General features: G+C 40.1%; 1 protein-coding gene across 1 annotated transcript; it reads right to left on the reverse strand.

The window, feature by feature from the left end:
- Positions 1 to 14,152: 14,152 nt before the first annotated feature.
- UBE2N (ubiquitin conjugating enzyme E2 N) lies at positions 14,153 to 59,691 on the reverse strand. Its single transcript, XM_049884071.1, has 4 exons — positions 59,494 to 59,691; positions 15,977 to 16,223; positions 15,662 to 15,802; positions 14,153 to 14,881 (listed from the first exon to the last, which is right to left on the reverse strand). Exons 1-4 carry the CDS (start codon positions 59,521 to 59,523, stop codon positions 14,841 to 14,843), a joined length of 459 nt encoding a protein of 152 aa, XP_049740028.1. The 5' UTR covers positions 59,524 to 59,691; the 3' UTR covers positions 14,153 to 14,840.
- Positions 59,692 to 72,089: the final 12,398 nt, after the last annotated feature.

The raw sequence follows: 72,089 nt of genomic DNA on the forward strand, positions 1-72,089 counted from the left end.
GTAACACACCCTCCTAGCAGGCACCCATGGGCTGGTGACATCCCCTTTGCCTCACCCTCCACACCACCACCACACCCCCTGCAACCAAAGGTTTGTACCCACTCTTAGTAGCCCCATGGAGCCCTGTCCACTCAGGACTGTCATTGAGAGCTTTTGTACAACCACTTGGTGGCCGATGACCCAGACACCCTCACCCCAACCACCCAGCAACCAGCAGTGCGCACACACAACATCCAAACTAGTGACCAGTGAGAACACTCCCTGCACCTATGCCCAGATGACTGGCCAGACAGACATATCACCTTACCAGCAACACCTGCTATATCTTCAGCCAACCCACAAGACCACAGACCCTCGCTCACATACTGAGCTGCTGCCCCACTCACTTGGAAACAGATGATGAGAGCTCCAGTGCGGCCAGACTTGTTACCAGAGTAACACACACTTCTGCCTACTCATATATATCAAAACAAAACAAAAAATCAGGGTGCAGCAAACAAACATCCAAAAAATAAATAAACACTTTAATGGAACAGAGACAACAGACTATATCAAATTACATGAAGAAGCCAGACAGGATGGCTCCAGCAAGTGACCAAAATAGAGAACCAGAAAACCTTCCAGACGAAAAAATGGTAATGGAATTATGTGATAAGGCATTCAAAAACCTAATATATAGGGTTATCCAAGAGGTCAAGAAAGTGATAAAACACAAAATCAAGGAAAATACAGAAAAAGCTATAAAAACAGCAACTAGAAATCCAAAAGATAAAGAATAAAATAGCAGAAGTAGACAACTCAATAGAAGCAGAACTGAATCAATGGAAGACAGAATCTATGAAATACAGGAAAAATTCCTTGACATCAATTTGTTGGAGGAAAAATCAGAAAAAAAGAATGAAGACAAAGAAAGCCCAAGAATTATGTGGGACACTATCAAGAGGAAAAATTTACATGAATTCCAGAACAGGAGGAGGGAAAAAAAAAAAGAATTTTCAGAAGATCCGCTGGCAGAAAACTTCCCTAATATCATGAAAGACGAGATGATATCCATCCATGAAGCTGAATGAACCCCATACAAGACAGAACCCAAAAGAAAGTCACCAACACATATCATAATCAAGCTTGCCAAAACCAAAGAGAAAGAAAGAATCCTGAGAACCTTAGAAAAAATGAAAAGTTGCCTCCAAAGAGGAACCAAGAAGATTAACCTCTTATTACTCAGCAGAAACCACGCAGGCAAAAAGCCAGTGGGATGGCATATATACAACCTTGAAAGAAAAAAACTGCCAATGAAAAATTACATATCAAGCAAAATTGTCCCTCAAATATGATGCTGAAATTAGAACATTTCCAGATAAAGAGAAATGAGGCAAATTTATAAAACCCAGACCAACCTTACAAGAAATATTAAAGGGAGTCCCTCGGACAGAGAACCCACATCACACAACCACCTGAAATTAGGACACAGGACAGCATCAGCCAGCTACAAACTCAGACAAGAGTTCTCAAAAATAAAGCCAATACAGGAGAGGTCAGCACAACTGGACTAAACCAAAAAAGTTTCCTGAAAAAACTGAATGCTTCGAAGGCCAGTGTAGCAGGGGCAGTGGTTTGGGGACCATGGTTTCAGGGGACATTTAAGTCAATTGACATAATAAAATCTATTAAGAAAACATTCTGCATCCCACTTTGGAGAGTAGCGTCGGGTTTTAAATGCTAGCAGGCGGCCATCTGAGATGCATCAATTGGTCTCAGCCCACCTGGAGCAAAGCAGAATGAAGAACACCAAAGACACAAGGTAATTATGACCCCAAGAGACAGAAAGGGCCACATGAACAAGAGACTACGTCACCCTGAGACCAGAAAAAGTAGATGGTGCCCGCCTACAATCAATGACTGCCCTGACAGGGAACACAACAGAGAACCCCCAAGGGAGCAGGAGAGCAGTGGGATGTAGACCCCAAATTGTCATAAAAAGACCAGATTTAATGGTCTGAGACTCAAAGGACCCCAGAGGTCATGGTCCCCAGACCTTCTGTTAGCCCAAGACAGGAACCATTCCCAAAGCCAACTCTTCAGGCAGGTATTGGACTGGACTATGGGATAGAAAATGATACTGGTGAAGAGTGGGCTCTTGGATCAAGTAGACACATGAGACTATGTGGGCAGCTCCTGTCTGGAGAAGAGATGAGAGGGCAGAGGGGGTCAGAAGCTAGCTGAATGAACACGAAAATAGAGTGGAGGGAAGGAGTGTGCTGTCTCATTAGGGGGAGAGCAACTAGGAGTATATAGCAAGATGTATGTTAAGTTTTTGTATGAAAGACTGACTTGGTTTATAAACTTTCACTTAAAGCACAATAAAAATTTTTAAAAAACCAACATCAAAAAATAAAACAAAGGTAAAAGACTAAAAACAGGGAACCAGAGATGTCAATGATGATAATGTTACAACAAAAAGGGGGAATAAATGGTGTAGTTAAGTCAAAGTGGTATCAAGAGATAAAAGACTGCTCAGTTTAAACTGAGAAAGATAAAGGTAAATTTTAAGGTAACCACAAAGAAACTTAACCTACTCATCAAAATAAAAAAGAATAAAAACATAGACTCAGTAAGCACAAAATCAACAATGAAAGAAATGAAAAAAAAATCTGCAAACAAAAAGAACTCAGCATAGAAAATTTTTAAAAAAGGATAACAAAATGACAGCAGTAAATTCATCAATAATCACGTTGAATGCAAATAGCTTATATGCACCAGTAAAGAGACAAGAGTGGCAGAATGGATTAAAATAAAAGACCCGTCAATATTTTGTCTACAAGAGACATGCCTTAGACACAAAGACATGAATAAACTAAAACTCAAAGGAAAAAAATGTATCAAGCAAACCAAAAACCATATGGTTGCCGTTGAGTCTATTCAGACTCATAGCATCCCTATAAGACATGGTAGAACTGCCCCATAGGTTTTCCAAGAAGTGATGGATTCAAACTGCTAATGTTTTGGTTAGCAGCCAAGCACTTAACCACTTATGATGGTTAAGATTGTGTGTCAACTTGGCTAGACCATGATTCTCAGTGTTTTGGCAGTTTTATAATGTTGTGATCACTTCCCTGTTGAAATATGATCTATCATCACCCCCATGATGGAATCTGCTGAGTGGTACTGGTGGTGGTGGGGCCTGTGGCAGCTCACCACCCCCTCAGCCTTCATTTCTCCACCTTCCGCCACCTGCTTCCTTTTCTGCTTGCCTTGCAAAGGTTTTTGGCTTATTCTGGATCCAGCAGCTATCTACCGTCTGACCTCTGGTTCTTGGGACTTGAGCTAGCAGTTTACCTGTCCATCTTGGGATTCACTGATCTTCACCGCCTGCGAACAAAACTCCTACTCCCCAAACTATCTGTCTTGGGTTCGCCAGCCCCTGCAGCTATGTGACCCAAGAGAAACCTTGCAGTCTTGCCTGCCGACCTTGGGGATTCCTCGACTGTCATAGCCTGTGAGCAGAAGCTCTGCTCTCTGACCTGCTCATCTTGGGTTCACCAGCTTCTGCAGCTCCATGAATTGGAAAAGGCCTCTGTCCTGATTCAAGGACTGGGGAAGTTCCAACCCCTACAATAGAGTGAGCTGTTTCCTTGATATAAATCTCTCTGTATATATTTATATATATACTTTACTGGTTTTGCTTTTCTAGAGAACCCAGCCTAGGATACCACTGTAGACCTAAGGCTCCACATCAAGCAAACAATAACCAAAAAAGAGCAGAAGTGACAATATTAATCTCTGATAAAATTAAGGCAAAATCCACCATAAACCATAAGTACATTATATAATGACTGAAGGGCCAATCCACCAAGAGGACATTACCACAATAAATATATATGCAACCAATGACAGGGCTCTAAAATATATAAAACAAATGCTAACAGCATTGAAGAGAAATAGTTCCACAATAATAGGAGATTTCAACACACGACTTTTGGTGAAGGACAGAACAACTAGGAAGAAAGTCAACAATGATACAGAAGATCTAAATGCCACAACCGGAAAACTCGACCTCATAGACATATACAGAACTCTCCACCTAAGAGCAGCAAAGTGTACATTCTTTTTCAATGCACATGGATTACTCTCCAGAATAGATCACATTTTAGGCCACAAAGCAAGCCTCGATACAAAATATCAAAATAGTACAAAGCATTTTCCCTGATCACAATGATATAAACGTAGAAATCAATAACAGGAAAAACAAGGGAATAAAATCAAATACATCGAAACTGAGTAACACCTTGCTTAAAAACCACTGGGTAATAGAAGAAATCAAATATAAAATTAAAAAATTCCTAGAATCAAATAAGAATGAAAACACAACATACCAAAACTTTGGGACACAGCAAAAACAGTGCTCAGAGACCAATTTATAGCAATAAATGCGCACATCAAAGAAGGATCAAAACTAAAATATTAACCTTACAACTCGAACAAATAGAGCAGCAAAAAATCCCACAGTCACCAGAAGAAAGAAAATAATAAAGATTAGAGCAGAAATAAACAAAACAGAGAACAGAAAAACAAAGGAGAGACTCCACAAGACCAGAAGTTGGTTCTTTGAAAGGATCAATAAAATCGACAAACCACTAGCCAAACTGACAAAAGCAGGAGAAAAAGCAAATAACTCAAATAAGAAATGAGATGGGTGACATTACAAAAGATCCAACTGAAATAATCGTAACAGAATACCATGAAAAATTGTACTCCAAAAATTTGAAAACCTAGAGAAAATGGACAAATTTCTAGAAACACACTACCTACTTAAACTAACACAAACTGAGGTTTTAAAAAAAAAAAAATCCGTAACAAAAAAAGAAATTGAAAACATAATAAAAAATATTCCCTAACAATAACAAAAAAAAAAAGTCCAGGCTGGCATGGCTTACTGGGTAATTCTACCAAACATGCACAGAAGAGTTCACACCAATACTACTCAAACTACTTCAGAGCATAGACAATGAAAGAACACTCCCAAATTCATTCTACGAAGCCAGTATAACCATGACACCAAAGCCAGGCAAATACCACAAAAAAAGAAAATTCCAGACCGATATTACTCATGAATATAGACACAAGAATTTGCAACAAATTTCTAACCAATAGAATTCAACAACATATCAAAAAAATTACACATCACAACCAAGTGGGATTCATACCAGGTTTGGAAGAATGGCTCAACATTAGAATATCAATCAGCATAATTCACCATATAAATAAAAAAATCACATATTCATCTCGACACAGAAAAGGCATTTGATAAAGTCCAACACCCATTCCGGATAAAACACCCTCAGCAAAATAGAAATGGAAGAAAAATTCCTCAACATAATAAAAGGCATTCTCAATAAAGAGCAACAGCCAACATTCTCAATAAAGAGCAATTGAAAGCATTTTCTTTGAGAACAGCAACCAGACAAGGATGCCCATTATCACCACTCTTTTTCAACATAGTACTGGAAGTCTTAGCTAGAGCAATAAGGCAAGAAAAGAAAATAAAGGGCATTCAAATTGGCAAAGAAGTAAAACTATCTCTATTCACAGATGATATGATCCTATACGTAGAAAATCCCAAAGATTCCACAAGAAAGCTACTGGAACTAATAGAAGGATTTAGCACAGTAGCAGGATACAAGATCAACATACAAAAATCAGTTGTATTCCTCTACACCAACAAAGAGAACTTTGAAGAAGAAATTAGGAAAACGATACCATTTAAAATAGCCCCACAAAAGATAAAATGCTTAGCAATAAATCTAACCAGGGACCTATACAAAGAAAACTAAAAAATGCTACTGCAAGAAACCAAGAGAGACCTACATAAATGGAAAACCATACCATGCTCATGGATAGGAAAACTTAACATTATGAAAATGTCAATACTACCCAAACCAATCTATAGATAAAATGCAATCCCGATCCAAATTCCAACAACATTCTTTAACGAGATAGAAAAACTAATCACTAACTTTACATGGAAAGAAAAGAGGCCCTGGATAAGTAAACCATTATTGAAGAAGAATTACAAAGTAGGAGGCCTCACATTACTTGATCCAGAACCTACCATACAGCCACGGCAGTCAAAACAGCCTGGAGGTGGTACAACAACGGAGACACAGAGTAATGGAACAGAATTGAGAACCCAGACGTAAATCCATCCACCTATAAACAGCTAATATTAAACAAAGGGCCAAAGTCCATTAAATGGAGAACAGACCATCTCTTTAACAAATGTTGCTGGCAAAACTGGATGTCTATCTATAGAAAAATGAAACAGGACACTACCTCACACCACATGCAAAAACTAACTCAAAATAGATCAAACACCTAAATATAAAACCTAAAACTATAAAGATCATGGAAGAAAAACTAGGGACAACACTAAAAAAAAAAAATTAGGGGCCCTAATATATGGCATAAATACAGTAACAACATAACAAAAAATGCACAAGCAGCAGAAATGAACTAGGTAAGCCTCCTAAAAATTTAACACTTAAGCTCATCAAAAGACTTCTCCAAAAGGGTAAAAAGAACCTACAGATTGAGGAAAATTTTTCGGCTACAACATATTCGACAAAGTTCTAATCTCTCAATTTTATAGAAAACTTCAACACTTCAGCCACAAAAAGACAAACAATCCAATTAAAAAATGGGCAAAGGCTATGATGAGACACTTCATCAAAGAAGACACTCAGGTGGCTGACACATGAAGAAATGCTCGTGATCATCAGCCATTAGACGCAAAACTACAGTGAGATACCATCTCACCCTGACAATGGCACTAATCAAAAAAATAGAAAATAACAAATGTTGGCGAGGTTGTGGGGAGGCTGGAACTCTTACACACTGCTGGTGGGAATGTAAAATGGTACAACCACTATGGAAAATGGTATGGCACTTCCTCAAAAAGCTAGAAATAGAAATACTATATGACCCAGCAATCCCACTCCTAGGTATATACTCTAAAGAAATAAGAGCCGTGAAACGAATAGACATATGCACAGCCATGTTCACTGCAACATTATTCACAAGCACAAAAAGATGGAAACAACCGAAGTACCCATCAATGCATAAATGGATAAAGAAACTGTAGTACATACACACGATGGAATGCTATGCAACCATAAAGAATAACGATGAATCCACAAAACATCTCACAACATGGATGAATTTGGATGACATTTTGCTGAGTGAAATAAGTTAATCACAAGAGGACAAAAATTGTATGAGACCCCTATTATAAAAAAATAAGAAAAGGTTCACATACAAAAGGAAAAAAAAAAAATTATTTGATGGCTACCAGGGTTGGGAAGGTGAGGGAGGAAAAATTACTAAATAGAGGACACCTATTAATACTGGTAAAGGGAAAGGCAATATACAATATGGGAGCAGTCAGCACAACATGACCAGTGCAAAGGAAGACATTGAGAGGAACACAAGAATACTATAACATAGACAATCCTGCAGCAATAGTATTAACAAACAATAATTTACAAATGGATACACAGGTAGATAGATATCCTAAAAAGGTGTGGGAGAGTGTAAGGGAGCACACCCACCTGCAGATATAGGTTTGGCTGTGGATATTTCTACATACATCATTGTAGGTGCTGGATGTATACTAATATAGACAATAGAGCACACAAGGGACACGGTCACAGAAACTTCTTAGACATAACCAAACACCTTTGCGAGACGGAGTTCCTAGGCTCACAGATGAAGTTCCATAGACTCAGAGGACATATACTTCAAGTGGCACAACATAGTTATAAAGACAATGTTCTGCATCCTACTTTGGTGAGTTGCATATGGGGTCTTAAAAACTTGTGAGCAGCCATCTAAGATACAACTATTGATCTCTTCCCATCGGAGCAAAGGAGAGTGAAGAAAACCAAAGACTCAAGGGAGCAATTAGTCTAAAGGACTAACAGGTCACATGAACCACGGCCTACACAACTCTGAGACCAGAAGAACTAGATAGTACCCCACTACAACTAGACTGCTCTGACTGGGATAACAACAGAGGGTCTCAGACAGAGAGGGAGAAAAATGTAGAACAAAAGATCAATTCACAAAAAAGATCAGACTTACCTGTCTGACAGAGACTGGAGGAACCCCTGAGACTATGGCCCTAAGACACCCTTTTGACGTGGAACTGAAGTCATTCCCACAGAACATTTTTCAGCCAAACTATTAATAGACAAGCCCGTAAAATAAATAACACCTGAGAGGGGTGTGGTCCTTAGAACAACCAATTATACAGGATCAAGAGGACACTTGCCCAAAAGCAAAGATGAGAAGCCAGGAAGGAGTAGAAAATCCAGACAAAAGGAAACGAGGAACCCAGGGCAGAAATGGGTAGAGTGCTGACACACTGAGGGGAATGCAACCAATGTCATGGAATACTTTAGGTACAAACTTATCAAATGGGAAAGTAATGTGCTCTGTAAACTTTCACCTAAAGCACAGTGTAATATTTTAAAAACAATTATATTAGTTGCACATAAAAATATGATCAGAGATACGTATTGCAGAATTTGTGAAATTGCCATCAATTTAAGTATACAGATAGGATTAAATTATGCCCATCTATTCAGTATATGGAAACCCCGGTGGCATAGTGGTTAAGTGCTATGGCTCCTAACCAAGAGGTTGGCAGTTCAAATCTGCCAGGCGCTCCTTGGAAACTCTATGGTGCAGTTCTACTCTGTCCTATAGGGTCGCTGAGTCGGAGCCGACTTGACAGCAGTGGGTTTGGTTTTTTTTTATTCAGTATATACTATGGGGTTATTGAAGGCATGTACTTAGTGGAAGCCCATGTCAATAATGCTGATTAAAAGAAGTTGAACACTAACTTACTAACTGAAAGGTTGGCTGTTTGACTCTACCCACAGGTGCCTCAGAAGAAAGACCTGGCAATCTACTTCCAAAAGATCACAGCCATTGAAAACCCTATGCAGCAAAGTTCTACTCTGGAACACATGGAGTCACCATGAGTTGGAATCCATTGGTTGGGCAAACTATGGCCTATAGGCCAAATTCGTTCCACCCCCTTCCTTTGTACAGCTCACAAGTTTAGGATATCTTTTACATTTTAAGTGGTTGAAAAAAATACATCATGACAGGTGAAAATTAAAGTTTTATTGAAGCACAGCATACCCATTTGTTTACAAATTGCCTATGGCTGCTTTCACAATACAAATGCACAGCTGAGTAGTTGAGAGACCCCGTGGGTCAGAAAGCCTAAAATATTTACTGTCTTGGAAGAAAAAAAATACGGATTGCAAGAATTTGCCACTACTCCTTGGATTACTCATAGTCCTAATACTTCCAGCCAAAACTTAAGTTCAAATCTAATGCAGCCTACAGTGTGTAAGCTGCTTTTGCTAAGTCTGAGTAGTCTACTCTTGAATTTAAACCAAAAAAACTGTAAACTAGCTAGGCTACCTTTGCTTTTTTTTTTTTTTTTTTAAAGCAAAGATGTCACTTTCAAGAACTAGGGTGCACCTGACCCAATCCATGGTGTTTTCAATTGCCTCATACAGATGCGAAAGCTGGACAATGGATAAGGATGACTGAAGAATTGACACCTTTGAACCACAGTGTTGGTGAAGAAGATTGAATATACCATGGACTCAATGGCAGTGGGTTTTTATTTTTTTGGTCAAACCATTCCATTGCCGTCGAGTCGATTCCAACTCATACCGACGCTATAGAACAAAGTATTACTGCCCCATAGAGTTCCCAAGGAGCTCCCGGTGGATTTGAACTGAGGACCTTTCACAAAAGAACAAACAAATCTGTCTTGGAAGTTCAGTCAGAATGCTCCTTAGAGGCAAGGATGGAGAGATTTCATCTCACATACTTTGGACATGGCATCAGGAGCGACCAGTCCCTGGAGGACATCATGCTTGGTAGAGGGAAAAAGAGGAAGATCCTCAATGAGATGGACTGACACAGTGGCTACAACAATGGGCTCAAGCGTAACAACTGTGAGGATGGTACAGGACCCAGCGGTGTTTCATTCTGCTGTATATAGGATCGCTGTGAGTGGGAACCAACTCAACAGCACCTACCAACAACAAGGGTAAAATGAAGCTTAAAACTTATTGGGATTTACTAATCTAGATCATGGAACTATTTCAAAAGGAGTCATGTGATAAGCAAGAATAGGTCAGTATTTTAAAAAGAATAAAGAAATATGCTAGTTATTTACTCTGAGTGGTAGGAACATGAGGCTATTAATCTCTCCTAGTTTCTAAAACATTTTACTGTCCCATAGATACAAATAGTTGTCACAGCTGAATGTTAAAGCTCCTTACTGTATAACAGGATTTCAGGTGTTGCTCTGCAACAAGAAATTAAGAAGCAATGTCTAAAAAATTCAGGCAGTTACTACGTGCTTCTGCTATCATTCAACAGCCACTAAAAAAATTAACATCACTAAATAGAGGCCCTTAATCACCTCTACATTCACGCACTTAAAATGCTCTACCAACAGACACACGTGAAATGAATCAGCTGAAGGATGACAAAGATGAAATGGGGGAGGGCCAAGGATGGGAGTGGGAGTGAGGACAAAAATTCTTCATGTTGACTTTCACACTTAACAGAAAAAATTTTTAGTCCTGCTCCAAGTTTTGTAGCCAATGAGAACTTGGCCCAATTTGTAGCATAAAACTATAGCTAAGCCAATTCTCGGAACAAATCCTCCCAATTTCCAACCTCAATAATACGAAAATTGAAATTAATACAGGGTGGGGGGGGGTATAGTTACGGAAATATAAAGTTATCGCCAGCCCTTGGATGGTGGATTACAGATTTTTATTCTTTATATTTTTTTCAAATGATTACATCTGGCATGTTTTGCTTTTGTGATCATGACGTCATTAAAAAATAAACCCCTGATATAATTCCTTAAGCTAGGCAGCATGCTAGAGTCAATGATCGTGAAACTGTTGCCCCCGGCCCAAAAGTATATTACTCCAATGATATATTAAGTTTTTCTTAAATAGATGAATAAATTAGGTACCTTGTTATCATGGCATTTTGTTTTTTTGCCAGCTTTTCTAAATAATATTTTTTAACTTTTTGCTACAATTAACAAAAAATTGACATATGGCTAGAGTAGCCAAAAAAGATTCCTGAACCATCAAATGGAAAAATAAAGTCAATTCGTACTGCTCCCATGACACCATTTTAGTTCCATTTAAGTGTTTAGAAGATCGTTAGGTACCAGATTTCGTTCCTTAAGCAGTGTTAGCCATACACGTGTGGCTTTTAGATATTAATTTCTACGTAATTTTATTTTAAAAGGCTCCTTCTGAAATTATTTTACAAGTGCATTGTTGATCTAGAGCAAGGGTTCTTTATACTTCCAATCTATAAAGAACCCTTGCTCTAGATCAGAGAACCAAGAGTAGTGTGGAAAACAAATCACAGCAAAGTACACCATGACAAAGATCAAATAAAAACATCATAGAAACATCTCAGAATTCCAAAAAAGCCCCCAAATGGGCAGAGGTGATTTTCAAAAAACCACTTATTGATATATTCCAATTCTTCTTTCCAAGGCCTTTACACATGCAGTTCCTTCTACCTGGAGGTGTCCATCAGGCTTGAATCCAGAACAGCGACCTCTCAGGAAGTACTTCCCTTACTCACAGCAAAGTTGCAACTACTGTTTGTCCATGCCTCCCCCCTCAGATAAAAGGTCCACGAGGGAAGGCCTCATGTCAGTCTCATTCACCCAACCATCCCCAGTAAGTAGTATGGTGTTGGGCATACTTTTATTAGTTTCCTTTAACTCAGGGGTTACAAAGCCCAAGACTTACAAAGGGACATTACAACATAAAGGAACACGTGGGCTGGGAGGGGACTCTGTCATGGATTGAATTGTGTGCCCCCAAATATGTGTTGTAAATCGTAACCTCTATGCCTGTGGTTATAATCCCATTTGGGAATGGGTTGATTTTGTTATGTTAATAAGACAGGATTAGTGTAGGCAGTCTCTTAAGTCTATCTGTTTGAGATATAAGAGATAAAACAAGCAAGAGAGGCAGAAACGGAGGAAGAGAGATGCCAAGCCACATGAAGATGGCCCAGGAGCAGAAGCTCAGAAGAGACCTTCCTCCAGAGCTGACAGGGAGAGAAAGCCTTCCCCGAGAGCTAGCACCCGAATTTGGACTAGCCTCCTAAAGTTTGAGAGAAGAAATTTGTTTGTTAATGCCATCCGCTTGTGGTATTTCTATTATAGCAGCACTAGATGACTAAGACAACTTTATTCAACTGGGGAGACACTGGACAAGAGAATGACATGCTCTTCTTAGGGTGACTGCTACTCAGCACCTCCCGGTTGGTGCAAAATTTGGGTCCACTGCTGCTACATCTTTGGATCATTCAAAGAGATCAAAATTCTGGATTTTCATGTGAATCTCCTGTTTTTAAAAATGTTGGCATCTAATTCAAAATTTTAAACCATACCACATGGGCCCACAGGTCAGATATAGCTGCCAGTTTTCAACCTCTGCCTTGGCCTCTCAAGACCCCCCCTTCAATCCTAAGGAAGACCACTCAACGCACTGGCTCTTGTTTTATCCCAAGTTCCACAAGAAAGTCATGACTCTTATCAAAATTACAAGGGAAAAAATGTGATGCCAATATATTAGGAATTAATGTACTTGGAATGAAAACAATGAATCATTTCGGTACTTTTATAACGTCATGAACTCAGGAGATATCAGAGTTCTGTTTTAGAAAGACAGATTTTTGTAGTGCAACAGAATTAATGTGGAACTTTATAACCTGTAAATCACTAGGTGACACTATTACCATCATGAACACTGCCACCTGCGGTAAGTAAAGCTGACCTCTACCTGTTGGCAGTCCCTCCCGTGGAATGTTCACTCCTTTTTATACTGTAGGACGAGATTCCGTTTCTTTAGGTGCAGCCTAAGACGCCCTCTGAACTATTCAAAAACTTATAAATGACAACTGCGGTAAATAGTTTTTAAATTTACAAGATTAGGGTTACAAAATTTTTTTATCCAAATTAAACTAACATGTTTGTTACCAAGCAATGCATTTATTTGAAAGGATATCAGTTACCAGTCATCAAAAGCTTTTGTATGTTGAAAATGTAATTTTAATAGATAATTCTTCATCTTACATAGGAGCACAATAAAATACACCACATTCTGAAGAAACTCCAGAAGTTACGAGAATAAGAGTAGGGAAAATTCAGATGGGCTACAATATCCATTACCTTAAACTGCAAGAAACAAAGGTTCCAACCTGCAGGTTAACATTTACATACTCATGATGGGATACATTTTTGACTTAAAAATAACAAGAATCCGGAATCAAATATGGAGGGGGTGGGGAAGAACAGTTTTGTACGGCAGAGGGAGAAACTGTCAGTGGAAAAAAAAATTCTGAGTAACAGAGGATAAAAGGTGCTCCCATAGCAAATACTGCAGGAATGAAAGCAAGAATCATTAACGGAGGATTTGATGCACTCCAAGGAAGAAACTTTCTGATGACACTTATGCAAGCTGGCTGCTTGAGATTTGCTCATCAGGTCTATAAGGAAGACTAATTATGCCTCAGCAAACCCCAAATGATTATCAGATCACTGTTTCCTAGTAACACACACCAGTGGTCTTACATAAAGCTTTCAGACAAGAACTAAAAAAATGTCATGACCCAAACGTGGCACGTGTTAAAGTCCTACATATCGGTCACAACTGCTTTGCTGTGACTCTCCTGGTACAGTAATTTTCAAACATGGTAGGGCAAGACACCAATGATCGTCTAACTAGTAAGACAACATAAGCATGTTTACGTTAAATTTCTAAGAGGAAAAAAATGTCAGATACTGATGCTTTATGCATGCTCAGAGCCAGTTTATAAATAACTCCATTCAGTAATACCGTAAAACATATCTGTATCAGTGAAAAGATACTGGCAAAACCCACCTCTTGCCATTCAATTTGCCAGATGGTGAAGACCAAAACAGAATGTTCTATCAGAGTTTTAATTTTTAAATACGATTGTCACATTAGGAAAGTGAAATAAACACAGTAAAATAAACTGTACAAAGGCAAAGTAGAATAACAAAAAATATTTTACTAAAACATAAGATTTACAGAAGTTTCCAGACAAGCCAAAATGGTCACAAGCTTTTTCTTAAAGGGAAGATTCTACACTTGATAGCAAAGTCACAATGTTATTAGTGAGGGCTGTGATGTTTGTTTAATGTTCCCATTTTGGTTCAAACAATCAAGCTTGTCCATCTACTGAGTCTAAATAAAGAGGGTATATTCTAAAGAACAACTGGTTAGCTGCTTTTAACCAATGCAATTAGATCACCATAAAAAGGGGGAAAGGAGCCTATAAATTTAAAATAAAACTACCTCCCCCCTCAAAAAAAGCAAATAAAATAAAATAAAGAAGAACACCCATACCCCTGCAGCTAACCCTGACAACTACCTTCATTCACAGTGCTTTATACTTAAACCATGATGGGGAAGAAATGATTAAAAGCAGAGAGGGACCACTGCTTTTAAACGTTTCGCAACAATCCAGATGATACTTCTAGCCTCTGCTCATGCTTTACAACAGTGAATCAGGACAAGACAGATTTTGCTAATGTGCATTTAATCACCAAAGGACTGGAGATGTCTGGGCTTTTATTCTGTAATGTTTCTAAGACTGTGTCCATTAAATGCAAACAAAAAAGGAAGGAGGTCTTGGCAGAACAGGAGAAGTGATGCACACTTGATGATCAGACTGATTTAAATATTATTCATGGCATATAGCCTAGTCCATGCTCTAGCTGTAGACAAAAACAAACATGCAATTATTATTTTATTTAGTTCAATGTTACTTCCCAAACTCTATAAACAGCAAACAAACACTATTAAGTTAATTATGGAAATGCCATGCTGTAATTTCTTAAATTCATGTCATTTTCTACAAACTGGATCAGGGCTCAGAGATATTCCATATGTCTAACAACCAAAAAAACAACAACAAAATTCAGACATTCTACAAAATTCAACATGATGAAGAGCTGTCCTCTTCATTTCTGCATATATAACACTCCCCAATAACTTCGTTAAAATCTGCACCAGGAAGCTTGTTGGCTCCAAACTCTCCAGTTATAAACTGAAGCATACTTCAACCAAATGGATATTAAGAATTACAAAAACAGCACAAAAGAGTTCCAAAATTTTCAAATATCTTTACATATTGCTAGACAAATGGTGGACACTCAGTAAAAAACCTATTAAATCAAGTGTAGCTATAAAGAAGTCTGAAAAGAACTAGAAATTGTCTAAATTTGGGGGTCACGTAGGATGCCATCAGATGGAGCTTGAACATCTTTTGTTGAGATATTTCTAAACTATAAACAACATCCTGTTTTTTTTTAATACTTTTGTTTCTGTTTTTTGCCAAGACCTTAAAAAAAAATTTTTTTAAAGGTAATACAAATTTGTTTTAAAAAGTGGAATTGTTTGTTTTTTGCCAAGACCTTAAAAAAAATTTTTTTTACAGGCAATACAAATTTGTTTTAAAAAGTGGAATTGCTACGAAGGAGAAGAATCTTAAGTACCTGTTTCTATGGCTTGGGCTTCATTGGTCTTCCACTGCTCCGCTACATCATTTGCTAACGGGTCATCTGGATTGGGAGCACTTAACAAAGCCTGGATCGACAGCAGAACTGTGCGGATCTGCAGCGCTGGGGACCACTTATCTATAAAGGCAACAGGCTCAGTGGGATAAAGAAGAAAAACAGCCCCCAAACTACCGCACTTCCCTCCCACAGACCTCTGTGGTCTTTATATAAGATTACAATATTTACGTTCTAAATATGGAATGATTAAGAGAAAAGAAGTCTTAACAACAAAATGATAAAGATAACACTTACCTTTCAAAATATCTAAACATATTCTTCCCAACTTGTCTACATTAGGGTGATAAATTTTGGTCATGAAACGTACTTTAGGGGCTGCCATTGGGTACTCTTCTGGAAGGAATAGTTCAAGTTTAAAAGTCCCTCCCTCAAAGGGGGAATCCTGGGGGCCAGCAATGACCACATGAAAATAACGGGCGTTGCTCTCATCTGGTTCTGCTTTAATGCCGGGAACTGGTTCTGCCAGCAAACGCTGGGTTTCCTACAACAGAGAAACATAAACACATCTATGAAACAAGTGGCATTTCACCAGACACCAAATTAAAATTAGAAAGTTCATCTCCTGGAATTGGACGTAACAGAACCTCCCTGGTCTCCCGATGTATTTTTATTTAGCCTATAAAATGCAAAATTCAAAGAAATGTTATTTAAATAATCAGAACTGGCTAATTGCAACTGCAGAAGAAAACTGATGACCTATCAAATACATTTTAGCTACAAATGTCTACAAATATATCGATAATAAAATCATGCTAACAAAAACTGATTTTATAATCAAGCAAAAAAAAAAAAAAACACTAGCATTACCACAAAGGTAAATGCAACTTGCTCTTTTTAAACTCTACCAAAACCAAACTATCTCAGAAGTAAAATAATTAAGGGTTTAAAGCCACTGAAAACCCCCCTTCGAAAAATACAATGGAATGAAGAAGTGCCTAAAAACCTGAACAGGGCTAGAGAGATGTACAGAACCATGTTGATTTATCTCTAAACTTGACAATTAACCTCAAATGGGCTCTTAATGCTCCCCCAAATCATACCATTATTTCTCATTCATCATTCTCCCTCCCTCCTAAGTATATCACTCCTCTTCTCCCCTCAAACAGCCAACATCTCCATCCTCATCCTCACCCTCAGCTAACAACCCTGCTTCCTATTTAATGGGAAAATAGACACAAGAAATCTGTAAATTCCCACTGTAGCATTTGCACACCTATCTGCATCTGTGCCCATACACTGTTGTTTTCTCTTCTGTTGTTGTCGAACTGATTCCAACTCATGGTGACCCGTGTGTCAGAATACAACTGTGTTCTATAGGGTTTTCAATGGCTGATTTTTCGGAAGCAGACTGCCAGGCCTTTTTTCCAAGTCATCTCAGGATGCAGTCAAACCTCCAATCTTTTGGTGAGCGACAGAACACAGTTAACCATTTGCACCAACCCAGGGATTACTCTCTCCTGGTCAATGGGGAAATCCAATGCTCTTGATTAAGAGCAACCTCTTCTCTTGCGCACTACATTTAATCTCCTCACCTACTCAAAGATGTGGAGCTTCTCTCCTTTCCTTCCATTTTGAATCCACTCTGCTATCAGACTGTAGCCAGTAACCTGCTTTTTGAGGTCACTAATGATTCCCACACAGTTAAACAGCCAATGGTTAATCTTCACCTTATTTGACCTAGGAGCCCTGGTGGTGCAGTGGTTAAGAGCTATGACTGCTAACCAAAAGGGGGGCAGTTCAAATCCACAAGCCGCTCCTTGGAAACCCTATGGAGCAGTTGTACACTGCCCTACAGGGTTGCTAAGAGCTGCAACTGATTTGACAGCAACAGGTTTGGTTTGGTTTTTTGAGTTTACTTGATCTAAATGCAAAATCTCACCCAGCTATAGTGTGCTCTTCTTGCAAGGCTTCATCTGGCTTCCACTCACCACACTCTCTTGACTCTATTCCTACTAGACTGGCAGCAACATTAGTCTCCTTGCTAGTTTCCACTATCTCCCCAACTTCTGAACACCGAAGTGTGCCAGGGCTCTGTGCTATGGCTTCTTATATACACACTTCCATGGTAATTTTGTCTCATCAATGAACTGAACTAAATACACTCTATATATGCTGACCACCTGTCATCTGTCAGTTTGTAGTACTGTGGTGGCTTGCGTGTTGCTGGGATGCTGGAAGCTATGCCACAGGTATTTCGAATACTGGCAGGGTCACTCATAGTGTACAGGTTTCAGTGGGGCTTCCAAACTAAGAGAGACTAAGAAGAAGGACCTGACAATCTACTTCTAAAAAAACTGGCCAGTGAAAACCTTATGAATAGCACTGGAACACTGATGCAGTGCCTGAAGATAAGTCCCGCAGGTTGGAAGGCATTCGAAAGATGACTGGAGAAGAGCTGCCTCCTTGAAGTAGAGTTGATCTAAATGACGTGGATGGAGTAACGCTTTCGAGACTTGCATTTGTTGATGTAGCGTAACTCAAAATGAGAAGAGACAGCTGCAAACATCCATTAAAAATCAAAACATGGAATGTACGAAGTATGAATCTAAGAAAATCGGAAGCTGTCAAAAATGAAACAGAACACTGAAGATCAATATCCTAGGCATCAGTGAGCTGAAATGGACTGGTATTGGTCGTTTTGAATTGGAAAATCATAGGGTCTACTATGCTGGGAATGATACATTGATGAGGAGTGGCACTACATTCATCATCAAAAAGGACATTTCAAGATTTATCCTGAAGTACAACTCTGTTAGTGACAGGATAATATCCATACACCTAAAGGGAGACTAGAACCCTGGTGGTGCAGTGGTTAAGAGCTACAGCTGCTAACCAAGTTGTCGGCGGTTCGAATCCATTAGCCACTCCTTGGAAACCCTATAGGTCAGTTCTACTCTGTCCTATAGGGTTGATACGTGTTGGAATCAACTCAATGGCAACGGGTTAAACGGAGACCAGTTAATACGACTATTATTCAAATTTACACACCAACCACTAATGCCAAAGATGAAGAAACTGAAGATTTTTACCAACTTCTACAGTCTGAAATTGATCAAACATGCACTGATAATTACTGGTGAGTGGAATTCAGAAGTTGGAAACAAAGAAAAGATCAGTAACTGGAAAACAGAGTCTTGGGGGTAGACTTGACCCCGGAGATAGCATGATACAATTTTACAAGTCAGATGGCGTGATACAATTTTGCAAGACCAAGGACTCAGGGTAAATACCTTTTTTCAACAACATGAACGGTGACCATACACGTGGACCTCACCAGAAGAAATACACAGGAATCAAATCGACTACATCTGTGGAACAAGAGGAGAAGCTCAATATCATCAGTCAGAATAAGGCCAGGGGCTGACTGTGTAACAGACCGTTAGCTGCTCAGATACAAGTTCAAGATGAAGCTGAAGAAAATTAAAACAAGTCCACAAGAGCCAAACTATGACCTTAAGTATATCCCCTGAGTTTAGAGACCATCTCAAGAATAGATTTCACGCATTAAACACTAATGATCGAACATCAGACAAGCTGTGGGATATCAAGGACATCATACATGAAAGCAAGCAAAAGGTCATTAAAAACACAGGAAAGAAAGAAAAGAATAAAGTGGATGTCAGAAGAGACTCTGAAAGGTGCTCTTGAACACAGAGTAGCTAAAACAAAAGGAAGAAATGAAGAAGTTAAAGAACTGACGATTTTGAAGGGTGTCTCAAGAAGACAAAGTATTATAACGATAGGTGTGAAGACCAAGTTAGAAAACCACAAGTGAAGAATACGCTTGGCATTTCTCAAGCTGAAAGAACTGAAGAAGAAACTTAAGCTTTGAGGTACAATTTTTAAGGATTCCATGGGCAAAATATTGAATGACACAGAAAACATCAAAAGAAGATGAAAGGAATACCCAGAGTCACTGTACCAAAAAGAACTGATAGATGGAAATTATCGAACAATATCATTAATACCACACACAAGTAAAATCTTGCTGAAGATAATTCAAAAATGGTTTCAGCAGTACATCGACAAGGAGCTGCCAGAAATTCAAGCTGGATTCAGAAGAGGACATGGAATCAGGGACATCATTGCTGATATCAGATGGATCCTGACTGAAAGCAGAGAATACCGGAAAGATGTTTACCTGTGTTTTATTGACTATGCAAAGGTGTGTATCATAACAAATTATAAATAACACTGCGAAGAATGAGAATTCCAGAACACTTTTAATTGTGCTCATGAGAAACCTGTACATAGACTAAGAGGCGGTCATTCGAACAGAACAAGGGGATACTAAGTGGTTTAAAATCAGAAAAGGTATTCAGCAGAGTTGTACCCTTTCACCATACTTAATCAATCTATATGTGGAGCAAATAATCCAAGAGGCCAGGCTATATAAACAAAAAGGTGACATCAAGACTGGAGCAAGACTTATTAACAACCTGCGATATGTAGATGACACAACTTTGCTTGTGGAAAGCAAAGAGGACTTCAAGCACTTACTTGTAATGAAGATGAAAGACTACCGCCTTCAGTGTGGATTGCACCTCAACTTAAAGAAAACAAACATCATCACAACTGGACCAATAAGCAACATCATAATAAACGGAGAAAAGACTGAAGTTGTCACAGATTATATTTTACTCAGATCTTCAATCAAAGCCCATGAAAAGCTGTTAGGAACTCAAATTATGTATTGCATCGGGCAAACCTGCAGCAAAAGACCTCTTTCAAGTATTAAAAGCAAAGATATCACTTTGAGGACTAAGGCGCAGGGTCAAGCAGGTGACCCACGCCATGGTGTTTTCAATCACCTCCTATGCATGTGAAAGCTAGACAATGAATAAGGAAGACAGAAGATTTGAAGCCTTTGAATTATGGTGCTGGTGGAGAATTCTGCACATACCACGGACTGCCAAAAGAACCAAAAAATCTGTCTTGGAAGAAGCACAGTCAGAATGCTCCTTGGAAGCCAGGATGGTGAGAATAGTTCCTGGAAAGGGACATCATGCTTGGTAAGGTACAGGGTCAGCAAAAAAGAGGAAGACCATCTAGAAGATGGACTGACACACTGGCTGCAACAATCGGCTCAAACATAGCAACGATTGGGAGCATGACCCAGGATAGGGCAATGTTTTGTTCCGTTGTACGTAGGGTCACTATGAGTCGGAACCAACTCAATGGCACCTAACACCAATATATATGCTGAGGTCTTCTCTAATTCATATTCAGCTCAGACCTCTCCCCTGATTGTGCTTCTTCTATACAACTGTTTGCTCAACGTCTCTTGAATGTCTAATGTTGTTGTTCGGAGCCACCGAATTCTATTCCGACTCATACTGACCCTATAGGACAGAGCAGGATTCTGGGATTTCCTAGGCTGTCATCTTCATGGGAGCAGATCACAAAGCAGCTGGTGGGTTCAAACTGCTGACTACTCAATTAGCAGCTGAGATCTTAACCACTATGCCACAGCATCCCAAACTTAACCTGACCAAAATGGAATCTCTTACCTTCTCTCCACTCCTGAACTGTTACTTCTCCAAAGTCTTTCCCATTGTCAATTAACTGCAAATCCATCCTTAAAGGTGATCCACCTTCATACAGCACAGCCAATCCAATCAGCAAACTCTGCTGGCTTGAACTTCAAAATCTACCTACAACTGGACTGCTTCTTACCACTCCACTGCTACACCTCGGATCCAAGCTCCCATCAACTCTCACCAGGAATACAACAACCTCCTAACTTGTTCTCCCTGCTTCTGACCTAGCTCTCCCCTTCCTCACTCCTATTTTCCATAGACCTTTTAAAAGTCAAGGTCCTTATACTGACCAAAAAAGGGGCTTTAAATAACCCCCTCACTCTGCTTACCTCTGACTTATCTTCGGCTATGCTTTCCCCACCCCCATTGTTCCAGCCACACTACCTTCCTTATAGTTCTTTCAACTTGCCTGGCACACTCCTGCCCCTCAGGAGTTTGCACTTGCTCTTCTTCCCCCAAACTTCTATATCATTCGCTCCCACAGCTCCTAAACTCTCCATTCAAATGTTGTGAAGCCTCCAGAATTGAAATGCAAGTGCCATCTCAGAGTACTCCACATATACCCTATCCCTGCTCCCATATTTTATCCCTACAGGACAAACACAGCACACAGCTCACTTTTTTTGTTCAGAATAGGTAACTCCATAAGAGGAGGAATTGAAGTTCTACCTTCAGCATCTGGAACGATACCTGGCATCATAGTGTTCGATAAATACTTGAGTGATGAATCTACTTGATGTTAAAAATGAATACACTATTGGAATTTCATCTTTAACATCCTTATAAAGCAGGGTTATTCAAAGCGGAATGTGCACATCACAGGAGAACAAAGGATCCATTCAAGTGTAGGAATAAATCATGTAACTTCTTTTTATATTTCTTTTTACTCAGAAAAAAAAAATATTTAATATACAAACTAATAACAGTATATGTAATTTATATATTATTAATACATGTTCAACATTTGGAATAGGTTTGTATAGACAAAAAAGTAGACCACCACTGTATCTAAGCTCTTGGGTAGGAAAAACAATAAATGAGAATATTGTACATACAATGCCTTCACTTAAGAAAAATTATGCTCATTACACTGTTTCATTCTAAAAAAAAAGTATACTAAATAAAATAGAATATGTACATATGTACACATACTAAAAAAAGTATACATAAAATAGAATATGTACATATTACTCTCCGCAGAGTCAAATACTGAAATAGTTATGAGATGAAGCTATAAAATGAAATCCTTCCCCCAAAACTTATTACACTTACAGCCTTTCAAAGTAATATCTTTGGTATTAACTCAGGGCTAGCTTTTTTGTTTGTTTTAATCATGGCAACACGAGGGGAAATGAGAAACTGAAATGCTCGGAATTCCTTTAAGCAAAATGGCCTTTAGTTTCAAAATAAAACATTTCTACAGACTTAATAATCTCATAAGGCAAATAATCTCATAAGACTTCCTACCTCGGGAAGTCCACCAATAAAGATATTAAGAATTAATGGTAGGAGTAGAGGCAAGAAGAAATGGATGTAAAAGTCCTTGAATTCTGATCTCTCCTAACTTTCATCCACTTTTTGTTTATCCCAACCTTCATATTTTTTGAAAATCATAAAGAGGAAGACTGGGAAAAAGGGGAAGCCAGGATCCAAAAGCCCCAGAACACCACTCCCTGGTTACACAAAATAGTAGCAGTCCTACTTAAAGCTATAAAAAGCTACCAGCAGAGCCTTCAAGATCATATCCCAAAATAGCTTCAAAATCACTCAGTACATATCAGCAGAGAGAGGGAGGTGGCATTCATTTTCTCATCTTCAGTTCATTCTCAAAATCAGAGTCTTTCTAAAGAGTTTAGAAATTAAACATACTATGTGACCTGATCAATTATAAGATTATAGAATAAAAACTCTTAGGTGTTTAGGGGTTAGGTGTGAAGAACATTTGGGAATAGTCTTCTATATGCTCTCACATTCTAATAGATTTTGACACAATGAACAGATGTGTAATAATTATTTGACTAAATGTTGTTATTTCTCAAACAAACCCACAGAATAAGTTATGGGCAGAAAAAAGAATAAAATCCAAACCAAATAGAACAAGTCTCAGATGCTTGGATCTAAAAGTCTTACCCACAGAAGATGATGTCATTTTTTTCTCCTAACAAGGCAAAAACTGGGTATGAAACAAAATTCTTCCTGCTACTATTCACACATAGGTAACTGTGAAACACCTTCTAATTTTATACCATTCTTTGGAACAGGCAATGAAGTACAGTATGATTTCAGTCTAGGCATAAAGAGTTTAAATTAATACTGCTTCACTTATTTAAGTGTATTTTTGAACAAGCAAGGAGCCATGGTGGCACAGTGGTTAAGCACTCAGCTTATAACAAAAGGTCAGCAGTTCAAACCCACCAGCCACTCCATGTGAGAAAGATGGTGCAGGCTGCTTCCCCCAAGATTTACAGCCTTGGAAACCCTATGGTGCAGTTCTACTGTACCCTGTAGGGGGGTCACCACAGGGTCCATAGAGTTGCTGTAGGGTCTACAGGGAATTCGACTCGATAGCAATGGGTTTGGTTTTTGAACAAGTGATTTATAGCTCTCTGAGCCTCAATTCCCTTATATACGTAGTTAAACTACCTCTCATTCAGAGCTGCCATGAAGATTAAATAACACAGTGAAGGACTTGACAAATGAGACCACACCAGAAGGCCATATTCACATACAAGCAACTCAAAAACAATGCCGTAATAAGAACAAGCCATAATAGCCTGCCTCAAGATTTATTAAATGACAGTGCTCTAAAAAAAAACAGAATAATCCATAGTTGGCAACATTTCATTGTATTTTTGTGTTCCTACTATGTTTAACGGAAGAAAGCCCTGATTGATATACTTCCAAAAAGTCACAGACGTTGGAAACTCTATGAAGTGCAGTTCTATTCTGAAACACGTAGAGTTGCCATGAGTAAAAACTGACTTGAAGGCAACTGGGTTAGGATTTTTTTTTTTTTTTTGGTACTATGTTTAGAAGAAGGAGCCCTGCTGGTGCAATGGTTAAGCGCTCAGTTACCGACCGAAAGGTCAGAGGTTCAAACTCCCACTCTGCAAGGGAAAAGACCTGGTCATCTGCTCCTATAAAGACTTCAGCCTTGGTACTGGTCTGACAAAGAATGGAGAAACCCTGAGAGTGTATCCCGCAGACACCTGTATAGCTCAGTAACGAAGTCACTCCTGAGGTTCACCCTTCAGTCAAAGATTAGACAGGCCCATAAAACAGAGCGAGATTTTTTAAAAAAGATTTCAGCCCTGGAAATCCTATGGGGCAGTTCTACTCTGTCCTATAGGGCTGCTATAAATTGGAATCAATTTGATGGCACACATGTTCTGTTCAGAAGCAATCCAGGATTGAATACCGTATAGAACTGGGCTTAGGGCTGAGTATAACAGAAAATACTGTAGACTGTTTTTAGGAAGTGAATTACTAAAATGGAGGAAAAGAATTACATAAAAGAGCAGGGCAAGGATTTAAATGGCAACCAGATTAAGTATCAAGGAAACCAGTGCATATTATAGAATGCGAAGAACAGTGCATGTGACAAACACTTTAAAAAGGAATTAAACACCACATCAAATTGGTCTATACATTAAGATCTATTGGGACTTGCAGAGTAAACTGTAGAAGCACACCACAGTAAGTACAACACTTGTCCTCTGTCAACCAATCTCCACTAACCAAGACCTTTCACATTTTATAAGTTCAAAGATAATGTGTGCTCACAGTGATTACTATGAAGCAATGTAAGATCTAATTGTACATTCTGTGAGGCAATGATTAAATTATATGCAGTAAATTTTTAAATAAATTAAAACAGTATTCTTTAAAAAAAGTGATGCTGGAAAAATTGGTACAGTTAGTAAACAAAACAAAAAAACTCAAACCTGTTGCCACTGAGTTGATCCCAACTCAAAGGAGCGCCATCTGTGTAGAGCAGAATTGTTCCATATGGTTTTCAAGGCTGTGACCTTTTGGAAGCAGACTGCCAGGCCTGTCTCCTAACTCACTTTCAGGGGGGTTCAAACCAGCAACCTTTCAGGTAGTGGTCAAGCACTTAATCATTTGTGCCACCCAGAGAACTGTTACAATCAGTAACTATCCATATATAGCCCAACATATCATGTCTACAGTAATTAGCTTTCCCAATTCAGAATACTCTCTGAAATACAAAACTGCAGTGTCTAAGTAACAGTGTCAATTGTGGATCTTTTAGTTCATCTCAACCAAGTGTTGTCTGACTGTAACTACTTGATAATGCTACCAATTTCATTATCACAAAAATAAGTCTTACAAAATTGAAAGCTGCCTCAATGATGCCTACTCTGTCTACTTCAACCTGTCACTACATCTTGAAGTGATTCTTGTTGTTGTTAGGTACCACTGAGTCCATTCTGACTTATAGCAACACTATCTAAACAAAGCAAAATGCCACCCTGTCCTGCACCATCCTCACAACCACTGCTATGTTTGAGCCCATTGTTGCAGCCACTGTGTAAATTATTGAGGGTCTTCCTCTTTTTCGCTGACCTCTACTTTAATGATTCTAAAATACAAAAAAAAACAGGGGTTCTTTTTTAGGATACCAATAAAGCAAAAGTCAGTTATTCCTTACATATACAACTGTAAAATACTTGAGTGCACCTGCAAGTTAACTCTGTATATACAAGTACACCCTCCGGGAAAGATCTGCTCCCATCATTCTCCATCCGATTCTCACTCCACTCAAAATTTAAATGATCAAAAACAAGCATCCACTTTTTGTAGTCAGGGAGCTGAAGGATTCTCACTAGCCAGTGTTATAAGTCTACTTCTGGAAATGAAGGTACTGTCAATCGCACCTGAACCCCCAAAAGAAAACTGCGAAACTGTCTGAAGAGAGGGAAACAAATGCTAGATATGCAAAGATAGCTGTCCACAGAAAGACAGAATGAACAAAGCATTTGTCTCACAGAACATACAACTGTTACTTGTCATGGGAGAGATACAGAACTTTGAGAGGTAAAAGAGGGAACTCTGAGCAAAGAAGGCTTTGTGGAGTCACATTTGAATTTGTACTATGGTTAGGATGTAGACAGGAACGGTAAAGGTGGAAAAGCATAGGGAAATAAACCCTGTTGCCGTCGAGGCGATTACAACTCATAGTGACCCTGCAGGACAGAGCAGAACTGCCCCATATGGTTTCGAAGGAACGGCTGGTGGATTTGAACTGCCGACCTTTTGGTTAGCAGCCAAATGCTTAACCACTGCACTACAACTTGCCGGCATGTTAATTGTAGTTGAAGTTTCTGTGGGAAAGTAGCCATACTATTATCTTTAATAAATTTTCAGATAGATTGATAACATGACATAATTTGAGAGATTCTGGAAAACGGAAAAGAGGCAAAAAGGTTACAAATGGATAAATGCTAGTTGTTCACAACATGTTGTTAGCTATCGCTGAGTTGGCTCTGACTTGTGGCAGCAACCTTATGTATATAACACAATGCAGTGTTGCTGGGTCCTGTATCATCTTCATCATGGTTAGTATGTATGAGTCCATTATTCTGGCTATTGCGTCCATCTCATTGAGGGTTTTCTTTTGTTTTCACTGACCCTCTACCAGCCATGATGTCCTTTTCTAGGGATTGGTCTTTGCTGATAACGCGTCCAAATCAAGAGAGCCAAGCTCTTGTCACCCTCACCACTGAAGACCACATAAACTTATGGCTCACAACATACAAATACCCAAATTTCAGCAGGTTAATACAATACTATGTAACAGTAGTCCAATGTGGATGATTTTGTTCTGTGGGCAAATTCCCAGATAGACATGGGGAAGGGTGTCAGAATAGGCTGTATATATAGTGGTAGGCAGGGGCCAGATCATTCATAAGCCAGGCTTAAGGATCTGAGCTCTAATGAATGAAGAAAAAAAAGTTCTTAATTACCTGATTTGGAAGTTTTTTGAATTTATTTAAACTTCTTTTGAGTAAGGTCTAACATGGATTCACCTTATTATTAAATTCATTCAATACAAAATAACCAGTTACTTTGCAGAGTTGTTGCATAATTCTAAGCAGTTACTGTAGCAAGAACAAAGGTGCTAACTAGATCAAGTGGCACTAACAGCAGCAGCAGCAATCTTGAGTTTCTATATTGTACAAAATTCTTTACATATATGATTTCATTAATCCTTACACCTTCAATGTCCACCTCAGATGTTAAGTTTTATTATCCCCATTTTATAGAACTGGGGTTCTACATACAGGTTCAGAAAAGCTATAAGCTTCTCCAATGTATAGCAAGTACTGTCAGTTCTGCTATGCTTGTTTTGAAAATGCTAACCCATTCCAACTTGATTGATATATTAGAGAAAAATCTGAGTGTAGCATAAACTTTGCATTTGTTTGTGTGTGATTTTATTCCCTAAAACCACTAGAAGTACAGAGAACAGCAGCTCCCTGAACCAGCCATGTGCAATATGCAAAATGCACACACCTCAAACATCCACCAGCTACCTAAATTCATAATACGTGCTATAAGCTCCGCTCGTCTATACTTAGTGTTACAACTTTCTGTCCAATAACCCTCCTTCAATCACTTCAGCTCACAAGCTGCACCCCTTCCCACACTCGTATCTGTAAGCAAACTTCAGGTATTTTTCAAGATAAATTGTCTTTTTTTTTTATGTATTTCGTAACCATTTCACATGGGTTAAAATTGTGCACCATTTTTATTAGATTCCTATCTTTTTTAAAACATCACAAATGGGAATTCCAGAACACTTAATTGTGCTCATGCAGAACCTGTACACAGGCAGTCGTTCAAACAGAACAAGGGGATACTGTGTGATTTAAAATCAGGAAAGGTGTGTGTCAGGGTGTGTCCTTTCACCACACTTATTCGATCTATATGCTGAGCAAATTTCTCCAGAAACTGGACTATAAGAAGAAGAATGCAGCATCAGGATTGGAGAAGACCCATTAACAACCTGCAATATGCAGATAACACAACCTTGGTTGCAGAAAGCAAAGAGGACTTGAAGCACTTACTGATGAAGATCAAAGAATACAAGCAACCTTCAGTATGGATTATACCTCAACATAAAACAAAAATCCTCACAACTGGAATAATAAGCAACATCATGATAAACAGAGAAAACACTGAAGTTATCAAGGACTCCATTTTATTTGGATCCACAATCAACACCCATAGAAGCAGCAGTGAAGAAATCAAACATATTCCACTGGGCAAATGTGCTAGAAAAAAACCTCTTTCAAGTGCTAAAAAAAGCAAAGATGTCACTCTGAAGACTAAGGTTCCCCTTACCCAAGCAATGGTATTGTCAACTGCCTCACATGCATACAAAAGCTGCACAAGAATAAGGAAAACCAAAGAAGAACTGATGCCTTTGAGTTGTGTCGGCAAAGAATATTGAAGATACCACAGACTGCCAGAAGAATGAACAAATCTGTCTTGGAAGAAGTGCGGCCAGAATGCTCCTTAGATGCAAGGATGGTGAGACGTTATCTCACATACTTTGTTTTTTTAATATTGTGAAAATTTTATTAACACAAATGAACAAATTAGTAAGTTAAGGGCAGCAAATAAAAGGTTGTATGAAGGTTTGACAGATGCTGCTAGTTGCCTGTTCATTTTCCACTCTTTCTTGCTAACAGAATGTCACTGCTGTTCAAAGTGGAAAAACAGTAACAATAATAAATTTGTAAATATTTCTGGAGGCTAAGGGTGGCCATGGGGCACAGTTCTCAATAATAAAATGCAAAGCCTCCTATAAACATCTGGCTTGGAAAGTTTTGCTTTCCTTGTACAGGCTAACCCTCTTCTTTGCCATTTACTTCTTCCTGGCTGGAACATGGAATTGATGGCTGATGCTAGAATAGTCATTCTGTGACCGGGTGAAAAAGACAGCATGACGGCCCTAAATTAACTTTACCAACTGGCTACAGGCTTCTTATACATGAGCAAAATAAATTTCTAATTTATTTAAGCTACTCTTTGATTGAATTTTCTGTTACCTGCAGACAAATTTGACTCTTGCTTTATACAGAAAATGGGGGGGGGGGGGTGGCTAATATATGGAAACCCTGGTGGCGCTGCGGTTAAGGGCTGTCTGTGACTGCTAATCAAATGCCTGGCAGCATGAATCCACCAAGCAGTCCTTGGAAACCCTATCGGGCAGTTCTACTCTGTCCTATAGGGTGGCTATGAGTCTGAATCTACTCAGCGGCAATGGGTTTGGTTTTTTTTTTTTTTTTGGTTTGGCTAATATACACTGGATGGTTTAGAAAGTCATTTCTGATAAATTAACCTGGAATTTCACATACTTTAATTGGACATGTCATCAGTAGGGACTAGTCTCTGGAGAAGGACATCATGCTTGGTAGAGAGTCACTGAAAGAGAGGAAGACCCTCGACAAGATGGATTTACACAGTGGCTGCAACGATGGGCTCAAGCATAGCCAACAACTGAGGATGGCGCAGGAACATCGCTTTGTTATACACAGGGTCACTATGAGTCAGAAGCGACTCGACGGCACTTAACATCTTTTTAAATGCCACAAATGATTTTTCTTAGTGTCATCCTCCACCCCATATTCCACATAGACCCTGTGTTTTTACTGTATGATTTTGCATGGTGCAGTGATTTTTTAGGAACACATACGTCTCATTAGAGTAAAACTGACTGTATTCTAGCTGGGATTAGAAGCCACGACAGATTTCCTTAATTTCCTCACAATACTGCTTCCTTACAAATCAAAAGGCCAGCTATAGGTAGGCCAAGATAAAAAAGGCTGATGAGTGCTTTTCTCTAGAGCAGTGCTGTCCAACAAAAAAATCTGAGCTACATACCGTATTTTAAATTTTCTAGTTGTTACTTGCCACCAAGTCAATTCTGGCTCATTGCAACCCTACCTTTCAGCTAAGTCAAGTGCTTAACCATTTACGCCACCGGGAGACTCCACAAATTTTCCAGTAGCCACATTAAAAGGTAAAAACACGTGAAATTAATTTTAATATTTCATTTACCCTGTATTTCTAAAATATTATCATTTCAATATATCACATAAAATTAATTCAACAGAAAATTAATAATTATATAATTCAATTAATTCATATGAAATTATTCTTGAGGGAATTTTACATTCTTTTAAAATTCAGGGTGTGATTTACACTTACAGCATATTTCAAATTAGCCACATTTCAGCTGCTCAAAAGCCAGACAGGGCTACCATACTTACAGTGCAGGTACAGACAACAGAAAGTGAAACAGGAGACAATCACGTTATAATGAAGTTACTGACAGGTCATTAAGGATAATTTAACTTATTTCATGCAGTAGGTAAAATATGGTAGGGAATCTTTAAAGCATCACTATTATCCCTTTGAAAAATTCTTTACAAAAAGTAATGTTAGAATATCTGTAACTACTATTAACAGGAATGTGTATAAATGTTAACTGCTTGCTACAGTTCCAAGATTATATTTGAAAATGATGATTTATAGAAAATTCTATAAATACTGAAAGGATAAAAATTAATTCAAAGAAGGAATTGCATCATGAAACAAGGGTTAATCATTGAGGCAGAATTTTAATTTTTCAGTCCACACTACCCCCTAGTGGACACAACAGCTCACAGGCATCTTGCCCATTTCTTGATTATTACCTGAAATGGAGGAGTATATTGCAACCTGTTCAACATCCACCTGACCAGAAATAAAGCTTTTCAACAAAGTTATCCTTCTCTTCTTATCTCCCCCACTTCCTTAGTATAAAGTTGGGGTTGGAAGCTTAAGAATAATGTGAAGGTTTGAAGCTTATGTTGTAGAAAATAGAAAAGCTTCATATAGGATCACATAGGACTGCCTGGCAGCACTAAGGGCAAAATGAGGTTTGTAGTGGACACTGTTCCTGGTAGCTACCCCACAGCTTTGAACACTTGTGTTTTGGAATACCTCGCCCCCAAAAAGTGTTTTAGAATTATTCCTCCCTCTCCCCCCCGCCCAAAAAAAAGCTAAAGTCTTTTTTCCTAACTCTCTTGCAACTAAGTATGTGACACAGGCCCAGTCAAAACTGCTCATCAGAAGCTAAAATGAGAAAGAAGCGTCCACTCTGGTGAGAACAGCAGTAGTTAACCTCTAGACAGTAAGAGGAGTGGTCCTAGTGTTACATCCTGTACCTGGCACCAGTGAGTAATCACACTGCAGTGTGTTGAGTTCTAAGAACTCTTAGTAAGTACCTTGTCTGTTTTAAACTAGCCACTGCTCATTTCTGTTGCTTGCTGAAGATACAAAGTCTAAGCTGGACAAGGAAAGAAGTGGGGGCGGGGGGGAGGTGAGAATTAACAGGCTGGAGGAAAAATGAAGAGGTTAAGAAACTAAATAACCCTTTGGGATTAAACTGAATTAAAGGAGAACAGTCTCTGAAGTCTGCTAATCTAATCTTTTATCAAAGAACTTTTACCTAGTTTAAAGGCCTTTAATGAGGGAGCTAATTTCACACTAAAGCTACAACAATGGACTCAAACACATCAGTGATGAACGTGGCACATGACTACACAACAATTCCTTCTGTTATACCCCACAAGCCAACTCGATGACAATGAATGGCAATTTCACACTAGAAAGGTGAATTCAGCTAGGCAGCCTAGTGTACCTAGTAGGGAAAAAGCTCAGAACAACTGAATTTAATTCCAATTTAAATTGAATCAATTTACCTTTCTAGCCTTTTAAAATGTAGTCCCTTGAACATTTCAAGGTTCCCTCTAGCTCTAAAATTGACTGAACATTTCATTTTCAATAAAATGGGTTAAATCTTAATTGCTCTATGCTTCCTTCTACCAGAAAGTCCCCTTTTGTTATAGTCTTTAGGCTTATAATTACTGTTCAATATTTAAAAGTTCCCTGCGGAGGGGAAGGATAATTCGGACTGTGTCCCTGCTCAATATGTGAGGAAAAAAGAAATTTGTTGCTAATGACACCTGCTTCTTAACCTGAGTTTTTAAATATTAATAACATGTTTACAATTTTTCACTCAATAAATCACTGCAGCCTGCCATCCTCAAGGCTGATAACTTACAGTAAATTAATCAGTATTATCTGCAAACCATGTGGCATAAAAAAAAAAAGGTACCTTCTCCCTGACCTACAATTGGCGGCTACAATTCCATGGCTACTATATATATATTACTTAAGCCTTTTCCTTGGTCGTGTTACTTCAGGTTTCAAATGTAGGAATCACAACAAAGTTTAAGTGCTCAACACCCAAGAATTCCATCAATAGGGAAGGTTTGGCCTTATATTAGAAGTCCCTGGGTGACACAGAGTTAGGCACCGGACTACTAACTGAAAGGCTCCCGACATGTTGCTGTCGAGTCGATTCCAACTCATAGCGACCCTGTACTGTAAGACAGAGTAGAACTGCCCCATAGAGTTTCCCAGGAGCGCCTGGTGGATGTGAACTGTCGACCTTTTGGTTAGCAGCTGTAGCACTTAACCACTACGCCACCAGGGTTCAAATCTACCCAGAAGCACCTCAAAAGAAAGCCCTGGTGATCTGCTTCCGAAAGGTCACAGCCTTTAAAACCCCAGAGAGTTCGGTTCTACTCTGCAACCCATGGGGTCGTCGTAAGTTGAAACTGACTTGACAGCCCCGGTTTGTTATTTTTTACTGCTTATACGAACAGACAAGAAGACATGGAAGCAGAGCAGCTGAAACTTTCAGTGAGACAAAAAATAAGCTACAACTGGCCCAGATTCTAGTTCTCAACCCAATTGTGCCACTGACACAATTTTGTCCAATATCCAAAGCACCAGAAAATTAAACAAGCCTTTTTTTTTTTTTTTTTTACTTTCTGCATGCTACCTCTGAGATAAATAAGGAAGCAATCAGGTATTAGGGATTCTGTTTCTCCAAAAGTAAGCACCCTTTAGCCAGCCACAATGCAGTTCCAGGAAAGCACCAGTCACATTGTAGTACACATGAATGGCACGCCTTCTAAGTACTTTGAATTAAAGAGTTAAACTTCAGCTTAAAATAAAAATCAACTTTATTACTGTCTAACAATGGGATTTCATAGAAAACTGATTACATATATGGTAATTCTAACAAAGGAAAAATATACTACTTATCCCAAACGTTCCATTTTCCTACCCACTGCTGATAAACGGGCATTTTGCTCTGCTTTAACAATCGATGCCCTACTTCACTGGGTTATATTTAATGCTATCTATTTTGTAAAACTAACACAAAAATGACAAACACAAGTTTTCCACACACTGAGAAGAGGTTCATTCTTTCTGGGGTTATGGTAAAGCAACATCTTTGCAAAAATCAGAAAATAGCAATAGCCAACACTACATAAAAACCAAACTAAACCCACTCCCAACGAGTGGACTCCCACTCAGAGCAAGCCTAGAGAACAGAGTAGAAATGCCCCAGAGGGTCTCCGAGGCTGTAATCGTTACAGACGCAGACTGCCACATCATTCTGCTGCAGAGCGGCTGGTGGTTTTGAACCACCAACCTTCCACTCAGCAGCCGAGTGCTTTACCCAGGGCTCTTTAGCACTGTCTAAGACTCACTGTTAAGTCAGGCTCTGTTCTTTGCACTCTACACACATTAATCCTCTCAACTAGACTAGGTTAGTGTATTAAATTCACTTTGTAGATAAGGAAGCAGAGAGGTCAAATGAGGCTGTCCACTCTAGCACTTGGCAGAGCTAGAACTCAAACCCGGAGAGTCTGGCCCCTGAGCCTGTGCTACCATCCGTAACTACGCATCTCCCCATTCCCTAAAATGCACAGATTTGATCTGGAAAATTGCAAAGTAGGGGTAAGCCATAAAACATTATTTTGGCCACAAAGCGCAGTGATACTTTATTACAATACTTTAGTAGTTTTTCTACCATTTTGAAAGTCAACTGCCAGTTAAGAGGTAGGCAACTGACAAAATACCACTGAAGATTCGGCACTTCTTTAAAAAGCTAGAAATAAAACTACCATACGCTCCAGCAATCCCACTCCTTGGAATTTATCCTAGAGAAATAAGAGCCCTCACACGAATAGATACATGCACACCCATGTTCACTGCAGCACTGTTTACAACAGCAAAAAGATGGCAACAACTGAGGTGCCCATCAACGGATGAATGGATAAACAAATTATATTCACACAATGAAATATTACGCAAGGATAAAGAACAACGATGAATCCGTGAAACATAACATGATGAGTCTGGAAGGCATTATGCTGGGTAAAATTAGTCGCAAAAAGACAAATATTGTATGAGACCACTATTATAAGAACTCAAGAAAAGGTTTAAACACAGAAGAAAACATTCTTTGATGGTTATGAGGGTGGGGAGGGAGGAAGAGGGGTATTCACCAACTAGATAGTAGACAAGAATTATTTTAGGTGAAGGGAAGGACAACACACAATACAAGGGAAGTCAGCACAACTGGTCTAAACCAAAAGCTAGTAAGTTTCCTGAATACAACCAAACGCTTTGAGGGACAGAGAAGCGGGGGTGAGGGTCTGGGGACCGTGGTTTCAGAGGACATCTAGGTCAACTGCCATAACAAAGTTTATTAAGAAAATGTTCTGCATTCCATTTTAGTGAGTGGCGTCTGGGGTCTTAAAAACTAGCAAGCGGCCATCTAAGATGCATCAATTGGCCCCAAACCACCTGGTGCAAAGAAGAACACCAAAGACACAAGTAAAACATGAGCCCAAGAGACAGAAAGGGTCACATAAACCAGAGACTCCAGAAGCCTGAGACCGGAAAAACTAGATGGTGCCGGCTACCACCAATGACGGCCCTGACAGGGAACACAAACAGAGTCTCCCTGATGGAGTAAGAGAAAAGTGGGGTGCAGAACTCATTCTAGGAATGAGACCAAACTTAATGGTCTGAGACTGGAGGGACCCGAGGCGACATGGCCCCGGACACTGTTAGGCCCAAACTAAAACCACTCCTGAAGCCACCTCTTCAAAGATTAGACTAGATTATAAGACATAAAATGATACTGGTGAGGAGTGTGCTTCTTAACTCAAGTAGACACATGAGACTAAGTGGGCAGCTCCTGTCCAGAGGTGAGATGAGAAGGCACAAAGGGACAGGATCCGGTTGAATGGACGTGGGAAATACAGGGTGGAGAAGAGGAGTGTGCTATCACATTATAGGGAGAGTATCTAGGGTCACATAACAATGTGTGTACAAGTTTTTATATGAGAAACTGACTTGAATTGTAAACTTTCACTTAAAGCACAAAAAATATATATACTGAATATTATTGGGAAGTAGGGATGCACCGTCTCTTGGAAGCCATCCCTTACATTTTGCCACCTTATTGCCTATCTCACCAACTACACTCACTAGTTTCTAGAGGTCAAGGTATGGGTCTAATGTTTGCAGTCCCAAAGATGAGCACCACAGTGTGTTCCACACAGCAGGCAGTCCATATCAGTTGGAATTCCCCAGAAAAAAGAAAAATAGTGACTGGGAAAAGGAGTAATTCAGTAACTTCCAAAAACAGTAGGTGTTAAGACTTTAAGGAGAGAGTAACTGTAAAGACAGGAGTATGTAGGGGAGAAAAAAAAAGGATTTTGAAAACTCCAAAACTATCTTCATGAACTATTTTTCACACTTTTGCTCAAAGCCTTGATAACTTCCCTACAGGTCACACACTTAAAGGACCAAATACTAAGCACCAGAGATATCAGATTTTAATTTCTTTTGCCTCTTCAAGCAGCTTTGACAATCTAATAGTCATTTTTCTCAATTTTAATAATAACCATCGCTTTGGTACTGACTAGCTGACTTGTCAAGAAATCAAAAGATGCACTGCATTGGGCAAATGTGCTGCAAAAGACTTCTTTAAAGTGCTGAAAAGCAAAGATGTCACCTTGAACACTAAGGAGTGCCTGACCCAAGCCAAGGCGTTTTCAATCACCTCGTACGCACGTGAAAGCTGGACAAGGAAAAAGAAAGACTGAAGAAGAACAGACGACTTTGAATTGTGGTGCTGGAGAAGAATACTGAATATACCACAGACTGCCAAAAAAACAAACAAATCTATCTTGGAAGGAGTACGACCAGAATGCTCCTCAGAAGCAAGGATGGCGAGACTCCATCTCACACACTTTGGACATGTTATCAGGCAGGATCAGTCCCTGGAGAAGGACATCATGCTTGGTAAAGCAGAGGGTCAGGGAAAAAGAGGAAAACCCTCGACAAGATGGACTGACACAGTGGCTGCAACAACAGGCTTAAGCATAACGATGACTGTGAGGATGGTGCAGGAACGGGCAGCCATTTCATTCTGTTGTACACAGGGTTGCTATGAGTTGGAACTGACTCGATGACACCTAATGACAACAACAGTTGACTTGTTAAAGATTCTGACCTCTACCCCAACATTTTTAGAAGAAATAAATTAACACAAGGTTGTTGTTAGTTGCTGTTGAGTAGGCCTCAACTCATGGAGACCCCACGTACAACAGAACAAAGCACTGCTCAGTCCTATGCCATCCCCCTGATCCATTGCAGATTGGATCATTGTGGGCCATAGGGTTTTGTAGGGTTTTCACTGGTTGATTTTCAAAAGTAGATTGCAGGTCTTTCTTCCTAGTCTGTCTGGAAGCTCCACGGAAACCTGCTTAGCATCATAGCAAAACACAAGCCTCCAACGACACATGGGTAGTGGCTGCACTTGCAATGCACTGGCTGGCAATAGAGCCCAGATCTCCTGCGTGGAGGTGAAAATTCTACCACTGAACCATCAATGCAGTGCCTCAACACGAGGTTGGAGATGTAACTTCACAGGTTATCGAATTTGTCTGGAAGCCGAATAGTCTTAAGAGAACCAGCTGGAGTTCTGTGATTTCAGAAGATTTTTTTTTCCTGTGCTACTGAGCCAGAAGCAGCAGCTATCCAGACAACTCCGATTTAACATAACTGAAACAAGCACAAATTTAGATACCAGGGCAGATATATGATCGAGCACCTGTACACAATAATACTTGGCCAAATTTACCCACTTCATATGGGTAACTTGAGTCTCTAAAACAACAATACATTTAAAAAATATCAGTGTTGGACTTGTGGCTTGCTAGCAATGTGAGGCAGCAATATGAGATGATATAAACTACATCTGAACCAAAATAAAAGGTTAAAAAGTCATACAAAGTATCCCCTAAAGAATTGATTTAAGTGATCTAAGTATATGGTTTCCTTGAGGAAGGGAATTAGATGGCTGGGAGATAAACGTAGGAGACATTTTTCAAAGGGTACCCTTTTGTTAAATTTTTTAACATATGCATTTATTACTTATCAAAAAAAATTTTTTTAATAAAAACCACCTAAGAAAATCGAATAAGAATTTGGAGCACACTATTTCAAAAGTGACAATTTCTTATTATCAAGAGAATCCTTAAAATTCAGAATTGACAAAATGCTAATATTTAGTGTTGTTGAGGAAAATGGCTCTCACATATATGTAAAATGGGGCTGTTAACTGGTCTAACCTTTAACATTCCACTTCTTGGAATTTATCCTAAGGGATTAACCATTGATGTGCTCAGGGATACACCTCCAGAAACAAAGAGCACACCACAGCTGATAGTAAAGATGCTGCGTCATGTTAAGTGTAATGTGTAAAACCACAGAAAAATATTCATTCTATAGAAAGTGAAAGCAAACTTCAAAACAGTATAATATTTCAATTACTCATTGTGCTTTCTGGGGTGATGGAATGTATACATTTGTCAAAACTCACTTTGTGCACTTAGAATAGGTGCATTTAATTATATGTAAATTCTACTCGAGTGATTCTGAAAGAAAAAGAAGTGTTACGTGGATCTTGAGCTCACTGAGAATGGGAACTGGGTCTTAATATGTGGAGAGAGGGATCTTTATTTCACCTGAGTACTGGCTGGGGTTTGAAGGCAGGATCTAAATTCTTTGGCCAGGCATCCTGGTAGAGAATTTGAGCAGTGGAACAATGCAGGGGGGAAGAAATGAGAAAAGAGAGTGGGAAAACACCAAAACCAAAGAGGAAGGTTACGGCTATGTATGTCCACCCCAAATCTCTAAATCTTCAATAAAATCTCCAAACTTGCAAAATGCTTGGAATAAGTGGATTCTTTTTGCAGAAACTGTGGAAAGGGTTGAGCTGTGCATCTGGGTTAACGGCATGTAAAATCCCACAACCACAGACAAAAGGAGACCTCATGATCTTAAAACCAGTTGCCATCAAGCGGATTCTGACTCATGGTAACCCCGTGTGTGTTGGAGAACTGTGCTCCAGAGGGGCTTCCGATGGCTGATTTTTTGGAAGTAGATCACCAGCCTTTCTTTTGAGGTATCTTTTCGTTAGCCTCTGAACGTGTTAACTGTGTTTACCATCCAGGGACTTCCGAGACCATAAACTACTAGAAAATTGGTCAAAACCCTAGAGATAGCATTGGACTTTCAGGGGCTAATGAACTGGAAAGCTGGGTGAATTTAGCTAGAACCCCAAAAGGCAAGGACTGACACCTGGATTAATCCTTAAAACTGATTTATACGTTCACACATGTTGCTTCATTTAATCCTTAGAACAAACCTAAAAATATTTTGAAGAAATGTGCATAGAAACGCATCAAGTGGCAGAACATGGACTAGAAGCCCACTCTAGGGTCAAGGGCTCTTTTCACACTTCACCACAGCTAGAATTTGTAATCCTTAGCATCCCACAGATTCATACCTATCCTCATGTTTGGTGAATGACAAAAAATTATAACTGAGAGGGTGCCATAAAGCTAATAGAAAATATGTCTCTTAATTTGTTCTGTTAGCATATGAGGAAGTGTCTTTGGAGCTGACGCAGAGAAAAAGACACCAAAGATAGAAGAAAGGGTACATTTCTGAAGCACTATCTGCACCATCTCCATACATGCTCACTCTGGTCCTTGGCATTTTCCCTCTCTAATCCTTTCTTCTCCAACAGCCTAGAGGCTGAGGGGAGGCAGTCTAGTCTTTCCTGGGATTTAAGGGTTGCGCCCAATGAAGTGAGGGAAGGGATTAACAGATTTGGAATAAAGACATTTCTCTAGTTATAACGCTTACTTAAAAAAAGACTGCAAGTCAAACGGGGGGTAAGGGGAACCACCTCCCCTACAGTTTAACGACGACAGCTATAAGATCTCTAATTCTAAGGGCTGAAGTCAAGCCAAGTATTGCCACAATTCAAGGGCTTCTTGCCTTTCCCTATCTATCATGGGCTGGGCTAGTGGGTCAAGTAGCATTCTATTCTTAAAACCTCCACACTGAGAAATCTGCGTGCTAGTTATTAGGTAGTTGTCTCACACTACAAACTCATCCTTCTATACTCTACTTTGTTATACTGGAGCTAGGACTCTGTAATCCAGATTTCTGCCTTACCAGGGACTCCCTGTTAGACTCTGCAGAGAGAGGGCACTAAGGGGAAGGGACTCGCTTCTTCCTGTTCTCTTCCTGCAGTCTTCTTGTCCAATTCAAGTTCTTGGGAGTATCACCTAACAACCCTGCAGCAAATGAATCAAATCTGCAGTTTATCCAACACTGAGAGAAAAGCTAGGCCCTCTTCAGAGGTCTGAGTTCTGCCAAGGCCCACTCTTTGAAGTTTCTAAATTTTAATCATCTTCCCCCAGTATGTTAGCTGCTTCCTGTAGTTGCTACCTCCACTGTACCTTAAAGCTCTCCTTCGACCACTTCAGTTACCCCCGGTGGTGCAATGGTTAAGCCCTCGGCTGCTAAACAGAAGATCAGTGGTTCAAACCCACCAGTAGCTCCAAAGGAGAAAAGACCTGGCGATTTGCTCCCATAAACATTTCAACCTAGAAAATGCCATGGGGCACTTCTACTCTGTCCCACAGGGTCTCTATGAGTTGGAATCAACTTGACAGCACCTAACAACAAGAAGTAACAATTGTACACATGTGGCAGCTCCGACATGTTCACATAACTGCAAGGGTAAGGACTGGCCCAGCTGACTGCAGATCACCCTGCCCCTCTTGTCCTCTACTCAGTAAGGGATACAAAGGACAGCTTCGAAGTAGAAAGACAGTTACACCAGTTAAGGAAATGTCAACCCTAGAGGGTGCCCGGTGAGCACCTCAGCTCCACAAATATCTGGGAGTCCTTTCACTTGATGTGCACAGGAGCCACAAATGTCCATTTCCAAGGCTAGAAGGTATCAGATTCAGGATTCAAGAGATGGTTTATTGCTGTCATCTGTGAGTTTCACAGAAGTCAGGACCAACCCTGTATCAAATGAGATTGACCCTTCCTCACCCTTCAAAGCAGCAGACTTCAGCTAGATACTCTGCAGAGAAGAAACCAATAATCTGCTCAATGGAAACCACACCAAACTGTGAAGTGACCCAAGGAGAATTTAATAATCAAATATGGACAGATATTTGGGACAGACAAGTCTCCCAACCACCATACAACCAACTTCTCCCCAAACACACTTCTTCAGAGCCTCTGACAGAAAGAAAATTAAGAGTCAAGCCATTTCGCAGAGCTTCTGTAATACTTTGAGTTAACCCAGAGTTAAATATATGAGAGTCAAATGAATCTAAAGAAAAGGTAATCTGCAAATCAAGATTAAGAGGACAATCTCTGGGGTTTTCCTGCAAGAGGATGTAACTATCCATTTCTCAATCTTTCTTTTATCCATTAGAAAGCTTTTCAATAGAAATGTGATAACAAGACTCTTGATACTGAGCGACAATTCTGTAGTTCCCAATCAGTCACATTTTTTCAAGACATTTGTTTTCAAACAGCAATTGTAGGATTAACTAGGATCTAAAAAGGAGAGAATAAACAGCATAATATAAAACACCTACAATTTTGTAATTATAAAACGGTATGTTTGGACTCTGAACGTGGTATTTCCTGGGGCTTTAAAAAATACAGTCTTCTCTTTTGCTCAAATGTTAGTGTGCTTCTGCACCATTCTCCCCTCCTTCTCTCTTACTCTAGCCATACATTTGCTCTCACTTTACTAAAGTCAAATTATTTGAATTAAATGATTCTCTGACTATATGCCAGCTAATGGCATAATGAGGTGGGTGACATATACTAAGAACGAATATAAGTTGGTTTTTAAGTTTGCTATAAACAATAGAGCAACTGTTTACAATCAATATAAGGAACACGGTAGATATTCACTGCTAATACTCATTGCTTTATCACTTAAAAGTAATATTTACAAGAGTAACTTACTTGGTCATAATTTCCAACTCAAGAAATAAAGTAGCACTATGGAATAAAAAAGTATGAGTGTGCTTTCTCAAACTATTAATAAAACTGCAATTATTTGGTTACTCATAAGAAGGAACATCTTCTAGTTTTACCTTCTAACTTTTTTCATTGATAATAGATCTAAATATCTGCATTTTAAAATACACACCCACGGGGCCAATGGGGCAGTTCTACTCCGTCCTACAGGGTCTCTATGAGTCAGAATCGACTCGAGGACACTGGGTTTTGGGTGGGGGCACAAGGAGCAAAAGCTTTATCACTGACATAAAGATCCAGCTGGGTTCTCTGCTGTCAGGCCCAGGGAAGCAGGCAGAGTCAAGGTCACACTGCATCCTAATACGGAAAAGCCTGCTTGGGGTGATTCCTACAATAACGGGGGATGACAAGTTCTCCAACAGTGGGACTTCCCTTTTGGCCCAGTAATGGCTAACCCAGTATTACTTATCAATCAATCATTAGAAAACAAAAGGCTTATGTGTGTGTGAACTGTGAGGAAAAGGGCCTATAGTTTTTTTTTTTTTTTTAGTATATATGGTGCTCAAAACTTTTGCCCTGGAGGTGTCAAATATTATATTTTTCCAATGCTTACAAAGAACATATTAAAAGATCTTTCACTAAAATTAATAACTCAAGTAAATTAGGAGAAACTTTCAAAGAAGTGTATCAACATGATCCCACAGAATAAAGCAAGTGACATAAGTTTTAGCTCCAATTTTCTTTTCATGGCACCTGCAGAAGTAGTAAATGGTACACCTACTCCTAACTTACGGATATTTCACATTTACTACAATAGTAAAAAATCTCCTAATCAACTATTTTGCATATTTAATGAGGCAGTGGCTTGGCAGCAACTGCTGCAGAGCTTCACCTTCCCCTAAAGAAGGTCTCCCAGCCGCCTCTGGAAATCTGGAAAGCTGGGCCTCGCTGCCCTGTGCTCTCCACTCCCTCCTGCAGGTGGGGCAGGTGTCCAGCTGCTGCACAGGTCAGCTGGGGGAAGACACAAAGGCAAGACTGAGCCAGTGGGAGTCTGTTCTGGGTTCCCAGCTCCTATGTGGCCCAGGCCCTGCAGCTCAAAACCACTGTAGGGTCAGAAGGGAGGAAACAAAGAGGCATGGGAGAGGGTATTTGGAAGAAATACTTGGGAGTTAATGACATCCCAAAGTGAGCTGAACTGGGCCTGAAGTTTGTATCTCAGTGGGGCCCCTGCATGCGCCAGCAGGAACCCCCAGCATTGGTGATTCGCCAGGACCAGGGGACAGAGCAGGTTCCTGAATCACAGGGCTTGCAGGGGCTGGAGGGGAGCCCTGGAGGCAGCTCCTCCAGGGAAACTCTGAGCCAGCACAGGAGGAAGGGGAAGTGGTTAAGCCTTGGGCCCTCTAGTTACACAGCCTGGCTTTAGCCAGCTTTGTCTCCTCCAAGGCTTCTTCTCCGCACAGGAATAACCCATAACTGGACTTGTCACAGTGATGAGCATATCTGTAAAGATTCGTTATTATTTTTATGATATTTCCTAAATTAAAAAAATAAGACAAATGGATGGTCTAAAAACAGATAAAATATCTTCCATTTTCCCATAACACCAATTTTCACATAATAACCTGGTCTTTGGAATCTAACCATGTCGATAAGTGAGGAGTAGGTGTATTTCTAGCTCCTAAACCACAACCTACTTAATACTATGGATACAGTCACAGTTCCACCAGTAAATGACTCGGTCGAGGTCACAAAGTTTCTTAATCTCAGAGGTATCTGATTCCCTAGTAATGACTCAGAAATTATACTTCTGATAGTGTCCAGCAATCGAATTTAACCTTTAAAGATGTTTGCTACTGCTAACTTTTTTTTAATTAATGGCTCACAAGGTCTGCAACTTATTTTTTTTTTTAATGGTTATGTTCAAAGTAATGCAGGCTTCATGCTAAGTAAAAGAAGCCACACAAAAAAAGACCACACGCTGTATGATTCCCTTTATATGAAATGTCCAGAAAAGGCAAATGCATAGAAAGTAAATACATGGTTGCCAGGGGCCGGGGGCAGAAGGGCAGATTGACCATTGAGTACAGAGCTTCATTTAGGGTTGATAAAAATGTGGAATTAGATAGCGGTGATGGTCACACAACTTTGTGACTACACTAAAACCACTGAATTGCACACACCTTAAAAGGGTGACTTTTATGCTATGTGAATTATATCTCAATAAAAAAATAGGCATTCAGGCTTTTCTTTAGTACTCAGAATTTTAGCATTTTACCTACGAACTACAACTACAGTCTGGAATTGCATAAGTGAAGGAAAACCCACTGCCGTCGAGGCAATTCCTACTCATTGCGACCCTATTGGACAGACTAGAACTGCCCCATAAAGTTTCCAAGAAGTGCCCAGTGGATTCTAACTGCGAACCTTTTGGTTAGCAGCTCTAGCACTTAACCACTATGCCACCAGGGTTTCCAAAAGTAGAGGGAAAACCGTTTTTTTATCTGTATTGTCTGATTATATTAACTGAACTTTTAGTAAAGAACATATATTTGTGAACTACATTTCTAAAGTTTTTTTTTTTTAATTTTTTTTTTTTTTTCAAATTAGAAGATTACATTTGAAGCTAAGTATCTGTGGTCCATGCAAAGACGTGCTCGACTCATGTTACAACCTTAGCCCTGCTCAAATATCACCTCTGAGCTTGTTTGATACGTTTAACTTACAATGACATTCTACTTTCCCCGTCCCACTTTTCTACTTCTTCAAAATTCAGCTAAAATGTCATCCCTCTAAAAATCTTTTCCCTAACAAATCTTGATCAGGGATTCCTCACCCAAATGGCACTTCTTTGGTGTCCCCATTGAAGCCTTTGTACACTGCATATGAAAAGACACTGGCTGTATGATTTTACCTGTATACACCCACACTTGTCCCTTCTTTGCATTGAAGTCAAGTACACAGAAGGCCAGTGTTTCTGCAAAGTGCACACTAAAATTACCTGGAGATCTTGAAACAAGAAAAAAGCGCACTGGGGATGCCAAGTGTTCAGTTTACAAACACCCCCAGATAATTCTCATGTACAACCATAATAATCTGAGTACTCAGATTATAAACAAGTGTTCACAGAAAATATGTTGTAGTTCTTATACTCTAGGTCAGTACATGAACAGTCCTCCCAATTAAACTGAAAGATTCTGAGAAGAAACAGGCAAGGTTTGGCCCAAGTATGAATGTTTCCTTTTCTAATCAGCCAGTGGCAGGCACATGAATGGAGCACTTTTAGTTTAACCCTTATCTGAAGGGTAACGATAAAGCCAAGGTGCTTTATTTGAAAAAGTGTTATTTAATGGTAACAGTTTTTTTACAGCTAAAAGTAAAAAACTTTAAGCCTTGTAGCTGTAAATCACTACCCCTGTGAAAAAAAATTATTTTTTAAAGCCAAAGCAATAATAATATGGGCAGGCATAAGGGGGATTATACTAGAAAGCACTTTTCCTTATTTTCTTCTCTTCAAATGAGAATGAAGAAATTAAGTCAAGTACTGTCAAATACCTCCCGAGTGTAAAAACACAGAAGTCAATTTAATATATAAATGAGTGTAAGATACTTCTATTTTTAGGCTTGTTGAGTTGCGGGGGGAAAAACCCCATTCAAAATTAACACTAGAATTGTCATGATATGAACCAAAGATACCTCCAATGTATTTTACTGATAAGTAGCATGGAAAGAGGAATATGTTTTCCAGTCCCTTCTCACTGGAACCCCAAACTCCCCTAAACCCGGGTGTGGGTGTGGGTACCACCGGGGCAGATGAGAAAGCTACCATCCCCAGACTAGAGGCATCCTGTCTTTTTTTGTTTTTTAATAATTTTTATTGTGCTTTAAGTGAAAGTTTACAAATCAAGTCAGTCTGTCACATATAAGTTTATATATACACCTTACTACATACTCCCATTTACTCTCCCCCTAATGAGTCAGTCTGCTCCCTCCTTCCAGTCTCTCCTTTTGTGACCCTTTTGCCAGTTTCTAACCCTCTCTACCCTCCCATCTCCCCTCCAGACAGGAGATGCCAATACAGTGTCAAGTGTCCACCTGATACAACCCATTGTCCAGTCCCTTCCATGTCTGATGAGTAGTCTTCGGAAATGGTTCCTGTCCTGGGCTAACAGAAGGTTTGGGGACCATGACTGCCAGGATTCTTCTAGTCTCAGTCAGACTACTAAGTCTGGTCTTTTTATGAGAATTTGGGGTCTGCATCCCACTGTTCTCCTGCTCCCTCAGGGATTCTGTGTTGTGCTCCCCGTCAGGGCAGTCATCAGGCAGTCATCGGTTGTAGCTGGGCACCATCTAGTTCTTCTGGTCTCAGGATGATGTAAGTCTCTAGTTCATGTGGCCCTTTCTGTCTCAGACTCATAGTTATCATGTTACCTTGGTGTTCTTCATTCTCCTTTGATCCAGGTGGGTTGAGACCAATTGATGCATCTTAGATGGCCGCTTGTTAGCATTTAAGACCCTAGACACCACAGTTCAAAGTGGGAGAGGCATCCTGTCTTAAGGCGAACTATATTACTAACCAGGGCCTTACTTGGGCAAAACCAAAAACCAAACCCACTGCCGTCGAGTCGATTCCAATTCATAGCAAACCTATAGGACAGAATAGAACTGCCCCATAGAGTTTCCAAGGAGGACGTGGCAGATTTGAACTGCTGGCCTTTTGGTTAGCAGCCGTAGCACTTAACCACTACACCACCAGGGTTTCCTACTTGAGCAAAAGCCTCTAATTAAACCACAATAAGAAGAGTTCTGATAAAAAACAAGAAAGGCAAGCACTTAGGCCCTACACACAAACATGTTTCCACTTAATTTGTACAAATGATATAAAAATATATGACTGTTATTATGATCTAGGGGCAGATATGTTCTAAACAATTTTATCTGCAGGAACTGCAGACTGCCCAGGTTCAAATCACAGCCTTACGAACTACTTCCTCTGTGCAGGATTCCACATCTGAAAAATGGAGATAATATTAATAACCACATCATGGTACGGCTACTGTTGTTGTTAACTGCTGTAAAGTTGACTTAGGATTGCTGTTAGGATTAAATAAATGTGTGTATTAAATGGGAACCTGATTTACTGTGTAAAGTGGCACCGAAAACACAGTAAGATATTATTTAAAAATAAATGTGACCAAACTGACCTGAACTTAACATGCATAGTTTTAACTACTCATATTACTAAACAGGAAATTAAAAAAATAATGAATAAATGCTTTTGATGACAAGACAACAAAATTAAACAGGATGGAAACAATGTTAAAATCAAAAATTAAGAAACAGAATAATAGTATTGCCAAATTAACCACGTGGTACAAGAAAAAAATATTAATGCATGTAACATGCTTAGAAGGAGCCTTGATGGTATAATGGTTAAGCACTGGGCTGCTAAACCAAAGAATCCACCAGCACCTCTATAAGAGAAAAGACCCGGCAATTTGCTCTTGTGAAGATTACAGCCTAGGAAACTCTATGAGGCAGGTCTACTCTGTCCTATAGGGTCAACTGAGTTGGGATTGACTCGATAGCACACAACACAACATGCTTAGAACAGTGCCTAGTACATAGTAAGTGCTCAACAAAATATGTCTATTATTCACTTAGAAGTCCCTAGGTGGAGAAAATGTTTCAGCACTCAACCATTAACTAAAAGGTTGGAGCTTCCACCCAGAGGCACCTTGGAAGAAAAGTATGAAGATTTGCTTCCAAAAGGTAGGAACCATGAAAACCCTATGGAGCACTGTTCTACCCTGTAACACATGGTAGAATGGACTCAACAACTGGTTTGATTTTTGGTTTTATTATTTACTTACAATAAAAAACTACGACCACCTCACTTCAAGAACAGCTGCCACACTGTGTGTGTTAGTGAACATGATTCACAGACTATTTGAATTTAACAATTCAAAACTCGACTTTTTCTTTTTTTTTGCCCAATGGTTCTTGATGTCAACTCTGTGAATTTATTAACTAACTAAACAGTAATAATTCTAAACAAGACTCTAATAACTAGGGAGTTATTCTCCACCCATACTGGATTTCTGGAATTTGCCATACTTTCTCGCTATACTTCCAGCTCTCATACCTGCTGTCCCATTTGCCCAAAACATACTCAATTCTCCTTCCTTCTCTTGACCTGGCCAACTCTTATTCTTCAAGTTTAAAAAAAAAAAAAAAGTCACTTCTTCAACAGATACCCTTCCTCATTCTCAGATTATTTTTAATCCCCCGATTATATACTCCCATGCTACCCTGTATTATCTTCTTTCATAACAAACCTCATTATAATGTTTCACAACTGTGTTTCTCTTAGACTATAAAGCCCATGTAGGCAGGGATGCCTATCTTGTTCACCTGGCTGAGTGCTGAACACATATTATGCGCTCAACAAATGTCCATTTAATTGAACTGAAACACATCTTATGTGTGCATAATAAAAATAATAATAATAAAAGAGCAGAAAAATATCAATGCTGAAATTTGCCCTCAAACTCTTATGAGCTTACTAAAGCCACCTTTGCCCCTGCTCCATCCACAGTAGGGGGGAAAGGGAGGTTGGTACTGATAGTTCCTACTATCCTAAGAGTCACAAAAAAAGTTACTTAGTGAAATAAATACTATTTTCCTGAGTATAAACTATAAAAAAATCTTAGAAAGTTGAAAAGAAATAAAAATCACCTATATTTTCATGACACAAACATTTATTATATTTTGTTTAGTGTTCTATCCCTAGATTATGGAAACTTTGAAAATACAAATTGATTTGCCTAAAACAGACCAAACTATTGATAAACCAAACCTGATGCCATCGAGTCGAACTGTCCCATAGAATTTCCAGGGCTGTAATCTTTACAGAAGCCACTCCTACGGAGCGGCTGGTGAGTTCGAACTATCGACCTTTTGGTTAGCGATCAATCGCTTAACTACTGTGCCAACAGGACTCCTTGAACTACTGATGCAGACTTATAATGTACTAGTATTGAAAACGAAAGGAGAGTTTGAAAATCTGAAAAGAAAAAAATCAATTAAAAAAAAGGCAAAAACGTCAACCTTACATCCTGCAATAAAGTCTGAGTTACAGGTCAATTCAGAAATTATAAAAATTCCAACGTCTATATAAATTTTTTTAAAAATTCCTATACCTTAGTATATTAGATCAATCGATCAAACAGGCACTCAAGATGCACTGATAATTACTGGTGACTGAAACGCAAAAGCTAGAAACAAGGAGGATCCATAGCTGGAAAACATGGCTTTGGTGAAAGAAACAATGCCAGAGATTGCATGATACAATTTTGCAAGACCAATGACTTAAGTCAACAGAAACATTTTTTTCAACAACATAAATGACAACTATATATGTGGACCTTGCCAGATGGAATACACAGGAATCAAATTGACTACATCTGTGGAAAGAGACAAGGAGAAGCTTAGTATTTTCAGTCAAAACAAACCAGGGTAAGGCCGACTGCTGAACGGGCCATCAATTGCTTACATGTAAGTTCAAGTTGAGGATGAAGAAAATTAAAACAAGTCCATGAGAGCCAAAATACAACCTTGAGTATATCCTACCTGAATTGAGAGACCATCTCAAGAACAGATTTGAGGCATTGAACACTAACAACCAAGACTAGACCAGTTGTGACAAGACATCAAGAACATCATACATGAAGAAAGCAAAAGGTCATTAAAAAGACAGGAAAAAAAAGAAAAAGACCAAAATGGATGTTGGAACAGACTCTGACACATGCTCTGGAGTTAGAAAACCAAAAGAAAAGAACATGAAGAAAAAATTTAAGCTGCGAGTTGCAATACTGAAGGATTTTATGGGCAAAATATCGAATGACACAGGAAGTATCAAAAGAAGATGCATCTAAGGAAGACAGCTACCCAGTCAAATGACTGGAAGAGATCCATATTTGTGCCCATTCCAAAGAAAGGCGATTAAACAGAATGCAGAGATTATTGAACAACAGCATTTATATCTCACACGAATAAATTATGGTGAAGATGATTCAAAAAACGGTTGCGGCAGTACATTGACAGGGAACTGCCAGAAATTCAAGCAGGATTCAGAAGAGGATGTGGAACGAGAGATATCACTGCTGATGCCAGACGGATCTTGGCTAAAAGCAGAGAATACCAGAAAGATGCTTACCTGTGTTTTATTGACTATGCAAGGGCATCCAACTGTATAGGTCATACCAAATTATGGACAACACTGTGAAGAATGGGAATTCCAGAAGATTTAATTGTGCTCATGAGGTACCTGTATATAGATCAAGGAGCAGTTGTTCGAACGGAACAAGGGGATACTGTGTGATTTTAAAGTCAGGAAAGGTGTGCATTAGAGTTGTGTCTTTTCACATACTTACTCAATCTGTATGCTGAGCAAATAACCTGAGAAGCTGGAGAAGAAGAATACAGCATTAGGATGCAGCATCAGGATTGGAGGAAGACTCATTAACCTATGGCATGCAGAGGACACAACCTTGCTTACTGAAGGCAAAGAGGACTTGAAACACTTACTGATGAAGATCAAAGACTACACCCTTCAGCATAGACTGCATCTCAAGAAAACAAAAATCCTCACAATTGGACCAATAAGCAACATCGTGATAAATGGAGAAAATACTGAAGTTGTCATGGACTTCATTTTTCTTGTATCCACAATCAACGCCCATGGAAGCAGCAGTCAAGGAATCAAATGACATACTGCACTGGGCAAACCTGCTGCAAAAGACCTCTTTTAAAATGTTAAAAAGCAAAGATGTCACCTGGAAGACTAAGATGTGCCTGACCCAAGCCATTGTATTTTCAATCCTCTCATATGCATGCAAAAGCTGCACAATGAATAAGTAAGACCAAAGAAGAATTAATGCCTTTGAATTATGGTGTTGGCGAAGAATACTGAATGTACAAATCTATCTTGGAAGAAGTGCAGCCAGAATGCTTCTGGGAAGTAAAAATGGCGAGACTTTGTCTTACGTGTTTTAGACATCTTATCACGAGAGATCAGTTCCTGGAGAAGGACGTCATGCTTGGTAAAGCAGAGGGTGGGCGAAAGAGAGGAAGATCCTTAATAAGATGGATTGACACAGTGACTGCAACAATGAACTCAAGCATAACACTGACTGTGAGGACAGCACAGGTCCAGGCAGCATTTCATTCTGCTGTACACAAGGTTGCTGTGATTTGGAAATGACTCGATGGCACCTAATAACATACGCATGTGAAAGCTGAACAATAAATAAGGACGACAGAAGAACTGATGCCTCTGAATTACGGTGCTGGCAAAGAATACTGAATATACCAGGGACTGCCAGAAGAACAAACCTGTCTTGGAAGAAATACAGCCAGAATGCTCCTTAGAAGCAAGGATGGCGAGACTTCATCTCACATACTTAGACATGTTATCAGGAGGGACCACCAAAAAAGTCCCTGGAAAAGGACAGAAGACCCTCAATGAGATGGACTGATGCAGTGACTGTAACAATGGGCTAAACATAGCAACGACTGTGAGGATGGCGCAGGACCAGGCAGTGTGTGGCTCTGTTTTACATAGGGTCCCTATGAGTCGTGACTGACTGGACGGTACCTAACAACAACATGCCTAAGTATCCTTAGGGAATTTTAGAATTGCTTTGTCCAGGATTTTCACAATGTACCAAATGGTGCCATGTATTCTTGAAAGAATGGATAATAGTTCTTTCTGTTGACTCTCTGTGGGCGCTTAACCCGTTATCAAGTTCTTCCAACCATTCTATAATGGTTTCCGCCACCAGAGACCTTAGGGCCAAAGTTCTCAATCTCCTGGACTACCATGATCCAACATCCAGCCAATCTACAAATTAAAGATGACTCCTTTTTCATATTTCAAGAAAAATCATCACTTGAGAAGCATTATAAAGGTTGCTAAGATTTTACCTCAAGTAAACTGGTTCCTTTGTATTCCATCTCCTAATTTGTAAATCCAGGCTGATATCCTCCATAAACACTACTCTTGCAAATAAAATATCAACTCGGTAATAAAATACCAGTCCAACTCAACTTAATCTTTTATACAGAATTACAATTTCTTGATATAACATTACTACATATACTACGCTTTTCAGATCTTTGTTGTTTTCACAAAATTATATCGTATACCATAAAGCGGTAATAATTAGGCACCTACATCAGAACTGTTATAATTATACTTGTAATCTCCAAAGCCGCTACTGGATGCTCCCCTCATTTCCTTGTTTCTGTATCTATTTCTATACTGCATAGGCACCCGTAACTCATAATAGGGTTAAACATATGTTCAGAATCCATACTATTTTTACATGTAGCATAAGCTATTTTCTTCTTAAATCCACTTATACACACGTAAACCACCCTACAAGGTCTAGGAGTAAAAAATAAAAGGTGCTAAACTGCAAATCAGGAATCCTTGGCCTAGAGATTCCTCATCTGAGAAAGGGTGGAAAGATGTCCTCCAACGTATAGAACTCTGTGATTGTAATAAAATTGGTCACAAGTACAAAAAAATTTCAGAACTTCAGCACAGCCAATGAATAACATTTCTGATGTCATCATCACTTAGCACAGTAGATACTCAGTACTTGACGATTTGACACAATTCAATTTCTATTGTGTGGGAGTTGATCAATGGAGGCTAAGGGAAGATCCTTTACAGTGTTTGACACAGAGGAGCTTAAAAAATAACTATTTTTAACTTACTTTCAATTATGCCCACCTTTCATAATCAAAACATCAGGTACTATATTAAACAGCACCTTTATATCCTGGAAGTTTAATCGCTACCAAAAGTCTCATCACTACCAAAAGGGATCTGGAGCCCAGGGAGCCCTAGGGATCCACAAATAAGCTTGACAAGAACCTGAATCCTCAGGAATCATATGCAAAAAAAAAAAAAAATCTGATTTATTTTCCCAGGAAAAAGGTCCAGATCTTTCAGAAAACACTTAAATGGGACTACAACCAGAAGAGCTAATAACCACACTGATTCTAGTCAATTTTACTGTAAGAGTTTCTCCCCAAAGAAGAGTTTTAATTACAATTTATAACAAGTCTTTCTTCATCATCTTAAGTTTTTCATGTCTTTTTTTATGGGGGAAAAAAAAATATCAGCCAAAGATTTCCAGAGCTTTTAAAACCGGTCAGCTTTCTGCATCACTTTTCTTACTAAAAATAGTACCTTACATACCAGTAACAGACCAAACAACTGGCTTTTAAATGCTGATAGGAAAAAAGTGGTATACATATTTTTTAAAATCATGATTGTTACACAACAAACACAGAACTCATCTCAATGAAAAGTAAGGTCATATTGCATTTTTTAAGAATTTGAAACTAAATCTCATTAAATAGAAAAGTAAAGTTTACAAGACTGGTGAAATTTTAATCTTAGCAGGTTGGCAAGCTAAATTTTAATAAAACATGTCATCTTTTGAGTTAACTACTGATTCCTAAGGCTGTATTTTATTGTTTTCATGATTACTATTGAAAAGACAATTAATGGAACATGTACAACTGAAATAGATTTGTTTTTTGTTTGTTTTTTAACCAAAGCCATACCTAGAGATATTTATTTGTTCCCAAATAACTGGTTCTTCTTCATGACAGATAGGATTGGGTGGGCTTCTTAGAGATATTTTAGAGTACCTTTTAACTTTTGTGACTCTCATCTTAATTGCTCAGTTGCTTTTAGAGACTAAAAGATCTTTGGCCAAGGAGAGTAACAGAGGCAATTAAAACTTCCAGCTAAACAGAGAAGTACCAAGATTCGGTATAACTCACACTTGTGCAAAATGCCACACATACAAGGCTGTTCATGACAACACTGTACATTTAGCAAAATTTGGGGGACAAGTTAAAAGTCATCAATAGGCAATTAGTTAAAGGTACCACAAAGTAGCCTTTTAAAAAGTGAGTCAATGGCTTAAGTGGACTTCTAAGTCAATTGGCAAAATAAATTCTATTAAGAAAACATTCTGCATCCCACTTTGAAGTGTGTGGTGTCTGGGGTCTTAAATGCTAACAAGCGGCCATCTAAGCTGCATCAATTGGTCTCAACCCACCTGGATCAAAGGAGAACGAAGAACAACAAGGTCACACAACAATAACTATGAGCCCAAGAGACAGAAAGGGCCACATGAACTAGAAGCTTACATCATCCTGAGATCAGAAGAACTAGATGGTGCCCAGCTACAACCGATGACTGCCCTGACAGGGAACACAACAGAGAGCCCCTGAGGGAGCAGAACAGTGGGATGCAGACCCCAAATTCTCATAAAAAGACCAGACTTAATGGTCTGACTGAGACTAGAAGAATTCTGGCAGTCATGGTCCCCAAACCTTCTGTTGGCCCACGACAGGAACCAATCCCAAAAAAAACTCATTAGACTTGGAAGGGACTGGACAATGGGTTGGAGAGAGATGCTGATGAAGAGTGAGCTACTTATATCAGATGGACACTTGAGACTGTATTGGCATCTCCTGTCTGGAGGGGAGATGGGAGGGTAGAGAGGGTTAGAAACTGGCAAAAGGGTCACAAAAGGAGAGACTGGAAGGAGGGAGTGGGCTGACTCATTAGGGGGAGAGTAAATGGGAGTATGTAGAAGGTGTATATAAACTTATATGTGACAGACTGACTTGATCTGTAAACTTTCACTTAAAGCACAATAAAAATTATTAAAAACAAAAAAGTGAGTCAGCTTGAAGATATATTAGTGGTGGAGGGGAGTGCATGAGAGGGTTTAAAGTATTTGTACGAGGTAGGAGGGGAACAGGCCTAACTGTTGCATATGCACTGAACTTCTCTGGAAGAATACCCAATAAACTGGTAATATAGGTTGTGTCTGGGGACAGGAAATGAAATGCTAAAGGACAGACGAGGGAATCTTACTTTTCTCTATATACCCTTTGCTGTTTTTGTTGTTAGTTGTCATGGAGTTGAATCCAACTCACAGCAACTCCATGTGTGCAGAGTAGAACTGCCCCACAGGGTTTTCAAGACTGTGACCTTTCGGAAACATATCACCAGGTCTGTCTTCCAAGGTGCCCCTGGGTGGGTTCAAACTTTCAGCTAACAGTCCAGTGCTTAACTGTGCCACCAAGGGACTCCTTTGGAGCCTTTCAAATGTTGTACTCTATGTATGTATGTATTTTTTTTTTTTTTTTTGAACTACTGGTGGAATAAGACTAACTTCAACATTTAGCTCAGACATTGTTTTAAGTTCAGGCACTGGTGTCAACCCCATTTATTCAGACAGAATCTACTAAGCAGTAACGTTGAGTTATTACATAGAATACCAGCTCTCCCAAAACTTTCTTTCAAAAAGATTAAAGCTTATTCATGCATTCATCCAATCAATTAATATTCCAGCGCCTACTATGCGTCAACAATTACTTGTTCAAGGCATTAAAGCAATGCCCAAGTCACCTAAGAGTCCTGGCCTTCATGGAGCTTTGGTGTGGGGTACAGCATTAAACTAACAATATAACTCTGATAAGTGCTATAAAGAAGAGACGATACAGGGATAAAGAGAAACTGTGGAGAGGAGAGGAAGCTACTGTGTTTTAGACAGGACAGTTAGGGTAGACTTCTCTGTGGATATGTCACATGAACTGAGAACTGAACAGTATTTACAAAACAAGCAATGCAGAGAACAGGAGGAAAGCCCTGTGACTGGAACAAGCTTAGCCACTTATTGTTCGGGGTACAGGAAAGCAACAGTGTGGCTGCAGTGAAGTGAACCAGGCAGAGAAACACAGGAGATAGGCTCAGAGGTAAGCGATCCCCGATTCACTTAGAACCTGTAGCTAGGGGTAAAAATAAAGATTTTATTCTAAGTGTGATAAGGAACCTTTGCAGAAATCTCAACAGGAGAGTGACATGATCTGAATTTTAAAACGATAACAATACCTTCTACTTAGAAAGCGGCTAATAGTGTAGGCCAGGTAACACATATGGTGAAACTGGACAGTTGTTTGAGAGAAATGGAGAATCCTGTCTAATTCAGGATGTATTTTGAAAGTAGAGCCTTCAGAATTTGATGTTAGGTTGGATATAGGAATCTGAGATAGCAACTGGGTGAATAGTGATTCAAAAAATCTTGTGTTTACAATTGTTTTACAGTGGTCATGATATCTTTACATACATTAAGGTTACACTGAGTCAAGATTCAAGTTCTGCCTCTCCACAGTTTCAAGACCTTAGTAAAGTTCTTTGAATCAGTTTCTAGACTGTAAAATATACTGCCTATTTCACAAGATTTCTACAATGATAGAACACATGAAGAACTTTGCAAATGTAAATAATGACCACTATAGATAGTATAATAAGTGTCCAAATCAAGACTCCTTATTCTATTACTTCCATTCAATTAGAACCCTGACATTGATATTATAATCAACACTAAATTTCACCCTTTGAAAGTCAAAGGGACAAAGAAATAAATCACCAGTCCAATGAAAGATGGTAGTCCCCAACTAAGAACAATACAGCCACTCCTCACACACCATTATACTCCACCATAATCGGTTGACAGGGAAGAGGCAAACGTTTTTTAAAAATTCTGATATAAAACTTAAAATACCTTCACTGATTTGGAACTACCTACATAAGCCACATGCATCAGAAAAACATTATAATCTTTTAATCTTTTCTAGGGATTGGAGTAAACAGTCCTTTTATGCTATAAATGACATTAAACTAACGCTACCTATAATTTTTACAAGCTAAAACTCCTACCGGAAACCCGTGGCATAGTGGTTAAGAGCTATGGCAGCTAAACAAAAGGTTGGCAGTTCGAATCCACCAGGCGCTGCTTGGAAACTCTATGGGGAAGCTCAACTCTGTCCTATAGGGTCGCTATGAGCAGGAATCGACTTGATGGCAATGGGTTTTTGTTTTTTAAAACTCCTATCAAGGTACCATTCATTGGATAGATTCTATTAACATGATACTATAAAATTAAGATTATGTATTACAGCATGAGTTATCAAAGTCTTGCTTTAAATACCCGTTGCCACTGAGTCAATTCCACCTCATAGCGACCCTACAGAACAGAATAGAACTGCCCCATAGTTTCCAAGGAGCAGCTGGTTGATTCGAACTGCCGACATTTTTGGTTAGCAGCCAAAGCTCTTAAACACTCCGTCTCCAGGGCTCCTGGTTTAAACAATAAAGTGAAAAAGCCTAATGTAAATTAAATTACTGTGTGCCAAATGCATTGAACTATGAGGACTTCAACTTACTGCGTTAAATAATTTTTGTAAAAAGTTTATGAACAAGGTGCCATGAATTAAATTTTCCATCCAAAGAAAAATACGTGTTAAATCTTTAGTTAATTTTGAATTTGAGAATTATCTGGAATATCAATGTGTATTATATATTTAATAAACCTGAGTAACAGTAAATATAAACTCAAGGATATCTGGGCTACAGCTCTATCATCCCCCATCCTTATTATTTAGCCAGGCCTCAATAAAAATGATGGCTGGAGGCCACGTGACTGCATTATAACTACGACCACATTTTAAGTACCTTGCTATGCATATGACAATTAGACCTCCTTGGACAACATTATGGATTGAATTGTATCCCCCCCCCCAACATGTGTGTTGTAATTCCTAGCCTCTATTTCTGTGGTTATAATCCCATCTGGGAATGGGTTGTCTTTGTTACGTTAATGACACAGGACTAGTGTACAGTGTGTCTTGAATCAATCTGTTTTGAGATACGTAAGAGATTAAACAAGCAGGCTAGTAAGCAGAGATGGGGAAAGAGATGCCAAGCCACATGAAAATCGCTCAGGAGGAGAAGCTCTGAAGATACAAGACATTCCTCCAGAGTGGACAGAAAGAGAAAGCCTTTCCCTGGAGCTGGCACTCCATATTCAGTATTCAGAGTTCTAGTATTCAGTATCCTATATTTGGACTTCTAGTCTTCCGAACTGTGAGAAAATGTTTGTTAATGTCATCCACTTGTATTTTTGTTACAGCAGCACTAGATAACTAAAACAGACATAATCCAAGGAAAGTCCACTATACAACAAATTTTGCACTTTAAAGGTTCACATTATTAGATTCCAGTGCACACTAGTAGTCACGCACCACATAGCTTCCGTTCTGGCAAAGCCCAACAGCATATATGTCCACGGTCCCATAAAATTATAATAGAGTTTAGAAATCTGGATCAGTGAACAGGAAGTAGTGGACATAACATCTTTAACATGCTAATACTGTAATAATGTTCTGATGCATGTCGAAAAGCAGCTCCCATTGTTATTATTAACTACTATATGTACTTAAAAATTTTAATATAATAGGTTTTACCGAGGTCGGTTTGTAACTACAGGTTGTACATAACTCAGGACGTTCCTAATCAGGGGGACTGCCTGTATGTAATACGGTGTTCCTGCAACATTCGAATCAGGTAAAGTCCTATTTCACAGAGCGTTATCATGGACGTTAAGCGACACATGACCGTACTTTAAAAAACAGAAAGTTCTATCGGCTCTACCTCCCTAATTTCTAAGAACTTCAACCTTAAAAAGTAGTTGTTTAATTGTCTTATTTCTCTAAATCAAGCACCTTTGGGTCAGACACCCCCATCTCAGATATATTAAAGCGCAAGAGCACAACTCATCACATCACCCTTCAAAGCCTGAGTCCTTCCCTTAGTTTGCATCGCCCCCAAAACTTTAGAAATGCAAACTAGATTAAATACAGGCTCACCAGATTTTATCAGATGCTGCAATTTGGTCACTTTTAATTGGCATATTGAACAACACAGACGTTCAATTAATCTCCTTCATAAAAATCGACAATAAAATTCCAAGGGTACGTTTTTGAGGATTACAAGAAATATCTGACGTCTGAGGGCTTGGGATATTACGTCAAAAATTCACAAAACAAAGACGCCGAGTTTCTCATATGCTTGTCATAATATTCATAAAGAGCCGAAAAACAATTTAATAATTAAAGTGCACAAAATCGAGGGGCAAAAGATTTCACAAAGTCCCCTATAAATGCGGCCCTCCCCTCAGCCTAGTATTAAACTATTTCCTCTGAACAGGAACAGCTCTGAAAGAGTTCGCCAACCAGAGTAAAATCACTTCGCAAAGATAACGAGCGGAAACGTACTTAAGAGGCGACCGCGGAAGCAAGACCAGCGGGGCTGTAGCACCGCTGCCGGCCCGCCTGAAGTCCCCATGTCCCCGCACCGCGGTGGCCGGGGGCAAACGTGTGCCAGCAGCAGCAGGACACGAGGCCCGCACGGAGCCGCCTCCCGGGGCGCAGGGCCCGCCCGGCCTCACCTTCCTGATTCATTCATTCTGAACCTGGACCTACCGCACGCCCGGCGCTCCCGCCCGAGCGAGAGGGGGATCCAGGACTGAGAAGCTGTATCGGGCCACAACCCCTGCCAGAGTCCGGGCCCCGCCGCGACTCCCGCGCGCCCGCGGCCTCCACCCGGGGGTGGTCTGAGAGGCCGCGGAAACCCGCGCGAGGTACCAGAACCCCGCAACCCCGCGACCCCACCCTCCACGGGATGCTGACCAGGCCTACCCCGTCCGTGGGGCGTCCGCTTCGAAGCCCCCGACCCTCGCCACCCGGCTGCCCCGCAGCGGCCGGAAGTCTCCCCGGCGCCCCCTCCCCAGCGCCCGACTTCCCTCACCACCACGGCCAGACCCCCTTGGCGCTGCGTCGGGCCTCCCAGCGCGGGCCTCAGGCCGGAGGAGACGAAGGGCCGCACTACCCGCCCTGCCGAGCGCGCAAGAGCAAAGCGGGGAGCCAGGGATCGGCCTGGACGGTTACCTTGATAATCCTACGGGGCAGCCCGGCCATCTTGTCAGATCCCGAGTTCGGCCTCTGGTCTCGTCTCCGGCTCTGCTCGCCTCACGCACGAGTGGAAGTCCTAGGCTCCACTTCCGGGGGACGTTGCCGCGCCCGCCGCCGCCGCCCCCGAGGCCCCTCGGGAAATGTAGTCCGGGCTAGGGCGCGGGCCCGGGCGCGGGCGGGCTTCCCTCCGATCTGGCCCCCCTCTCCCCTGTTCCCTGCCCCAGCCCCAGCAGAGGGGTTGCGGAAGTGACGCGCCGCGGTGGGGCAGGGACCTGGGGGAGGTGGCGCGGGACGCGCGGAGTTGGCGCCCGTGGCCGAGCCTGCCTCGCGACTATAGGACTGACCACCCGCGCCCCGCAGGCCTCTTATCCGCGGCCAAGCCCGCGTCAGTCGGCGACGTAACAGAAGCCCGGCAGCCACCGTCGCCAGTTCATTCATTCGTTCGTTCAGCCAACGTTCCTGCCTTGCACGCGGCCAGGTTGGCGCTGCAGGAAACCATTGCGGTCTGCTTGACCCTTGGGTTTCTTCCTCAAAGGAAAGAGAATACCAAGATTCGATAGCTAAGCTTCTAATTGTGGGTCTCGCTTGTTATCCAGGAAAATCTTCCCAGGGTATTTTGGTATTTAAATTTCGCCTAAATCGGACTTCTTTGAGGGCCCTAAAAGAGGATGAGGGGAAGGGGAGTACCCGAAAATGGGATTGTTAGAAAGCATTAATAACGTCCTGGTAATAGATTGCTATATGATGAGCTTTTTACAGGCATTGTTTTATTTAATCTTCACAGCCGTTTTAAGGGGAAGGTGCTGTATCCACTTTACAAATAAGGCAGAGACGTTACCTTTTCCCAAGGTTTTGCAGGAGAAAGTGGAGCTGTTTTGTACCAAAACATGGGCTCTTAATTACCCAACTATTTCCTAGCACAGTAGCACAGACAGGAGATGGTGAATGTGCCAGGCATGTTAGAGAATGAGAATACAAAGAAGACTGACCCTACATTCCAGGAATTTAAGATTCCAGTGGAGGAGAGAGACAATTACAATCCAGCGTGTTCAGGGCTGTAATAGAGGTTTGTGTTGTTAGGTGCCGACTAGTTGGTTCTGACTTACAGCCACCCTATGTACAACAGGGTTGCTCTGAGCGGGAATCAACTTGATGGCAATGGGTTTGGTTTGGTTTTTTTGGATGTACAACAGAAGGAAACACTGCAGGGTCTTGTGCCATCCTCACAATCATACTTATGCTTGAGCCCATCATTGCAGCCACTGTGTTAATCCATCTCTTTGAGGGTCTTCCTCTCTTTCAGTGACCCTGTACTTTACCAAGCATGATGTCCTTCTGCAGGGACTGGTGCCTCCTGAATACATACCCAGAGTACGTGAGATGAAGTCTCACCATCCGCACTTCTAAGGACCATTCTGGCTGTACTTATTCCAAGACAGATTTGTTCGTTCTGATTTATACAAGGTGCTGTTTGAGCACAGAGAGGCATTAACTGCTTGAAAACTGAAAGAATGCTTCCCAAAGGAGAAGTGGAGTCCTAGTAAGAGTCTAACAGACAGACCTGGTAAGGAAGGCACAGGAAATAACCTGTGAAATGGCATAGAACTGGGGGATTGGGTTGGAAAGGAGAGTAGTGCGTTGAAGAAACTGGGAATATGAATGCAAGATGTCCAATAAGAATAAGAGAAACGTGTGCTAGGCATATATGATTATCTCAATTATAAAGCATATAAGGTAGGCTCTATTATTACCAGTACTTTTTAGATGAGAAACCAAGGCCCAGAGGCAGTAATGAGTCCCACCTGGCTGAATTGAAGGGTTTGGATTTGGGGAATGGTGACAGCAGGTAGCAATACAAAATTTTGATAATGAGAACTTTATAATAAGAACTTCAAATAACCAAAAGTCTAAAATGGGTGATGCTGTAATTAAAAGAATCTGGGAAGGTAAATTACATTGGACAACTTTCAGAATATTTTTAGAAGAGGCTCTGGAGCGTTCACCCTAGTAAGAATAAAGTGAATATTGAGTTAGAAGGGCAAACCAATTGCTATCAAGTTAACCCCAACTCTTGGCGACCCCATGGATGTCAGTAGAACTGCTCCCTAGGGTTTTCTTTTTTTTTAATTTTATTTTGCTGTTGTTGTTGAGAATATACACAGCAAAACATACACCAGTTCAACAGTTTGTACACATGCCGTTTAGTGACATTTCACCCTCCTATTCTGAGTTGTTCCTCCCTCATTAACATAAATTCACTGCCCCCTAAGTTTCCTATCTAACCCTTCAAGTTGCTGTTGTCAATTTGATCCCATATAAAAAAAAAAAAAAAAAAATAGGTAGTTATTAAAAGATAATGTTCAAGGCAGACATTTTTTTTTTTCAGTTAAGCTAAACTGTTTGGTTTTAAGAAGGCTTAGGGGAATATTTTTAGTTTAAGGTTTAAAGATTGGATAGGGTTTTCAATGGCTGGTTTTCACCAGGCTTTTCTTCCAAGACACCCCTGGGTAGACTCAAACTCCTAACCTTTTGGTTAGCAGTGCAACGTTAACTGTTTGCACCTGGAGGCTCCATTAAAAGGGCATTGTTCTACTTACGTATTGTTGTATAACAAACCAGCTCAAACATAGTACTTAAACCCATAATAATCTTTTTTTAGCTCTCAAATCTGCAGTTTGGGCAGGGCTTGCAGAGAAGGCACTTCTCTGCTTCATGCTGCATTAGCCTGTGTGGCTTGGCTTCACTGGAGCTGGAAGATCCACTTCTAAGATGGTTCACAGGGCTGGCAAGTTGGTGCTGGCTGTTAATTCCTCTCCAGGCAGGCCTCTCCCTGGGGCAGCTAGGGCTTTCTCACTGCAGAGTGGCTGGGCTCCAACAGTGAGTACTGTAGCAAGCAAAAGCAGAAGCTCGAATTGCATTTTATGGCCTAGGCTTGGAAGTGCATAGCATCACTCCTCCCATAATTTATTGGTCACAAAAGCCCACCCAGTTTCAAGACCCCCCTCCCCCCTGCTTCCCCTTTGGATGGAAACTAGCAGAGCACGGGTGTTGGAAGATAAGGTTGTGGCCAGCTTTGAAAAACACAAAGTGCCACAGGAACAACATTTCTCAGAGTATGGTTACCAGCATTAGAATAATCTGCATTAGAATACCCGTATTAGAATAATCTGAGGTACTGGTTAAAACAGGTATTCCCGGGACGCTCCCCCTAGAAGTTCTAATTCTCTAGGTCTGTGCCCAGGCCTGAGAATCGGCATTTTAACATCCTGGGTCATTTTGATCAATCCTGAAGTTCAGAACCAATGATTTTGAATATATAAGAATAACCAGGATATAAACAAAAAGCATAGCTGTGTACCATCTTTTCTCTATTCTCTATCAGAATGGAAGAGCATGTAGATTAAAAATGAGGACTCTGGAGCCACGTCCAAGTTTGAATTACTTCAACATTTCAGCACTTTGCTTAACTTTACTATCCTTCATTTTCTTCACCTTTAAAATGTGTTTACTTCATGCGGTTCTTGTGAAGTTTTAAATGATTGCAGTGCAGTGAGTTGGAACTCTGGTGGCACAGTGGTAAAGAGCTCAGCTGCTGACCAAAAGGTCAGCAGTTTGAATCTACCAGCTACTCCTTGGAACCCCTATGAGGTAGTTCTACTCTGTTCTATAGGGTTGCTGTGAGTAGGAATCGACTCAACAACAACAGGTTAGCCGTGGTCTTTGTGAATCTCACACAATGATTGAGTAGAACTATGCAAATAAGGTATATTGAACTTATGATGGTTGGGGTTATGTCAACTTGGATAGGCCATGATTCCCAGTATTATATGATTGTCTTCTATTTCATAATCTGATGTAATTTTATGTGTTGTAAAGCCTAACCTCTATACTGCTAACCAAAAGATCAGCAAATCAAATCCACCAGCTGCTCCTGGGAAACAATAAGAGGGCAGTTCTGCTGTGTTCTGTAGGGCTGCTATGAGTCAGAATCAACTCAATGGCAACAGATTTCTTAAATGTGTTACCGAGGCGGGATTAGTGTGGAATGTATCTTGAGTCAGAGCCTTGCAGGAGGGCCTGACTGAAGTCCTACTGTGACTCAAGTTACATCCTTCCCTGGGGTGTGGTCTCCAGCCAAGGTATATATGTGGGTACTCTGGAGGGGCTGTCTCTAAGTCTGAATTCTGTGTCCAATTGGTCGCTGTCTGACCTCCGGTTTATGGGACTTGAGCCAGCGACCTGTCATCTGACCTGCCACTTCTGGGATTCACCATCTTCCACAACCCCGTGGCTGGAACCCTATCATCTGACCTGATTTACCAGCTTCCACAGCCTTGTGAGCCAGCAGCCTGTGGTCTGACCTGCTGGTTTGGGTTCGTCAGCCTCTGCAGCCACATGGGTCAGGAGAAACCTACGCCTGACTGACAGATTTGGGACTTGCCATCCTCCACAACCGTGTGAACCATCTCCTTGATGTGGTTTCTGAGGTCTGTGAGACATTGCAGCAAATTACAGAACCAAAAGATGGGAGGGAGAGCATGGAGGGGAGAAGGAGTAGTTGATGTTAGAGATGATGGAGTGGTACGACTTGGAAAAGTTGGACATTTGGAACATCTTTAGCCTCTGCCTTATACAAACCCGCTTTGTGCTGATTCTTAGAAATTATTCATTTAATAATATATAGTTTTTAGAACAATGCATAGCACTTCATAAGTACTATTATTTTTGTAATCTTGATAGAACCAGTGTAGTTTTCTTTAGGAAGCCAGATTTTAAAAACATTACATTATAACCTTGTCTGGCAGAGATTGTTTGATGGCATGAAATTTTCTTAGAGTATTAACACTTTAAAAAATACATTTGCATTATAGAGGGAGCCTAAGAGAGCAGTGTAGTCAGGTTCCTCATAACATTCCTTACAACAAAGACCCAAGAAAACAAATGAATTGGATATAGACAACAACTTTGGAACTCTGAGTATCAAAGGCAAGGCTGAAGAATCAAACTGAGTGCCAAATGGAAGGAGAGACTGTGCAAAAACAGTGGATACAGAGAGCTATGGATTGCCGGCGCCCTTCCAGCCAAACCTGCACAGCATGCCCATATGGAGACAAACCAAGCAGTGTTCCCAGCCAAAGCTCCCATGGGGGCACAGTGAGGAAAGTGCTCCTGCTTGGCTCTGGACGTGGGTGCAGCCAAGCAGGAGTGACTCTGCACCCACGTCCAGAGCCAGGCAGGAGCACTTTCCTCACTGTGCCCCCATGAGTCTTCCCTGTGCCAGAGGCCCACAGACCTGAGGTGCCCAACATCCCCTTCACCATAGCCCCCTGCACATGATCCCGTTCTGGCGGTACCCACCACCACCACACCTGCTGAGCCAGGAGCCCACAGACCAGCAGTGCATGCCTCTTCACTCAACTGCTTGCACTGGGGGCCTGTGGATCAGCAGCGCCTGCCTGGCTGCCGGCGCCACAGATGCACAGAGCAGTGGCACCCACCTCTCCGCCTAGCCACCTGTGCTGGGACCCTGTGGACTGGCAGCAACCCCTCCTCCGTGTGCCCAACCACGCCAGGGGCCCATGATCTGGCATTGCCTGCTTCTTTGCCCAGCTACTCGCACCAGGAACCTGGGGACAGGTGGCACCCCCTCTTCTACCCACCTATCTGGTCCAGGAGTGCATGGTCCAGCAGCACCACCTGTTCTGCTAGCCCACCTGTTCCAGGGACATGCAAACTGGCAACACCCACTCTTGAGCCCAGCCAACTGAGCCAGGGCCTGCAGACCAGCAGCATCCATTTCTCTGCCTAGCTGCCATGCCAAGTGCCCAGAGACCAGCAGCACCCCCTCGTCCACCCAGCAAACTGCCCCAGGGGCATGACAGCCTATGGTGCCTGCTCCTATACCCAGTCACCCATCTTTATGATGCCCAGACCACCAGCCCCTCATACTGCCTCCAGTCACCTGTGCCAGAGGCCCAAGGACTGGAGGCAAACGCTTTAACAGGCAGCACTCCAGTGGACAGAGGCACACCCTTCTACTGGGCACCCATGGACTGACAGCACCCCCCTGCCTCACCCACCACACCACCACAACGGATGGCTTGTGCCCTCTCAGACCACCCTCCCCCCACTGCTTTGCCCATGCAGGACCATCATTAGAGCTTCTGTACCACCCACTCAGTGACTGACAACCCAAGCACCCTTGCACCAACCATTCAGCAAGCGGCAGTGCACACACACAATACCCAACCCAGCAAGCAGTGAAAATACTCCCTGCATCCATACCCAGGCAACCAGCTATACAGACGCATCATCTTACCAGCAACGCCAGTTATATCCTCAGCTGCCCCATAAGATCAGCAAATGGAGATCTGCACTCACACACCCAGGCACTGCTCTATCCACCTGGAAACAGGTAGTGAGATCCCCAGTATGGCTAGACTGCCAACCAGAGTAATGTGCACACCCTGCCTACTCAAATGTATCATAACAAAACAAAAAATCAGGATGCAGCAAAGAAATATACAATAAAATATAATAACACCTTAATGCTTCAGAGACAATACAATAACAAATCACATAAAAAAAGGAGGACAAGATGGCTTTAGCAAGTGGCCAAAATAAAGTACCAAAAAACATTTCAGAGGAAGAATGTTAATGTAACCACCTGATAAGGAATTCAAAAGACTAGTATATAGGATACTCCAACAGATGGAGAAAGTGATCAAGGAAAGTAGAGACAAAGCAATAGATAAATTCAAGAAAACAAAACAGGACAAACAGACAATTAGAAACTATACAGAAACAGCAATGAGAAATCCAAAAGATTAACAATAAAATATCATAAATAGACAATAGAAGGACATAGGAACGGAACTGAATCAATGAAAGACAGGATTGGAAAAATCATTTGACACCAATTTGTCAAAGGAAAATTTATAAAAAAGAATAAAGAAAGCCTATGAATTTTGTGTGACACTATCAAGGGAAAAAATTTACATGTGGCCAGAATTCCAGAACAGGAGAAGGCAAAAAAAAAAAAGCACCCACAGAGAGAATTGTTGAAGATTTGCTGGCAGAAAATTTCCCTAATATAAAAGATGAGAAGATATCCATCCAAGAAACTCAGCAATACCCATCCAGGATAAACTCCAAAAGAAACTCACCAAGACGTATCATAATCAAACTTGCCAAAACCAAAGACAGAATTCTGAGAGCACCCCAGGAAAAATGAAAAATCACTCCAAAGGAGAACCAAAAAGACTAAGCTCTGATTACTCAGAAACCACGCAGACAAGAAGGCAGTGAGACAACATATATAAAGTCTTGAAAGATAAAACTCACAGCCAAGAATTATATATCCAACAAAATTGTCTCTAAAATATGCTGGTTAAATTAGGACATTTCCAGATAAACAGAAATTAAGGGAATTTGTAAAAATCAAAAAACCTTACAAGAAATATTAAAAGGAGTCCTTTGGACAGAGAACCAACGACATCAGACAACAACCTGAGATTAGGACACAGGACAGCATCAATCAGATACAAGCCCATATAAAGAATTTTCAAAAATAAAACAAACATGAAAGACTGAAAACAGAACCAGAGACGTCAATCTGTAAATGACGGCAATGTCAAAACAAAAAGGGGGAATAAATGGTATAATTATAGAACTTTCATGTGGCGAGGAACTCAAGGTAATATCAAAAATTAAAAGAATGCTTTACTGAGGAAGATACAGGTGAATTTCAAGGTAACCACATAGAAAGCTAACAAACCTACTCATCAAAATAAAAAAGAAAAGCATAAAGACTCAATAAAAAAAATAACAACAAAAGAAATTTAAAAAATCCGCAAACAAAAAGAACTCAGCACAGAAAATTAAGCTAAACAAAGAAACCATCAACCCACAAAAAACAACAAGAAAATGGCAGCAATAAACTCGTATCTATCAATAATCATGAATGTAAATGGCATAAATGCAGCAGTAAAGAAAAGAGACAGAGTGGCAGAACAGACACAAAAACATGACTCATTAATATCCTGTTTACAAGAAACATACCTTAGACACAAAGACATAAACTAAAAGCATGGAAAAAATTTTATTAAACAAACAATAACCAAAAAAGAACAGCAGTGGCAATATTAATCTCTGATAAAATAGACTTTAATCCAGAGACTACATCACCCTGAGACCAGAAGAACTAGATGCTACCCAGCAACAACCAATGACTGCCCTCATAGGGAACACAACAGAGAACCCCTGAGGGAGCAGGAGAGCAGTGGGATGCAGATCTCGAGTTTTTGTAAAAAAAAGACCAGACTTAATGGTCTGACTGAGACTAGAACCACCCCAGTGGTCTTGGTCCCCAGATCTTCTGTTAGCCCAAGACAGGAACCATTCCCAAAGCCAGCTCTTCAGGCAGGGATTGGACTGGACTATGGGATAGAAAATGATACTGGTGAAGAATGAGCTTCCTGGATCAAGTAGACGTATGAGACTATGTTGGCATCTCCTGTCTGGAGGGGAGATGAGAGGGCAGGAAGGGGTCAGAAGCTGGCCGAATGGACACAGAAAGTGGAGGGAAGGAGTGTGCTGTCTCATTAGGGGGAGAGCAATTAGGAGTATACAGCAAGGTGTATAAATTTTGTATGAGAGACTCGATTTGTAAACTTTCACTTAAAGCACAATAAAAATTTAAAACAAACAAAAAAGACCGGACTTAATGGTCTGACTGAAACTAGAGAGACCTTGGAGGCCATGGTCCCTGGACCCCTTGTTAGCCCAAGATTGGAACCATTCCCAAAACCAACTCTTCAGAGGGGGATTGGTCTGGACTTCAAGATAGATAATGACGCTGCTGAGGCGTGAACTTCTTGGCAAGTAGACACATGAGATTATATGGGCAAATCCTGTCTGGAGGTGAGATGAGAAGGAAGAGGGGGACGGGAGCTGGTTGAATAGACACGGGAAATATAGGGTGGAGAGGAGGAATGTGCTATCTCATTAGAGGGAGAGCAGCTAGGAGTACATAGCACAAGGTGTGTGTAACTTTTTGTATGACAGACTGACTTTATTTGTAAACTTTCGCTTAAAGCACAATAAATAAATTTTAAAAAAACCCACTGGGTAATAGAAGAAATCAAACAAGAAATTAAAGAATTCCTAGAATCAAACGAGAATGAAAACACAACAAACCAAAACCTTTGGGACACGTCAAAAACAATGCTCAGAAGTCAATTTATAGCAATAATCACACACACCAAAAATAAGAAAGGGCCAAAATAAAAATATTAACCCTACAACTCGAACAAATGGAAAGAGAACAGCAAAACAGCCCACAGTCATCAAAAGAAAGGAAATAAAGTTAAGAGTAGAAATAAATGACACAGAATGGAAAATAGAAATAATCAACAACACCAGGAGTTGGTTCTTTGAAAGGATCAACAAAATCAACAAACCACTGGCCAAACCGACAAAAGAAAAGCAGAAGAAGCAAATAACCCAAATAAAAAACGAGATGAATGACATTAAAACAGAACCAACTGAAATAAAAAGGATTGTAACAGAATACTATGAAAAATTGTACTCCAACAAACCTAGAAGAAATGGACAACTTTCTAGAAACATACTACCAACATAAACTAACACAAACTGAAGTTAAAAAAAAAAAAAAAACTGAAAAGACCCATAACAAGAGAAGAGATTGAAGAGGTTAAAAAAAAAAAACTCCCAACAACAACAAAAAAAGCCCTGGCCTGGACAGCTTCATTGGAGAATTCTACCAAACATTCAGAGAAGAGTTGACACCAATTCTACTCAAACTATTTCAAAAGAAAGGACTAGTACTGAATTATGAACTATGAAGCCAGCATAACCCTGATACCAAAGCCAGGCAAAAACACCACAAAAAAAGAAAATTACAGACGAGTATCTCTCATGAATACAGATGCAAACATTCTCAACAAAATTCTGGCCAATAAAATTCAACAGCATATCAAAAAAATAATACATCATGACCAAGTGGGATTCATATCACATATGCAAGGATGGTTCAATGTTAGAAAATCAGTGTAATCCACCATATAAATAAAACAAAAGAATTATAGTCATCTGAATTGACACAGAAAAGGCATTTGATAAAGTCGAACACTCATTCCTGATAAAAACTCTCAGCAAAATAGAAATAGAAGAAAAATTCCTCAGCATAATAAAGGGCATTTATACAAAACCAATAGCCAACATTATTCTCAATGGAGAGAGACTGAACGCTTTCCCCTTGAGAAAAGGAACCAGACAAGGGTGCCCTTTATCACCACTCTTATTTAACATTATAAGGAAGTCCTAGCTAGAGATAAGGCAAGAAAAGGAAACAAAGGGCATTCGAATTGGTAAGGGAGAAGTAAAACTATCCCTATTTGCAGATAATATGATCCTATTTTATTCATAGAAAACACCAGAGATTCCACAAGAAAGCTACTGGAACTAATAGAGGGATTCAGCAAAACAGCAGGATACAAGATCAACATACAAAAATCAGTTGGATTCCTCTACACCAACAAAGAGAACTTCAAAAAGGAAATCAGGAAAACAATGCCATTCACAATAGCCCCCAAAAGATAAAATACTTAGCAATAAATCTAACCAGGGATGTAAAAGACCTATACGAAGAAAATTAAAAAGCACTACTGTGAGAAACCAAAAGAGACCTACATAAATGGAGAAACATACCATGCTCGTGGATAGGAAGACTTAACATTGCGAAAATGTCAATACTACCCAAAGCAATATATAGGTATAATGCAATCCCAATCCAGATTTCAAAAGCATTCTCTAATGGTAAGAAAAAACTAATCACTAACTTTATGTGGAAAGGAAAGAGACCCCTGATAAGCAAAGCATTATTGAAGAATAATAACAAAGTAGGAGGCCTCTCACTACCTGATCTCAGAACCTCCTATATAGCCACAGTAGTCAAAACAGCCTGGAGGTGGTACAACAACAGACACATAGACCAATGAAACAGACTTGAGAACCCAGACGTAAATCCACCCACCTACGGGCAGCTTATCTTCAACAAAAGGCCAAAATCCATTAAATGAGGAGGAGACCATCTCTTTAACAAATGCTGCCAGCAAAACTGGATGTCTATCTATAGAAAAATGAAACAGGACCCATAACTCACACCATACACAAAAACTAACTCAAAATGCATCAAAGACCCAAATGTAAAACTTAAAGCTATAAAGCTCAAAGAAGAAAAAATAAGGACAACGTTAGCGGCCCTAATATATAACAGAAATAGAGTAACAAACATAACAAAAAATGCACAAACGGCAGAAATTAACTAGAAAAGTTGAACCTCATAAAAATTTAACACCTATGTGCATCAAAAAACTTCTACAAAAGAGTTAAAAGAAAACCTATGGACTGGGAAAAATTTTTTGGCTATGACATATCCAACAAGGGTATAATCAATCTCTAAAATTCATAGAAACAACTCAACAACAAAAAGACAAATAATCCAATTTAAAAGTGGGCAAAGGTTACAAACAGACACTTCACCGATGAAGACATTCAGGCAGCTAACAAACACATGAAGAGATGCTTTCAATCATTAGCCATTTGTTGTTGTTAGGTGCCCTCGAGTTGGTTCTGACTCATAGCGACCCTATGCACAACAGAACAAAACACTGCCCGGTCCTGCACCATCCTTATAATCGTTTTTATGCTTGAGCTCATTGTTGCAGCCACTGTGTCAATCCACCTTGTTGAGGGTCTTCCTCTTTTCCACTGACCCTGTACTCTGCCAAGCATGATGTCCTTCTCCAGGGACTGATCCCTCCTGACAACATGACCAAAGTATGTAAGATGCAGTCTCGCCATACTTGCCTCTAAGGAGCATTCTGGCTGCACTTCTTCCAAGACAAGTCTGTTTGTTCTTTTGGAAGTCCATGGTATATTCAATATTCTTCACTGACATCACAGTTCAAAGGCGTCAATTCTTTTTTCAGTCTTCTTTATTCATTGTTCAGCTTTCACATGTATATGATGTGATTGAAAATACCATGGCTTGGGTCAGGTGCACCTTAGTCTTCAGGGTGACATCTTTGCTCTTCAACACATTGAAGAGGTCCTCTGCAGCAGATTTACCCAATGCACTGTGTCTTTTGATTTCTTGACTGCTGCTTCTATGGCTGTTGATTGCAGATCCAAGTAAAATGAAATCCTTGACAACTTCAATCTTTTCTCCGTTTATCATGATGTTGCTCATCGGTCCAGTTGTGAAGATTTTTGTTTTCTTTATGTTGAGGTGCAATCCATACTGAAGACTGTGGTCTTTGATCTTCATTGGTAAGTGCTTCAAGTCCTCTTCACTTTCAGCAAGCAAGGTTGTGTCATCGGCATAACACAGGTTGTTAATGAGTCTTCCTCCAATCCTGATGCCCCGTTCTTCTTCATATAGTCCAGCTTCTCGTATTATTTGTTCGGCATACAGATTAAATAGGTATGGTGAAAGAATACAACCCTGACACACACCTTTCCTGACTTTAAACCAATCAGTACCCCCT

This window comes from Elephas maximus, chromosome 4, assembly GCF_024166365.1.
Source record: "Elephas maximus indicus isolate mEleMax1 chromosome 4, mEleMax1 primary haplotype, whole genome shotgun sequence".
Lineage (NCBI taxonomy): Eukaryota > Metazoa > Chordata > Mammalia > Proboscidea > Elephantidae > Elephas > Elephas maximus.

Bases quoted from the DNA above. Each gene is read 5' to 3' on its own strand.
- UBE2N (XM_049884071.1), bottom strand. From the start codon at position 59,523: ATGGCCGGGCTGCCCCGTAGGATTATCAAG. The intron at 15,803-15,976 runs GTAAGTGTTATC...TTGCCTTTATAG, and splicing joins ATGTTTAGATATTTTGAAAG to ATAAGTGGTCCCCAGCGCTG. The intron at 14,882-15,661 runs GTACTTAAGATT...TTTTGTCTACAG, and splicing joins AGCCCAAGCCATAGAAACAG to CTAGAGCATGGACTAGGCTA.